This window comes from Ammodytes marinus (genome assembly GCF_949987685.1).
Source record: "Ammodytes marinus genome assembly, chromosome: 2".
NCBI lineage: Eukaryota > Metazoa > Chordata > Actinopteri > Uranoscopiformes > Ammodytidae > Ammodytes > Ammodytes marinus.
The window spans coordinates 7373061-7443428 of NC_137231.1; the positions used below are offsets into that span (position 1 = coordinate 7373061).

General features: G+C 40.8%; 6 protein-coding genes across 9 annotated transcripts; 1 reads left to right on the forward strand and 5 right to left on the reverse strand.

Moving 5' to 3' along the window:
* Window positions 1–1483: 1483 nt before the first annotated feature.
* Window positions 1484–10201, reverse strand: susd1 (sushi domain containing 1). Its single transcript, XM_080048573.1, has 19 exons — window positions 10130–10201; window positions 9842–9976; window positions 9488–9643; window positions 8817–8969; window positions 8441–8620; window positions 7435–7614; window positions 7056–7235; window positions 6636–6815; window positions 6329–6508; window positions 5950–6129; window positions 5205–5384; window positions 4668–4832; window positions 4383–4477; window positions 4086–4272; window positions 3857–3950; window positions 2481–2736; window positions 2042–2081; window positions 1802–1895; window positions 1484–1605 (listed from the first exon to the last, which is right to left on the reverse strand). Exons 1-19 carry the CDS (start codon window positions 10182–10184, stop codon window positions 1587–1589), a joined length of 2709 nt encoding a protein of 902 aa, XP_079904699.1. The 5' UTR covers window positions 10185–10201; the 3' UTR covers window positions 1484–1586.
* A 4236-nt stretch (window positions 10202–14437) lies between these two features.
* On the reverse strand, window positions 14438–22573 carry LOC307267435 (uncharacterized protein; the record flags this gene model as incomplete). Its single annotated transcript, XM_080049756.1, has 6 exons — window positions 22274–22573; window positions 21365–21528; window positions 20233–20475; window positions 19841–20041; window positions 19165–19343; window positions 14438–15106 (listed from the first exon to the last, which is right to left on the reverse strand). The coding sequence occupies exons 1-6, from the start codon at window positions 22513–22515 to the stop codon at window positions 14438–14440; spliced, it is 1698 nt and encodes a 565-aa protein (XP_079905882.1). The 5' UTR covers window positions 22516–22573.
* A 295-nt stretch (window positions 22574–22868) lies between these two features.
* LOC307267212 (immediate early response 3-interacting protein 1-like) lies at window positions 22869–24271 on the reverse strand. Its single transcript, XM_080049472.1, has 3 exons — window positions 24122–24271; window positions 23547–23648; window positions 22869–23414 (listed from the first exon to the last, which is right to left on the reverse strand). Exons 1-3 carry the CDS (start codon window positions 24210–24212, stop codon window positions 23359–23361), a joined length of 249 nt encoding a protein of 82 aa, XP_079905598.1. The 5' UTR covers window positions 24213–24271; the 3' UTR covers window positions 22869–23358.
* Window positions 24272–25260: 989 nt separating this feature from the next.
* LOC307263799 (mothers against decapentaplegic homolog 2) lies at window positions 25261–35857 on the reverse strand. Of its 2 annotated transcripts, none has more exons than XM_080045058.1 (11): window positions 35708–35857; window positions 34256–34692; window positions 32425–32514; window positions 31881–32074; window positions 30866–31000; window positions 30654–30716; window positions 29764–29817; window positions 29145–29357; window positions 28475–28612; window positions 27960–28104; window positions 25261–27658 (listed from the first exon to the last, which is right to left on the reverse strand). In XM_080045058.1, exons 2-11 carry the CDS (start codon window positions 34489–34491, stop codon window positions 27535–27537), a joined length of 1392 nt encoding a protein of 463 aa, XP_079901184.1. In that variant the 5' UTR covers window positions 34492–34692; window positions 35708–35857; the 3' UTR covers window positions 25261–27534. The 2 variants fall into 2 exon arrangements, with proteins under 2 accessions (XP_079901184.1, XP_079901183.1); XM_080045057.1 differs by having other exon boundaries at window positions 30642–30716.
* Window positions 35858–52097: 16240 nt separating this feature from the next.
* On the reverse strand, window positions 52098–56306 carry rchy1 (ring finger and CHY zinc finger domain containing 1). The gene is made up of 9 exons (XM_080037820.1): window positions 56232–56306; window positions 55737–55856; window positions 55524–55639; window positions 55309–55387; window positions 55162–55206; window positions 54989–55047; window positions 54695–54724; window positions 54384–54504; window positions 52098–53716 (listed from the first exon to the last, which is right to left on the reverse strand). Exons 1-9 carry the CDS (start codon window positions 56286–56288, stop codon window positions 53471–53473), a joined length of 873 nt encoding a protein of 290 aa, XP_079893946.1. The 5' UTR covers window positions 56289–56306; the 3' UTR covers window positions 52098–53470.
* An 892-nt stretch (window positions 56307–57198) lies between these two features.
* Window positions 57199–68164, forward strand: LOC307263874 (cytotoxic granule associated RNA binding protein TIA1-like). Of its 3 annotated transcripts, none has more exons than XM_080045159.1 (12): window positions 57199–57392; window positions 58160–58256; window positions 58472–58570; window positions 59952–60006; window positions 60338–60425; window positions 60636–60711; window positions 60914–61037; window positions 61118–61213; window positions 62113–62197; window positions 64252–64390; window positions 65053–65207; window positions 66772–68164. In XM_080045159.1, the coding sequence occupies exons 1-12, from the start codon at window positions 57367–57369 to the stop codon at window positions 66908–66910; spliced, it is 1179 nt and encodes a 392-aa protein (XP_079901285.1). In that variant the 5' UTR covers window positions 57199–57366; the 3' UTR covers window positions 66911–68164. The 3 variants fall into 3 exon arrangements, with proteins under 3 accessions (XP_079901285.1, XP_079901286.1, XP_079901287.1); XM_080045160.1 differs by having other exon boundaries at window positions 60914–61022; XM_080045161.1 differs by lacking the exon at window positions 66772–68164 and having other exon boundaries at window positions 65053–66031.
* The last annotated feature ends 2204 nt before the right edge of the window (window positions 68165–70368 follow it).

The following is a 70368-nucleotide window of genomic DNA, read 5'->3' on the forward strand; positions in this document are numbered from 1 at the left end:
GTCATCTGATGATGGTGAAGCAAAGTCAACTTTGTGTTAGTACCAACCGCTCATTCATTTTGGAGAAAACACTGCAGTCTAGTTCGCTCCGGTGAAATTGTGTACACGTTGCTTGGCAAAGTCCTCCTCCCACCCGTATATCACTCTCCCTTTTAGCTTTTCTTCATTGCATTCTCTCTTTTTTCTTTGATGGTTCAGCCCCGTTATCAGTCATTATGACGACAAATAACTGTCTCAAACAAGGCTCCCGCTCCCCCTCCCTCACCTGGAGGGATAGGCTTCTCAAATCGCGTTGCAGCGCCACACTGAAATCTGCGACCAATACGGATATGAGACCATAGAGCCTACACGCGCAAGCCGAAAATCGGACTGGGTGTGCGACCAGAACAAAAGCAGTAATAAAAACTATATAAAAACGTCTTTCTTTGCACTGATGGTCTCGTTTGCTGTTAAAGGTCATTTTTGATTATCAGAGGAAACATGAGGCTGTTTAAAACATATTTAAATGTTACTCGTAGCTGCTTTAAAATAAAGGCAGCAAGAGTTTACAGCAGTCATTAATAATCAATCAATCAATCAATTTATTATTTAAAGTGCAAAATCACCATGGTACACGGTCCCAATACACTTTCCAATAAAAACAAGTGCAGTTAAAACAATCAAAATCACCAAAAAAAAACAATAATGGGTTATATACTGTCACGAAAGTTTGTCTGGGAACAGTCAGGTGGCTGTGAGGACCCCTATAGTTTTTAATATAGACTTTCATGCTTTTAGGTTGAATGTTCTCATGTTTATAGAGGGTTTGCAAAAAAAAGCAATATTTTGTACATGAGAACAAAATTCTATTTCAACCGGACTGACAAGTAAAAAGGTATGAAAGAGACAGCGATCCCTCAGTACCAGTTTGATCAGCAGTCCTTAAAATAAACTAGAAATCTTGGCATCAAAATCTGTGCAGCTTTAAGCAGGCGCAGGTTTCAGTGTCAGGTGCACAATAGAGTCTTTAACAAGCTGGAGTTAACAGGTGTGTTTCTTTAGCAAAGCCATTCATAAAACTTCAAAATAGAAACAGGAGGTTGGTCTAGTGTTAGCACTGTTGGAACTGTATCAGGGAATTTCAGCTGAACATACTATATACTGACACCTGACAGTTCAATCCTCTTAAATTTAACCACGAGTATACTGCAAAGGGCCTTACGATTGTGCCGTCAAAAAAAATGTGGCTCAAAACTAGGCTCTGTAAACTGGAATGTAAACAAAGGGTATGTAAACAAAGGGGGGCCTACTGTAGCTAGAAACATGTCGGTTTACAGAGCCTAGGCGGTGTATTATCACTGATTTTGTTAAGCTTGAAAAAAAATTATAATATAATGTACAGGTAGCTGATTGTGTGGAGATATTCCCTGATTTTGACTCAAAGTGATTTTGACAACAAGCATTCTCCAGAATCTCTCAAACATTCACATACACATATAATAGTCACTGATTTATTTTATTTTATTATAATAATTATTTTACAAAATGTACAGCTAGGAGGTAAACACTTTGATGTAATTCGTCATACGGATACATGCAACGACATGTCATGTCTTTTTGAAAAACCTGGAAAAGAGCACAAATAAAATTATTAAAAAGTATTAAAAGTACATTTTCAGTCTACAATTCATAAACATTAAATATCCAGCGATCATGCCTGTGTTTCACTTTTAAAATTTGAATAAAATAATATAGATCCATGTAGTTTTACACATAAAATGACATTAACAGGGTGGGTAATGTGCTATTGTATTTTCCATACCAGGTGAAACAGTATCCGCCCAGTATGACCAAGGCAACCAATCCTATTGTTGCAGCAGCACACAGAGATGCAACCTTCCGAACATAGGAGGTACCTGGAACGAGGAAGTGTCGTGTGTTAGTAACTGGCAACGGACACTTCATCCATCTGCTTGTTTTCTTTATTTTAGAAATTATATTCCAAAAAAACATTTGTTTGAAATGACAATATAAGGTTTGGTTATTTTGACAAGTGATTTACCTCTTACTTTAGCCCACAGGACACAGGAACTCTTTAAAGCCTAGGTGAGAAAAACGGGCATTCATTTAAGGTAAGGCAAGTTTATTTATATAGCACAATTCAGACAAAAAGTCATTCAAGGTGCTTTACAGGGGCAAGATTAAAATACATCAAGGATAGAATACACATTAGAAAAGTGAATGGAAAAAATGAATTGAAATAAAATATTTTAATAAAACTAATAACATATTTAAATAAATAAAAAATTACAGGTTAAAAGGGAAACAGAAAAGTCTGAGAGTTTGTTCCAGAGATTTGGTGCATAAAAACTGAATGCTGCCTCTCCTTGTTTAGTCCTAACTCTGAGGACTTTAAGTTGTGTCCCAGATGACCTTAGAAAACTGTAAAGTCTGATGCTGTTTTATTATTGTTATTATCATTGAATAGTGGCTGCACCCACCGTTTTCCATTGACTGACAGCTCGTATGATGATATAATAGTTATTTCCATTCTGCAGTGGTGCATTAAAGCTGCCTCCATAGTAGAGTCCATCCCCTACAGTGAAGTCCATCTCTGTGCCCACATATCTGACTTCTATCTGGGCAGTGATGTACTCTGTTGAGGACCTGCTTTGGCTTGAGGGGTCAGAGCTCGCAGGAGAGGAACAGTCAAACAGCGTAATCCCCTCTACAGGAAGCACAAACACTTGGTACAAACTGCCAAATGAAGAACAACAGAAAACATATTTTATTTTGATTGTGCAACATTGAAATTGAATGTATAATGGATGTATTAGCTTGGTATGGATATTTGGGTAAACATAGCTTTTTGTCAAAGTGAAATCTTTCTTCAAATACGAATAAGAAATCACTTATTACGTCATTCATTGAGGAGTAATGCCATGTTTTCAGTGGCTTTAAAAAAAACGTTTGAAAGATTAATAGCCAATTATACCCATGGCCATAAAAAATTATGTTAACATGCATTTATTTACACAAAATACCTGAACATTACATAAACATGGTACAGGCATGAATGTTATTAAGCCAAAATGACAGCAACAGATACATCATTTTTCATGGCCTGTACGGTTATGAATATGAGTTTTAAAAAACAGATAAAGAGATATTAATTGATTAATAGTCATTTAGAAAATACATAACATAAACAAACAATCTTGATGAGGATCCCTTAGATCTGTTTTTAAAGATGTGTGACCAAGGTCAATACTGAACCGGACTTTTAACGGTGTAAACATCCACTTGTCAGTGCTCTCTGCTGGACAAACTATGGAACAGTGACACTGCTTCTAAATGACATCAAATTAGTTTAGGATTTCTGTACTTCAATTTATTCCTCCTTATTTACACATATTAACCCGGCTCATTTGTCTGTGTAGCTACAACTCTTAGACCTTCTTTTCTGCATATGTAAGTATAGACTTAATGAGACATTGAGTCTAGCCAGGAAAGATGTATGGAGACTGATTTGATATTTATGCATTTTCAATGTAGCAGTTATGAATGTTATAAGAACCTGATTTTATTATAAACCTTTGTAAATTATACTTTTATTTATTTTTAAAGTCTGTAATTAAGTACAGCAAATGTAATGCTTCTTAATCAAGTATTCAAGTATTGTACTGAATCATTATAATTTATAAATTGCTGGATATTAGTAGGTCATTTTAAGCACGGAGGTGCATGACTGTCAGTTTTATCTCATTATCTCATTCAATGTCCCCGGTAGCCAACTATCACATACACTGAGACCTCCTAGGTCACATCCCTAGTCAGTGTGTTCCATTGCTTGCCCCATACTGTACCAGGTTGTTACCTTATTGGGTCCAGTGTGCTGGGTGATCTGTGTAGCCTCAAAGTTGGTACAGGAGTCTCAAATTCTCTGTAGTAGACCACTGGTGCTGGAGGCACTGTCGAATGTTATTAGTGTTATCATATAGTATGTGCAATGCTCAGTATAAAGAAGACTGCATCAATATGATTATAATTACAGAAGACGTACAGTAAATATAGAGTGTGTTTAAGCATTGGCTGTACAATGATACCTGGTAAACTGGTGTTAGTGGTAACGGTGGCTGTGAATCTGGCCGACACTGCAGTGACTGAGATGCTGTAGTTTGTGACTGGAAGCAGGTTCAGACAGAGTTCCAGCTTGTCTGTCTGGGAGCTCACAAACCGTTTCCCTGTATCATGAAAGGACTTCTGGTAGTCTCTGGATCCTATGTATGTCACCTGGAATGGGCACAACAGATGCTGCATAAGTCAGTGTCACAAAGGGCTTCATAGGCGGAGGTTAAAAAACAACAACAAAAAACATCATGGTTATTGGTCATTTCTGTTACCTTGTAAACTTCTGTATCCCCCTCATACTTCTCTGCTTGCCAATACAGACACTTTTCATTGAGGACAAATAGGTGATTGATAGTCGGCTTTATTTCTGTAGGAGGCAAAGAGAGTTGTGGTGAACCAAGTATTTACCTTTTATTTGTCATTACAAAATATTGCTGATCCTTTATTCACAATCCACACTAGCCTCAATACCAATATTCAGATGATTCTATTTTTTGAGACCCGGGGAACACATTTCAACTTACAAATGCTCCTAGTGTGGTCATGTTCCTACTCACTTATGCATTGTAGTGTTGCTTTCTGCCACAGTCCAGTGCTGCCACACACAGTGACGTTGCTGCCTCTCCAGCTGTGGTATCCATCCACACAGCGGTGGATCACAACACTTCTATTATGCCACACCACCTCGGAGTTGGCCAGGAAGGGAATCGGGCCACATTTAGCTAAGAAAACAAAGGAAAATTATTGGTTTAATGGTTTGCAGGCATTGTGGAGTTTTTAAGGAGGAATTATATACAATGTATTCCACCCATAGTCATCAGATGGTGAAAGCCTTCGCTGAGAAGTCAAATAAATCACAAGCAACACATGTTGTTTCTTTAAGGTTCATTCAGTAGTGGATGGGCCCAGAGAAATACATCCTATTTTCTCATATACAATAGATCTGATTTATTTCAATTAACCTGGAAATCACAAGCAAGGAACAAAGCCAAATGAGCATCAACAAAAAAACAATCATGTTAAAATTCACAAATAATGTGTTTTCAATGACAGTTGAAACGATGCACATCCACGTATAGAGATGATGACTGTACCTTTGCACTTTACAGATACTTTCCCCCACTCTCCTGACAGTAAACACCTTGAAATATTACTTCCACTCTCCTGGTAAAATCCATCCACACACTCATACAGCACCACACTTGCCGGTCTACTGGTGCGATCCCACAGGAGGTTAGTATTGGGGAGGTTTAGAGGGGGACCACAGCTTATCTCTGCACACAGACATGAATTAGCACATACTTTGTTCTATTATACAGTTTATACTGTATGAAGACAAACATGAATAGCACAGTGCAAACCTCCAGAGATGCGACTTAAAGGTGGAGTCAGTGATTTTTGGAGAACGCTTGTTGTCAAAATCACTATTCACATATTCACTGTTTTTGACAAAAAAAAATAGTTTTTGACAACAAGCATTCTCCAGAATCGATGACTCCGCCTTTTAAAGAGAACAAGATGTATATGAAGAGATCACCACTCCCAGGTCTCTATGATGAATGTGAAGCTACAGACAGAGGCAAGTTAGCTTAACCAAGCAAAAAGACAGGAACAAGTCAAATAGCTAGCATACACTAGCTCTGTCCAAAGTTAGCAAATGTACTGTTTCTTAGCCTAATGTATCATTACCAATGATAGTGGTAATTATCTTTTCATCTAACTCCCCTGCAAGCTATTTCCAAAATGTGGAAACATTGTTTTAAATATTGTGGTGATGGCTACAAATATTCTGAAATGAAAACAGCAGTGTATCAACATATCTGAGGTGAAACATTGCACCTTCACACCATAGATCAGTATCCTCCCACAGTCCTTTCTCTCCACACACTGAGTCGTTTCTCAGGCTCCTGGTGCGATATCCTTCCTCACATTGGTAATGCACCACACTGCCAATGTGTGATGTCCCGTCCCAAAGCCTTTTAGTATGAGGTTTAAAAACAGGCTCCTGACAATTGATTTCTATAACAAAAAGAGGGCCACTTGTTGTAAAGTCAGTGGTGGCTGGATTAATGTTGAAATATGGTAATCACTTTCTAGATACAAACGACACAGTTTGAAATCTGAAATTGCAGTTGAATAATGACTATGAAAATCATACTGTCAAATTTGACTTTTGTTTGAGGCAGGTAACCCAGTACTGTATTAATGTCATGGTCACCTTGACACAGCGGAGAAGCTCCTTCCCATTCTCCACTGGTGGTACACTCTGATACATTTCCCTCTCCGACATTGTGATATCCATAGTTACACTGATAAACAACTTGAGAGCCCACAGTGGAGACGTCATCCCACAACATGATTGAATGAGAGATGGGTGAGGGCACACCACAGTCAACTTCTACAAGGATGTAAATAAACGCATTATTGAACCAAGTGAGAAACAGTTATAGCAAAGGGGTCAAAGGGGTGTATCTGACTCCACGCAATGGACTTTACATAAGACAATGTGGAGAGCAAGGCGTTACCTTTGCATGAGAAGTTTGGCTTTGTCCAGTAACCATTTAGTGTGCACAGTGATACATTATTTCCTCCGTTGTGATAAAATCCTAGTTGACAGTAGTAAGTCACTGTGCTTCCAGGGGTGGAGCTGCCGTTCCACCTTTGCCCAGTGTGAGGCATGACAGCGGGATCCCCACATAATATCTCTGGGATAGGAAAGGATACACATAGGATGCTTTTACAGAAATAAAAAAAATATATATAAAAAACAATACATTTTAAGTGCATACAACACCCGCTGAATTCTTAACAATTTGACAAAAGTGGTATTTGTGTTTACATAAGAATCACAGTGAAAACCCAGCTCTACAATAAGATGTGATGGGAAACAGTGCAAAAAAAAATAATTTTAGAAATGGATTGGTTTGATTAATTGTATGAATTACCTTGGCACGGCCGAGGTTGGGGTGTCCACTGACCCTTATCATTACAGGTCAATACATTAGGTCCTCCATTGCTATAAAAGCCGTCTTTACAAAAATACAGCACAGTGCTGCCAGGGGTTGAATTACCGTTCCACACCTGCTCAGTGGATTCAATTATAGGAGGACTTCCACACAACGTCTCTACAGAGAATAACATGAACCAACACAATTTAAGATTTAGATGAATTCCCTTTCAGTTTGCTCGGTTCAAATGAGTTACAAAATAATACAAGACACTGTGAACTGTACCTATGTGCTATTATGATTGTTTTTAGTGATATTGTTATTATAGAAAATAAAATTTAAAAAAATAAGATGGTGGAATAAACAGTAAGTGTACCTTGACAGAGCACAAAGGGTTTCTCCCACACTCCAGTAGCAATACAGATGGATACATTTCCCTTTCCAACATTATGATATCCAGAGTTACACTGATAAATCACTTCAGAGCCCATCCTCGAGCTCTTGTTCCAGAGCACATGAGAGTGAAGGAGGACGGGGGGAGAGCCACAGTCTACATCTGGGAGCCAAAGCAGTGACATGCTGCATGAAACCTCATTCACAGGTAACAAGTGGTCTCATGATCCCTTTGCTCTTGAAACTAAAACACTCTAAAACATCCTGTGCTGTCATTAGTGGGAAACTCATTATATGATCAGGCCCTTAAGGCTTTAAGGAAAGGTTCATCATTGTCAGGTGCCCATATGAACATGCAAACAGGGTGTGCTTGCTGTCAGCATTTTTCTTGTTCATACTGGCTGTGAGCAGATGCCTATCCAATGCTTTTGCAATAGAGGTGATGGAGTACAACATCCACAGTCGTATTGCATGTAGATACTATGTGCTAAACCAGTTTTATAGTATTGAGGTGCCTTGTCAGAATAGAACAGATTAAACCAAATATCACAATATTAGCATGAGCAGTTTTGTTTTTTAGATGTCTGTGGATCAATTAAATGATTGGAATTCATCCTGAGGTATAAAAGAAAAAAAACGACGGCTGTACCAATGTTCATGGCCATCCATCCAATTAAACTTGAGATATTTACAGAAATACAGACATAGCAATCTGTATGTTGTTCACTATGGCTAAAAGTACATACTATTAAAATGTAGATTTGAGATCATACCAACAACCTGCCCTTCTATGTGTTTGACCATACAAAAAACAACTAAGCTGACAGTTTATAACACCTAAATATAAATAGCTAAACAATCAAAAAATAAACTTCTATCTTGACCATGAAGCACGTGTAAGGAAAGCAAAGTCCCAATGTACTGATGACAAATGATCACAATTAGTTAGATAAAGCTAGAAGAAAAAAATAAGGATGCATTTCCGTTACCTTCACAGACTATGGTGGCTCTGCTCCACATTCCATCAGCTCTACACACTGAACTGTTGTGGCCACTCCTCCACACAAAGCCTTCGTCACAGACAAACATGGCCGCCCTGCCGTACGTGGTCCCTGTGAGTGACAGCAGCACTGTGTCCTCCACTGGGGCAGGCTGGCCACAGTCAACCACTGAGTGAGACAAGAACAAGCTAAAGTAAAAAAAAAAATTATATCTAGCATACTGCACCTTGCTTGATTGTCTGGAGTTGAATCCCCAATCCATTTTACATACCGACTCTAAACAGTTGTTGAGTATGAAATGTATTCTACCAATTAAGATACTGTATATTACTCAAAGCCATCCATGCCATTTAAGCAGTTATACCTTTGCAGAAGGCTTTGTCTGTGCCAGGGTGGAAGGGCTCCGTCCCGTTGTGGACTTTGTATCCCAGCAGGCAGCTGCAGTCAAAAGTGCCCTCCATGTTCCTGCACTCACCTCCGTCTCCACACAGCCCATCTATTTTGCACTCATCATTGTCTGCACAACCAATGGTCAATGAGCATGTGAAATAAAAAAAACAACTGTGCTGAACAGATAAATGTACAAACAGTGATTTCAGCTTGTAGAAATCATCTTCACTCAGCGTTGAGTTTACTGTATATATTTAAGACGTTTTACAATTTCTCTGGAAGTAATAATTGAGCTTTCAATACAACATGCCTCTGTGAGTGCTTGTGAGTACATATTAAATATGTTAGACTGGAAAGCAAAGGATATACAAAAAGCAGTAGTAAACAGTATAATCAAATCTGTAACATTATAGAAGTACATGTTGGAAAACGTTCATATTGTTTGCATGACTATTTAATTTATGTTGTTTCCTATTGAGCATGCATTATTTGTCTCGTGTAACTTTGTAAATGTAATTATTTCTCACCGCCTTTTAAATACATCAGTTAGCAGCATTTCCCCTATTCTTGAGTCAATAGCTTTAAACATTTAACGGGTTTAAAAAAAGAAGAAAAAAGAAAAGAAAAGACCACTTCTTTACCCACCCTGGCAACGGGTTCCATCATTTGGGATGAAGACGCCCATTTCATTGGTGGGGTTGTAGCCTTCCAGGCAGGTGCAGTAGAAGCTACCAAAGGTGTTGTGGCACATGGTGTGCAACCCACAGATCCTGCTGGATCCTAACTGACACTCATTTTTATCTGGAAGAAAAGGTATATATTACACTTTGACATAGAAGAGAATTAGTTGAAATTGTGTGTAAAACCTGTGCTTTTCTTGCCTTAACATGTCAAAATGTTTCATGCGATAAATGTCTGCAGTTCTCATTGTAAAACCATATTCTCATAGGATTGACATTTTTGGTTTAAACTTCATATAACCACAGTTTTTTTTCCTACCTTGACAGCTTTTTCCATTTCCGGCAAACCCGAACTTGCAGTTACAAACTTTGCCAGAGCCGTCTGCCTTGTCGTCACATATGGCGTTGTGGTGGCAGCTGTCACACACATCCAGAGTGTGGCCTTCTGCTAACACTTCAGAGAGGATAGAAAGAAACATCCATCATCAGTCAATCTCTCTTCTCCAATTCTCATGACACATAAAGATTTTATAACATGTCAAATATATCTAAAAATCACCAAATGTGAATGGTGTGATACAAAAACAATGGTCATTGGTATCCTCACCTTCAGTGACACAGAACAGAAAAACAAAGATCATGGTTCTGTTTCTGTTGTCCATCTCGTCCCCGCTGCTCTCTATACCTCACCAGAAACTCAGCCTCCTCCTCATCAGCACCTTCTTTTTTTCATTTTTCACTTCTTCCGTCTTGTGGACCATGATAGCACTGGCCGGATTTGATAACCAGGATTGAGAGCATCCCAGTGAGTGGATGAGCTGAGTTCACCCTGAGAAATAGCTCCTTTTTTCTCTATGTTTGTGGCTTCATCTGTCACTTCATCTGACACATTCAGTTCTACTTTGCATGTGTTGATGATACGCCCCTTGCTCACTTTGCTGAACTGCACACTCATGCTGCGGTGGCTGATAACGGCTATTTTTGGCCTAATGAAACCGCCTGAGATGCCCCCTTTATTTTAGAAGCCCATTGACTGCCTCATTGCTGTGTATGTAAGAAAATGATAGCTAGGAGGTTACCACTGCTAATTGTAATGTACAAATGTATGAATACTTAGCCTACCATGGTACAGCTTACCTTTTGTAGGGTAGGTTGTAACACCATTACACTAAACAAATGAAATTTTTTTATTATAATCCACACATTTATAAGTTTAGGTCAATGGAACTAACGTCCGTCCTCATCCTATACAACAGGGTATATGGGTGCCGAGGGGGTGTCAGTTGACATGCTGTGGTAGGGGGAGATAAGTCCAGTGGGCTGCTATCTTTCTGCCCAGCAGGGTCCATAGTGGGGTCTCTCTGTCACTCAGACCATCAAGCTACTGCATCACACTGCTGGACTGGACTGATTAACGGCCTATTTATTTTTACTTTCTAATGTAGTCATCTTTTGGTCTTAAAACTCATTTCTGTGTAATTTCCAAAATATTCCTGCTAAGTTAACTTCTACTACGTCTGTCCAACTGGATTTTCCCTGGCACCTCTGCCCAATCCCAAGTCTCACTCCTTTGCGTTAAGACCAGCCTGATCTGGCATGCTTCACATTCGATCTCAGTCTGGACTTTCTTCAACCTCTGTGGGGATGTCAAAAAATGACTGGATTGATGGCTACATGAACCAATCAGGGGTTGCCTTTCACTAAGGGATAATTGTTAGGTCTGAACGCGGGTTCTGATAGGCCCGGTCACTTTTTAACCTGGCTCCTCACTTTTGGAGATTGGAGAAAGTCCAGACTGAGCTGCGTAAGACAAACTAATGTGAAATTGCGAAATCAGGCTGTTATCGCCAGGCTAAAGAAAGAAAGAAAAGTTTTATTTAGTTAATAAAGTTGTTTCAATGAATCAAGCATATAAAAAAGATTACTATTATCTAGCTAGCTAGCATGTCACGTAACTTCTTGCGTTGTTTGTCACTCCTCCATTAACCGTTGATTATGTAGCGGTTTTCTAGTGGTGTCACATTATTCAGGGAAATATTTCAACCCTCTAAACACTTGATTAGAGGGCCAAGAGGGACCGCCAAATAAGATCATCTGGATTTGGCCTCATGGCTCTGTCGTTATTCTCTCTTATCAACCAGTTCAATAGAAACTAAAAAAAGTCCTAGGGCCATGCTGTACTATTCTTTGCACCTTCAGTAGCTGTGTGTCTGGAAAAAGCACTTTGCGTGTGTGTGTGTGTGTGTGTGTGTGTGTGTGTTTGTCCATATGCATGTGCATGATACAGAATGGGGAACACTAGCTTTGCTCTACTAGAGGTCAAAGACTCCACAGTTTATCTTTTAGGCAATCCAGATCCAGATCAACCTGAAGCAAGTTTTCTGAGTCCTCTCATTGCATAATAAGTTGTTATTAATAATAATTGATTCCTATCATTGTTGTATTTTTACATTTCAGTTGTAGCCTGGCACCGCCTGCCTACTTCCGCTTAATTGTCATTTCCCTTCTAGTCGAGGTCCTGGGAAAGTTTTGTATGCGCTTCATTTAGCGGAGAATATCTCAACTGTTATAGACTAATATGACCCCAGTGAACAAGTGGGATGTGTGACAAAATCTCTATCCGGGACGAAAGTCCTTAAAATGACCACAACAGGTTACACTAGTATCACACTATGTGGTGAATGGGTCTTATTTTTTTTCCTTTATAGATATCCTCATACTTTTTTTTTACCAGATTAATCTTTATATTATGAGAAATACTTTTTGTATTACACTTAGTCTAAAACATTTAATACAATATGAACATTAGGCAATATCTCATTCAATATGCGTACATACAATACGTAATAGGTTGACTGTTTTTTAGCCATTTTCATTGTATATAAAATCAGAATGTTTACATTCTTCAAGCCAGACCAAACTACAGCAAGTAGTAGGGTCTGGAAGCACTCTGTTTAGAGCCGTCTATTCGGGTGGGGAAACCGGGGAAACTGGGCTAGCCTGTTTGTATTTGTTTAAACCAATCACAATCATCTAGGGCGGGGCTAACCCCGGGAAGCAGCAGCGGTGTCCTGCAAAATAGTGCCGGGGGGGACTTATTTTGATGGAACGTCTTTACGTCCAGAGACTGTCAGAGAAATGGCTAAACCCGCAAACGCCACACAAAAACTATTAAAGACAAAAGGAATATACATAGTGTGTTGCTTTCTAACCAGCATGTCAAGACACCATACACTTTAGCCCCCGAGGAGCTCACGGGATAACTTAACCGGAGTTAACTAGCCACCCACGTAGTGTTATCTCTGGTAACATTATCATCGGCGGTTGAGAGGACGGCTACGGCGGTCGAGTAGAATTTTTAGCATTCGAGAACTTATGTCACCACCTCCTATCGCTGTAGTCAGAGCCGTAGTCCGTCTGTTTACAGGCAGAACAGGGTTTTGACGTTGTGAGCGCTACACCAACTGCAGCAAGTAGCCGTAAGAGTTGCTAGGTGATAGTGGAAGCCGTTGGAATCTTTCCCCGTCGCTAAAACACCGCTGCATAGTCCCTAATTCACCAAAGAAAGGGAACGGCGGATCTTAATCTAGCTGGTTATAAGGTTCGGTGCTCAATTCAAACCCCCACGCTTCATTTTCCAGAGTTTATGAGGGTATTTCTGCCCGGGGGTAGTTGTACAATGAAGTTGGACAGCTAGGCTAAGCTAGGATGCATCCCGGACCGCCGCCGCCAATATTATTATCCCGAAGTATCGCCACACTTTATATCTGTCTACAGTAATGTGACTTCTCACACCCTGTGTGTGTGTGTGTGTGTGTGTGTGTGTGTGTGTGTGTGTGTGTGTGTGTGTGTGTGTGAGAGAGAGAGCGCTGCACATAAGCACACGGGTTGACTGAGCGAATTGTTTCCGAATTTGAGGGGGATCACAATAGGGGAAAGCCAGCAACCGGGGGCTGCGTAGCTTTTCGACGCAAGCGAATAGACGCTGGCGGAAGTGGTCATGCCAGACTAATGACCTTATAATCAACAATTAACAATGTCATTGTGAACATTGTGATCCCCTCAGAAAATCTGTAACTTCAATGGTTTATATGTACGCATAATTAATGAGATATTGGCTAATTTGCATATTTTATTCAATGTTTTAGACTAAGTGTAATACAAAAAGTGTTTCTCTTAATATGAAAATTAATGTTGTAGAAATCATGTATGAGGATATCTATGAAGGGAAAAAAGTCCCATTCACCACGTAGTGTGATACTAGTGTAACCTGTTATGGTCATTTTTAGGACTTTGGTCCCGGGTAGAGATTTTGGCACACATCCCATGTTGTTCAATGGGGTCATATTAGGCTATAATAGTTGAGATATTCTTCGCTAAATGAAGTGCATACACGTCGTATCCCGGACCTCTACTAAGAATGTAAACTGTGAAAGTAGGTAGACACAACAGTTTCTTTATTGAAGATATCTTTATTTGCACCTGATCTTTGTCGGCCTTCTGTGTAGTTATCACAAAGTCTGTCATTCAGGTCAAATATTAGAGGAACATGCATTTGTTTTAGTATCAAAATGTTAAAATTGATTAAAGAGATATGTTTTCAAAAGTTAAATGATTATCTCAACCCACATGATCAATTTCTTTAAACAAAATTCACTACAACTCTGATTTAATAGCTATGTTAAGGAGTCTTACAAAAAGACATTAGTGGCTAAAACAAACCAAAACAATGGTTTTGCTTGATTAGTATTATGTCCAACAATAGCTTTGTAAAATTTGAATTTAACAAATCACAAAATTGTATGTCACTATAAATGCTCTCACAAGATCACACAGGACAACGTCACAGTCTTCATCTTGGACATACAAACTGCTACAGGGTCCAAAACTATGATTTCTCTGATGTCCTGCTTGGTCATAAAATAGTGCAGGAACAGCAGCGTTTCTTCTTATGTGTAGCTTCAACTTCCTCAGGGGGAGGTGCTTCAGGAGCTAGAGACTCTGTCAATGAGCCACTGGAGGTGGACAGCAGCCTCCCACACACCAGGTCAGCAGCTTTACCATCCATGATGGACAAGTCAGTCACTGTTTTCTCTCTTAGCGACATATCGCCATCATCATCATCATCTATCAGCACAAAATCCTTGAGATAAATCATCTCTACCCCGTGGAGGCTGTGGTTCTCTGCTGATTCCTCCGTAGTGTGGGCATCTACGAAGGTCAGAGTTGAAGTCTCCGTCATGAACTCATGTGGGTCGGTGGAGTTGTCCTCCTGCCCAGAGTAGGCCAGGCTGCTCGAATCCATCATCCATGCAGAGTCTTTCATACTGTTCCTTTGGTCCTGGTTATGGTAGAGGATGTCTGGAAAAGAGGACATGCTGCCTGCACCATCTAGGCTGGTGGCCTGATCCCTCCTGCTTTGAGGAGCATTTTCTGTAACATGGCCATTTCCAGAATGCATCTTAAAAGCCACCTTCTGGGAGTCATGGTGGACCTGCACACTGCTGCTCCCTGTTGGGGAAGTGAGGGGGATGCTGGCAGTGTCGCATTTTCCTTGCCTCTTCATGTATTTTCCCTTGCCAAACTGAGACAAAAAGAAAAAGTGTTAGTTTATTCATGAGCTTGATAAAAAATACATTTAAATAAAGGTCAATTAACTACCATACTTTATCAGTATTAGAGAATTCACAATATGGTTGAAAGTTTGTAAAAAAGCTAATAAGTAGACATTCAGTTGTGATTTTTACTTTTAACAATAGAAAAATGTATTAATAATGGATATTATGTAATACTATTATAGGATGTTTTGATCTGACACACTTTTTAATGTAAGATTGTTACTTTGTAAGACGGTATCAGACCATTAGAAGTGAATGGCAATAATGGATTCATATATTACATTTACAACTCTGAATATACTGATGTATCGTATGTATGTATATGTATATAGGCTTTACAAGTTGGCCTACTCTGATATTGTTTTAGCATGTTAGCGTAACATTGGCTAATTAACGGTAATTGCAAAGTACAGCTGAGGTTAATGGGAATGCTATTATTAGCATAGTTTTTGAAGGTGAAGGTAACTAATCAAAGTAGTTAAGTGGAGGAATGGTGGAAGTTAGGGGAATTGCATTTGACCCTGAGGGGAACATTAATGTCTGTACCAAATGTCATGGGTGGCAACCAGTCCACTAGTTAAAAATAGATTTAACTCCAAACCAGTAACACAAATGTCAAGGAATCACCACAGTCATTGATTCATCCTACAGGGACCTTGAATAGTCTACTACTAGATGTTGCAGCAATCCTTTTGATGGTTGATGAGATATCTAGTCTGGACCAATGTGATCAACTAACCGATTAACTGCATGAAATTGCAATTCATAAAGCTGCGCTGCTGATGTGGCTGAAAAACAGCCATTTCTATCTGACTATGTATGATAATGCTGGTCTTGATGAATATCATTCACTTATCTCACTATCCCTGGGCAGGATGTACAGTAAGTGTAGTGGAGTAAGTGGAGTTGTTTTATGAAGCATAAGAGCGAACAAGCTGTCATTTAGTACTGGCATCTCCGAATAAATAAATGAAGATGGTACTTTTAAAAGAAGCAAAAAATAACTAAATTCCCTGAGGATCAGCTCTCTTAAGATGGAGACAGTTGAACTCCTCTAAAGTGCTCTAACCAAGGAAAGAGAGAGAAATAGTGTGTGTGTGTGTGTGTGTGTGTGTGTGTGTGCGTTTCATCTCTTTAAAATACACACTCTTTCTCTGTCTGTCTGTCTCTCTCTCTCTCTCACACACACACACACACACACACACACACACACACACACACACACACCATTCCCTCCACAAAGAAACATTTCAGACAAAGTAATGAATGCATTACTCTCTGCAACTTCAAAACTTAGATTCGGCAGAATGCCAGATTTTTTAAAGGCACATACAACATCTACCTTTAGCCAATTCTACAGCAGCAGTTTCACTCAGAAGTCAATGATTTGAATGATGTTCTATGTTACACAACTTAACACGTGACAAACATTGTGTGTTAAAACTAATGAGACATTTACATTAAATACAAGATCTAAAGACCTCACTGAGCAGAACGCTTCCACTTTAAATCTCTTCACTGACCCTCTTTCACTTGACTGACTCATGTGCATGACAGAATCGGGACTCTATAAATGAATAATACCAGCAATGTACATGTTCAAGCTGTAGCGTCGACATGCTCCGCTACAGCTTGTGGCTGTGGCTGAGAAACAATAGATGAAAAATACATTGGATCTTAACACACTCAATGCATTAGCACTTCAGTCTGCACTATGTTGGTGTGACTAGGAGAAGGTTGACAACGGTTGTAACTGTGAAAGGGAACTTCCAGAAAAACAAGCAGTTGACGTTTATAGCCTCAAAACAGTATTTCTTTAGAACAACATATTCCATCCAACTCTGATGGCCTGAAGAAACTCTTCCATAAAGACCCAGGGTTCTACTTTGTGTGAATAACTTCCAACCATGAGTTGAAGCATTCTTCTTTGCTGCATTATGAACCTTGATGTACGAATATGTATTGGAACATCTACATACATGTATGAACGTACCTGTGCATATGTATTATGTATATGCGTGGGTGTATATATATTTAACATTTTCATGAATATGCATCAAACGGGCAATAGGTCAAAACATGACATTATGAAATCGCTTAAAAATGGAAGTCATGACTATTAAATATTGAGTGTCAAGGAAGAGAAGTATTAAATAAAAACGTTATATACTTCATATTTTTTTAAACCTATTTTGTAGGTTCATTTCATTTGTTAGGTACTCCCAAAGAAATACCAAATAACAAAAAAAAACTTTGTTCTCTTTTATTTATTTTTTTCTCAAATCAACGATATAAAAGACCTAAAAAAAATAAACATTTTATTTCATTCTATAGCACTGGCTCGTTCGGGTAAAAATACTGTTACATTTGGTTAGTCTCCCCGCTAAGAGCAGCACTGTCCAGTAGTCACACATCATACTCAACACTACATTAACTACACTTTTTGTCTATACATCAATCATACAAGTCTTATCACAAGAAAAGACACAGATCATGCATACAGATATGACAATCATTACAAGAATCCACTTACATTCAAATATTAAAAATATGCTTTTTACCTTAAGCTTCACGCGGTTCAAACTCTTGTCCAAGTTGCTGTAATTCAAATCACATGGCAGAGGTGGGGTGAGCCAGCGTGTGTCCCTCTGATCTATCGCACAGCTGCTGAAAGCGATTCCTCCTCTGGTCTATAAACAAAGACTCCTCACACACACACGCCCTGCCCCTCCTCTTATAAACTACAACTGTTCACAGTGTGCAGAGAGGCTGTCACCACATGCTCCACTGATGGCAAATTGCAGTTTATATTTGGGCTTTTGCTGCACCTGTGTTTCCCCCTCATATAGTAGAATGATCATCACATTCCTACTGCTGTAAATATTTAAACCTGGAAACAGTCAATATCTGCTGAACATGAAATAAGACTTTCACCTTTGGTACTAATGTTCTTATTTAATGAGCAAGAGAGGCAACATAATAAAAAGGCAACATACCAACAAACACATACTTTTAAACATTGGTTATTGAGTGTGAACACAGAGGGTTATCCAGTGGGAGTTGCTAGCTATACCAAAATATACCTGCTTTAATGTATGCAAGAAATTATTTGATATTTTGCTGTTATGTGTGAGACTATCCTATACAACAAGAAAGCTAATACGTGAATTTCCTAAAAATCTTTTGTTGAAATTATTTAAAAAAAATACATTCTTTTGCAGCCATTTAAGAGTAGACAAATGCGCTATAGTGGAGTAGAAATCTGTTGTTATCTTGACCTCAAATGCCTTTTCTGAAAAATTTAATTTTTTCCCTCTTCAAATAATGCCAGAAAACCACCTAAAAAACTGTCCTTTCCTTCTCTTTGTACATGAGAAATCATGCCAACCGTGTCCCTGATCCCTTTGTTGCAGTGTTGCGGGCTGCACGAAAAGCCACTTTCCTCAGTCCCACCATGCACTGGATGTGTTCCCATGAATAATACAGGAGGACAGACCTCCACATACATGAAAGCTGCAAACAGGAATATAAGAGGGATCAAATATTTAGAAGTCTTTATTCCCTGTAGGGGATATGTCTGCATTAGCCTAGTATTGTCAACCAGAAGACATGGCATCTGACAAAGTGTTCATGTACTGTAGATCTATGAAACCTACAGAACCTACACAAGACTGTGAATAAGACTAATTCAAATGTGTTAATTAGTCAGGTATTTGGCAGTTTCTTCCTTTTTGATTTAAAAAATATCAGCCTTCTGTAGGAGAAAACTCCCGACATTATTATATGTATAAATGTTCTTATGAGCATATCATTAATTCAAATACATACAGCATACCTTATCTCATTAGTATCTTAATGTGGATCAGCTGATTGTTCGGACCAACCTAGTTTACATTTAACAGTTTAAAAATGTTCATTTAAATCAAGAGAAAAAGTGAAAATGTACAATATCAGCAATTTATTATGTTGAGACAAAACTAAATGTATTTTATGTTTGGCTAGACCTAGAAATCAATCCCACTACGTGAGATTTGTTGCTTCCGTGTTTCTGCATGTGGAAGCCGAGGCCTTGAGTAGCAGACTGACTGCCGTCTAGGGCGCCGTCTTTTGTCTCCCAAAACCCTATTGTTACTGTGCCTGGTGCCAGCAGAGGCTCCTCAAAGTGGACAGTGATGTTGACTGGAGCTGTGATGACTCCAACCCCTGATGAGACAACACAGAGAAGAGAAGGTCTGACAAGAAATGCTGAAAACACTACACGCAATAGGTTTATGGCTTTAAAAAAAAAGGCCTGCGGTGTGTGAGAAGGGCATGAACAAAAGAGTATGAGGGCCACAGGAGATTCTTTATGCATTTCAAATCAAATGTCGAGAATTAAGTGGAAATTTGTAGCATAAAGACAAAATACAATGTCGAGAGGCGAACATGTTAAATACCTTCCCTTATAGTCACACTCTGACAGTGCAGTTATTAGTCGAGTTAAAAGGACGTTTCGTTTTGGTAAAAATGAGGTTGAAGCAAAGATGCATTGTTGTGTTTTAATAACGTTTTGCTTATGAGTAATTGATCCTGGAAGTTTGAAACTCTATATTCTAAAAAAAGGCATAATGACAAAAAAAGGGGCGACTTAATTATGATAGTCCTAAAGTGTGACATCATCAACCTATCAATCAGGTTGGTCCCTCTACGGAGTCCCTTACCTTTGTGCTTTTCTATCTCAGCCAGGCAGACAGACAGCATCCAGAGACTAGATGCTGTCTGCCTTCTGTAGCCACAAAGCCTGGCTGGTAGAGAGAGGAGTCGACAGGGGGAGCAGTCAGAGAAGGACCAGACACTCTGCAGGCTGGGAGTACTAGGAACTCTCAGCTCAACCTGCTTCACATGTTGTGACACAGGCTCATCTGGAAACAACCAAAAAAGAAAAAACACATATTATCTTTTATAAGAATATGCAAATTTGTCTATATCCAACTAATTACGTGTAACCTCAAAATTGACCAGTGCTTGAAAAAAACAATATTATAGCCTGCAGTGTCTCACGTTAAAAAAGGCTCAAACCATTCTTATCAGAAATCACCGTAACACTGCTCACTTTGGTTTTCATTCTTGGGATAGCCTCCGCTGGCTTTGTGGGGCTTTCTGTGAGACAGCAGTGTGAGGACGCTCTCCCACACTGGACATCCTGTTCGAGAAGTGGCAGACAGACAGATGTCCACCTCCGCCCCGACATCGACCGGCCGATACAGCAGGACTTTAACCTGCAGCGTGAACGGACCCTTCTTCAGCTCATCCACTGGCTGCAGGGATTTCAAACTCTGACGCACACAAACCAGACCTGCAAAAGTAATCCACAATATAAAACTAGAGGACATGTCCTATTTGCTGCTCTTCGCATGGGAAAACAAAGAAGGAAAATTGAATGATGTGTCTTAATGAGTGCTCTGTATGGATCAAATGTGACGCCGTGCCCTTCCGAAGGTTTCAACTGGACATTCCCCATGGGTACCCTTCCACAGGTTAACAGTGCTGCAATTAAGTGCCCTCTGCCACCTTATGGCAGTTTTCCAAAGGGTCCACCTTTCTAGTGTATACACAATGGGATGCAGTGCTATAAAGGGGATCCCTACTGCTTGACAATTTTGGAATGAGTCCCTAATAAATGAAAACTCTTAGCTGCTCTTCCAAATGGGGAAAAAGTATTTAGTGTCCTCTGTGGCCCTTCATGCAATACATTATTATAATGTGCCCTATATAGAGCAAGGAAATTAGATAACGGCACCCTGTAATGTGCCTTAACAGTGACCCAAACGTGCCCTTAAAATGTGTGCAGTACCCTCTTAGATGCCTACATAATGTTAATCTTTCAAGGATGAAGACTATTTCACCATACATGACCTATTGTTGCTTTTTGCGTACTGATGGGGCCCCCTATCATGCAGTGGTGTAATATGTTTTCTTTTTTGGCCCCTGTCCTTTAAAGGCCTACTTCACCGGTTGGAATATGAAGGTGTATTGAACTCGGAGATCCTATGAAGTATAAATGTGCAAAGAAAATTAAAATCGGATCATCCTAACCTGAGAAATTCTCAGGCTAGGATGATCCGATTTTTTTTTTAAATTGCACATTTATACTTCATAGGATCTCCGAGTTCAATACACCTTCATATTCCAACCGGTGAAGTAGGCCTTTAAACATCCTAAATCCTCCACTGCTTTTGTCTTACCTGCTGGGCTGAGCCTGAAGCCTACATCAGAGAGCACCGTGAGCGGCAGTCTGCCACAGAGGAGCTCAGGGAAACACAGTGGGATGTCTCTGTATTCACTGTCAGGATAGTCCCAACCATAACCTCCAGCACTGCAGAACCTCCTCAACAGCTGAGTATCCAGCCTGAAAGACAAAGACACAGACTAAGTAGTCCACTGTATTAAGACTTCTTGAAAAGTTTGAAGTTTCCTTGTAAAGGTGGAGTCAGTGATTCTGGAGGATGCTTGTTGACAAAATCACCTTTTTCCAAAATCAGTAAATATCTCATGACCCACAAACTTTCCGTACTGTGTGTGCGCTGAAACAAACGTTTTAAAACACAGTCTAGGCTCGGTAAACTGGTGTACACACAGGGGGCCCACACCACAGTAGCAAGCGACGTGCCCGTTTACAGAGCCTAGCCTGTGTATTCACACTGGATGTTTTTCAGCGCACAAAGTATGGACAGTTTTTGACAAAAATTCAATGACAATGCATTCTCCAGAATCGCTGACTCCACCTTTAAACTTCAACTGCAAGTGAATAGGGTAAATGTGATAGTTTATTACTAACATTCAGATAATTGAATATTTTTTATGTTTGAAAAATAGGCAATGTCAATTTGACAATATCTAACTAATAAGGTGTATTTCCATATTCGAAAGAAAGTGTAAATGTATAGGTGGCTGTAAGCTATAGGAAAATAGGTTTAGTGAAACAATAAACACCTAAATCTATATTTTGGACCATTTATTTATACTTGAGGGAAAAAAAGACTTATTTATAAAAGATCAAAATAGCCAAAACCCTAAAACTGACCAGTGCTTGAAAATTTTTTTTATTTTGCCAACAGTGTCTCACCTTGAATGGATAAGTTCGCTTAGCCTACCTGCAGTTGATGACCGTGTAAGCGACCTCACACTGGTTAGGAGCTGCAGCATACAGGTAGCCTGTCCTCCGGGTTAGAGCTTTGAGCCAACATTTCATGTAAAGAAACGCGAAGCTTGGAAGCCTGTCGTTGTTGAGCACATTTGTTTTCAACAACTTATGAGAACGGTATACGTGAACATAAACTAAATACACCGAACACACGGTCAGCGAGGCGGCAATGCAGCTCCGCGCGCTCCCCATTATATCTTAAATATAACAAATAAATAAATACACCATAACTATACAACACACAGCGAGTTTAACGAGGGCACCAGCAGTCTGTATCACTACATATTCATATAAAACAATATGAAAACAATTAGATGTATGTCTGTCTGTGACCCAACTCAAGTGTACGGAGTGCGAGCTGGGACAAACAAGAAACTTTCGACTACCGTACTTTAGGAAATGAAACGCGGTTTGCACACATTCAAAGATAATAAAAACAAATATTTCATTTCGAACATTCCTACAACCATTGGACGTATCGACAGGTACATTTACATGTTTTCACTGTATTCATCACAAACATTCACAGTCTACAGTACTTCCTGTATGTTTATGTTTTAGTCTGTTTTTATTCCTTTAAATAAAAGTGTAAAAACATGAGGGGGAAATGCAATATACATACTTCTGTACATGATTATTGTGCACTGAATGGATTACAATGCTGTTAAGTTGTTGACCAAAAGGTAAACTAACATTTAAAATAAGTGTAAAAACATTTGTTTTTCCAGATTGATTTTTAATCCAAAGCAAATAAATGATAACCTATTCCGAATGTTGTTGTTGTACAATACAAAAAATGAGAGGGGGAGATTTACATGTACGTATGTTGAATTACTGTATAGAACAGGCCTTAACAAACATCCCATGTGTTGATGTGGAATAGCTTTACATTCATATTGTGGCTGACAGGAGACAAGTCTGTGCATCAAAGACAAAAAAGATTTCTGCAGATGGGTTCCTGAGGTGGTGGAGGTGTTCTCCTGACAGCAGACACTGGTTCGTCCCATCTTCATCCATTCATTCACTCACTGGTCTTCATCCAAAAAGGAGCAGCAGCACAATGCACACTGAATTCACTGCTATCAGCGGCACTGCACAGCAAAAAGGAAAGAGACAGTAGATGTTTAATAGGCTTTACTGTGTCACTCAATGTTAAACAAACTTCATGTATGTGTTTGTGTGTGTGTGTGTGTGTGTGTGTGTGTAATAGAGTTACCACCCACCTCTCATCACCGTCCTCACAGAGCGAATAAGGGTCAGTAGCTGCGCTTTGATGCCTGGTTCATCACCAAAACCTCCAATACTTTGGTCCACACCCCAGCCAACTACACACAGTGACAACAGACACATTGATAAACATACAGATAGATAGATAGATAGATAGATATAGATATTCACAGACATACAGTGTGTACAGTTAAGAGCAGTCTTCATATTAAATGTGTTAGCCTACTGTAATATTTCTATGAAACCCAGTTTATTAATTATCCACCCTATGTTTATCCTATACAGTCTCATTAATGTACAGGACTAAAGTAGTTTCTCAAAGCTCTCTGAGGTAGTAAATTGTAACACATATTCATTAGATTTAAAAGGTGGACAACAATCAAAACACATTTTTAAACCTTACAGCAGAGGCTATTACAGCTGCTTTACCGACACATCATAAACGTTTTTATCTTCAGTTCTTCTAGCCATAGATATGTCTACTAGCTGTGAAGTTACTAGCCAAATAGCATTAGCTGACAGCCTGACATGAGCTGTGTGGGCGCGTGACATTTTGACTAGGCCTACTTACTTTTACTAAGAAATCTTTCTTCGTGCAACACAGCGACAGCATTGACGCACAGGATCGCCGCTTGGATGAGAGAGTACAGAGTAAAAGACATGTTGTTCCTGACAAGTAGCTAGCTTCAGGTTAGCTGCTGTATTTACTTCTGACGTTGCCCTACGGTGGCCGAGGAAGGACAAACCTAACGACAGCTTGTATGACGAATAATTGACACATAGGAATGTGTAGTTATCTTGATCGAGGTCGAGGTGTTAACTAGTTTGTACTGTACTGTTTACCTTAGCCAAAGTAACAATATACCTGAATCTATGGAAGCCTGTTTCCGCCAGTAAAAAAAATAAAAAATGAATAAATAATATGAGATCTTTGCCTTCATAATAATTACGAGCTAAAAGGTCGAAATCATTTGAAGTCAAAATAATTACATTGACATGATTTAATGTTGGTATTGGTTGCTGTGGAGTTTATTTTAACTGCTTTGTATGCTTTAGGATTATTTAATCCACAACAATGTCATATTTCATTAGTTGGTCACATAATTTTTTTAAATCTTAATTTGAAAGGTAACTTCTAAAAAAGCTGTAAAATAGTTAAGTACAATCTAATAAGCATTAAAATAAACAAGAACAAAAAGTGCTTATTTTTTCATAAAAAACTCTAGTATTGTGCATAATCATTGCTAGAGCTTATGTAATAAGTTATATTTGGCTTTTTTATATACAGAGGACTGGTTTAATTAGCAAGAAATGCTTCAAATTGTTAATACTATGTTTTGGTTCTAAAGTATGGATGATGGATGTCGATAGAAACATTGAAATGTTAATCTCTAATGTGGAGAAGCAACATTATAAAGTAAAATACGATAAAACATATTCAGAAAAACTTTATTAAATATACTTGGTCACTTTCCTCCATTGCTTTAAAAGGTGTAGATATTGTCAGCTACCAGTGCTATTCAGCATACATGGACAAACTTTACAGTAGGGTTATGGTGTCAGGTTCCATGAGAGAGATGGCGTTAAGAGATTTCCCACTTGTGAAATAATTATAGTTGAGAAACTGCTGTAAACTAAATATTCAAATGTGTTCTCAGTGACAAATATCCTGAAAAATGTACAATCAAGAAAAACACACAGCAAACGGAATCATGAGAATAAAAATCTTTATTAGTGTTTTATGAAGTCTGCATAATATGCCACACGCCTGAGAAGCTTATGGTCAGAGAAAAAAAAAAACTGCTCTATCAATACCGCCCTCTACTGGTAAAACAACTGCGACATCTACTGTACTGACTGCTTTGCAAAAAGATTACTGTTAAATACACACATACTGTACTACTGTTATGTATATGTATGTCTGGTCCACGTCAGTTTTTGTAATGTATTTTTTTTTTCACATTCATATGTTGTAGGCCAAAGATAAAAACAATGTAACACTGGACCCTAACACATGGTTCAGTTCCCCAAGTCCAAAACCTCACTAGTTGCACTTAAAGTACAATCACTAGTGCCATAATAAGGTAAACACATTTACATCAAAAAGGAGGGAGCAGGGGGAAACGTGTTCAAACTCCCAACAGCCACGGAATGAAAATAATGGCAGCGTTTAAGCTAAGAAGTCTTGTTGTACATACTGTATTTATATAGACAGAACAAATACAATACACACATTAACACAGAATGTCCCAGTGTGCAGGCACATTCGCTCCTTTTTCCTCATGGAAGAAAAAAATGCTCTCCTTCCATGTTTCTGTAACATTTGAAAAGCCAATTATGTCTAGTTGACCTGAACCCGGTTGACTAAGCACCAAAAGGCTACAAGAGGTCACGTGTGTTTTTCAAAAAGAGAGAGTGAAGAGATGAATGAACGAATGGCCATTACAAAGTTTTACAAGCCTCTGGAGTCATTTAAACCGTTACAGGAAAAGTCGATTTTGGGTTTCAGGCAAATCTGTTGTTTTGTGTACTTTAAATGCACCAGATTTCTTTGGAAAAACAAAAGGATAGAAACAGGCTACACATCATGTGGGGCAGTGATTTTTCTTCTGCTTATTCTTCTATTATTATTTTTTTTTACCAAGACAAAGAGCTTCAATTGGAAATTAATTCAAACACAGAACCTTTTGGGTTAAAACGAAGGAATGATCCATGCCCTCCATGTCACTTTAGAAACAGCTGTGGTCTTGAAAATATTACTTTAATAAAAAGTGAATGACAGAAAATTTTAAGTATATTTATATATAAAAATACATGAGAATACAAAAAAGTAGCAAAACAATGGGGATATAGGCTAAAAACAGAATGAATTCATTGATACCTTCAATTTTTTCCTGGTGAGACGCTTAATGCTTCACCTCGGAGAGCCACAGGACTCCCAGTGTCGTGTTAAAAGAGAGAAAAAAAGCTTTCAATACCAGCTAATATTCTCTGGTCCCTGCCCAGTGCACCTTGCAAAGCCTGGTCAACATCTCATTAGCTTCCATACCAAGCCGTTCAGTGGGGATGCAAATCAACCAAACCAAGGGCACATAGTGTGCCATATAATGACAAAGAAATAAAACTGCAGCCACAACAAGCTCGCAGTTTGTTTTGGGTTTTTTGAATTATTATATTTTATCTAACATTCCTATTTGTCCATTAACAAGTATGTCTTATAACGACACACGTCGAGAGTTACAAAAAGGGCCATTCTGGCAAAGTCAATTCAATTAAATTTTCATAAACACATTTGTGGCATTTCCTTCAGAGGAGAACTGCCACCAAGGCCATAGTTTCTTCACCAAGCCGCCTCCCCCCCTGACAAAAGATGGGGCCAAGTTTTCCCAGACAAAAGTAAACTTCGGTTCAGAACAATGGTTGGGGTGGGGGCTGGAACAGAAATCATTTTAGCATTCAAGCTTGTGTTACTCGTACAAGCAATCTTCAATACTGAGAAACTATTCACAGATATTTTTGGTATTTCCCCTACTTCCTGGACTAAAACCAATATACATTTTTATTTGTACCACAAATAGATCTAATATTAAGGATTTGGGGGAAAGCAATTTAACAAGGTGCATGACATAGATGGGTAACAAAGTGCCAAATTCTTTACTGAATGGTCTGTGTGTGTGTGTGTGTGTGTGTGTGTGTGTGTGTGTGTGTATGTCTCAGTGTAAATGCATTTGTTCCTGTGTGTGTGTGTGTGTGTGTGTGTGTGTGTGTGTGTGTGTGTGTGTGTGTGTGTGTGTGTGTGTGTGTGTGTAAAGTTAAAAGAGGGATGTGGAACTAGGCCACAAATACTATGAATGAATGTTACAGAAAATTCATTCTGTTGGGGTTTCCTTTTTTTTTTTTTTTTTTTATGATAGGAATCACAAGTTTAGAATTGAATGATCATGTAATGGGCTGCGCTTTTTTGGGGGGCGTTTCCTTAGCTGTTTAGGACATACTGGAGCAGCGTGCAGACGGAGAACCCATCTGGGTCAGGACTTTGTCCAGCCACTGCAAGGGACCGTTCAAATGCAGCTCGATCCAGCATGGAGTGCTTGTGACAGTCTGCCGCCTGCAAAACAATAAAACAGTTTAATACCTGGGCTGTGCTGGTGTAGCCTTTTCACTCCTTACAACAAGTGGCTCAACGTTTCTGACAGAGGCTGAAAAAAAAGAATCCGCAATTGAACTGTGATGAATATAAAAAGGTTTTTTTGGACACTACACCATGAAAACAGTTTCTAATAAAACCCCATATTACAATTGTGAACCTAGAAATTAGCATTATCGGTGACCTTAAATTCAAACCGGAGTCGATACGTAGCATGCTTGAATGACGCTTTTTAAATCAAAGTATTGTTGGCAGAGCTCACCTGTATTCTGCTCCCCAGCCTTTGACAAAGCTCATGCGGATGGTGCACATCCGGGTGAGCTGGTAAACGGCCTCGAAGCCCTGGTTGACGGACTGAGCCAGCAGGGCCGCAAATTCCTGGTTGTTGAAGATTTTTAGATTACAACCTAAAAAGGAACAAAGAGGGAAACATGCCAAATGTTAATGGGAGGACTCTTAAAGAACAGATATTCTTAAAGAAAAAATACCTTGATATAGGGGTAGGGCATTGATATTTAAAACCAAATGTTTTCCTTTGGTTGGCAGTGGTCTGTTGTTGTGCGCCTGTGGCTTATTATAACCAAGAGGTTTTGTTTTGTATTGGATCAAATTAGTTGCCACAATCCTTTCAGAGACGATTTATGAGGCCAAACGGATGGGGATTCTTATTCTTAAAAATCCATTTTTGGTGGCATACACCTTCAAAGAATTCCATCATTCTGGGAGTCATTTCTGCAAGATTTCCCCCACACACAAGTGGCATCTTCAGCATCTTACCTGGAGGAATTTTACACACTGTCGCTGGATGCCAGCCATACCGCTGGTTGCAGTTAGGACTCTGGACAAAGATGGCGCTATCACTCAGGCACTCTGCAAATACCTCCCCTCCAATGTAGTAGAGTCTAACTCCTCTTCCTGTAAAGACAGACACACAAACAAACAATTTGCTCATCAAGCACAATAAGCAAGAGATTTGACTTAAACAATATCCCTGTGTTCCAAATCGCATACTCTTTCTTTTTTCTATTCTACATACTGCATCTGACCATAAAAATAATCTAGTTAGCATGCAGTAGGCATACACTTGGGACATACTTATGTATTTAATCATAACACTGCACCTTGATCTTGCCTCATGCTTTTATATCTGTCGCATCCGTTTGTTTTCATAAGGAGGCTCCGTCGATTTGACGTCACTTCCAAAGCGAACTAGATTGTGGGTCACAATCACCCAAATAGGGTGCCGTTTTCAACACTAAAAATCCCGGAAGGATGTAGTAGGCATCTGGGTCTTCCTAACCATAATCAATAAGGCCACAAGAATCGGGACATCCTAAATCTTTTTTCTACCATACCAAATAGTACAAAGTATAGGTACTGGAATGCAGCCTATGTATTAATATGCAAGACTTGACCAGTGGCGGATTCTGTCCATGTTGTGCCATACCTATGTGCCTCCGGGTCATCTCCACGGTGGCGTTTCTGTTGACATTAGACAGCAGGCCCAGGCAGAAGCGCTCAGAGTTTGATGGATCTGTGAAGCCGTCCACAGTCAGCGAGGGCTGGGAGGCGTGGAACGTCTCCCCCACACGCTGGTTCAGCTCATAGTACGCTATAGAGCACCAGAAGGCCGGCTCCGAGTAGGTCACCGGCTGGAGGTCTGCAGGGGAGTTAAGTTTGTCCCAATAATCTCTTAACACTTTTCATGCTTATATATTCTAATAATCGCAATAGGTGATGTATGTAAGGTGGATTCAGTGATTCTGGAGCGCTTGTTGTCATGATCCGCTACTTACATACTATGTACTGCTCGTGAACTGGAAAACAAAGGTATGTTGCTAGCTACAGTGGGCCCCCATTGTTTACAGAGTACAGGCTGTGTATAAACACCAGATTTTTTTTTCCGGTTCTATACAGACAGGTATCAGATAGTGAGGATATATTCACTGATTTTGACAAAGAGTGATTTTGACAACAAGCGTTCTCCAGAATGGCTGACTGCACCATATTATACAATATGCTTGTTTTTTACACATTGTTTCACATGTGATGGATGTGCATCTTACCCATGCTGTGATTGACAGGAGACAGAGTGCTCGGGGAGAGCTCTGCTGGAGAACCTGAGAAAGAAAAACAGGAAGTCATTGATATGCATGGGATCAGGACAACCATAACATGGGGAACAGGTGGATCAGATAATAGACGTATAACGCAAATAACACCAGTATTAAACAGTACAGCTAATCACTTTGCATTAGTGATGAAGAGATGCTTTTTATTGGTAACCTGATCAAAGCATCGTCTCTACATCCTACATCATTAGTGTCGATTTGTAGAGATTATAAAAGTTTGAACTACCGGTATTATTCACTTGATTGTACTTAAAACAAAACAGGATGATGGTATGAAACAATAACTTATTTTCTGCTGCTGTTCTGGTTATCATTAACAGCTAATTGAAGATGCCAGGAGTGGGCAGTTAACATTTGCTGCTGTATTCCATTAAATTCAAACAAAGGATGTACTACATTTTTTTAAATTATTCAATACATTGCCATAGAGGTTTCTAAAGACACTCCAACATGGGTTTGCCCTAAAAAAAAAAAAAAAAAAAAGGTAATTCATGTTGCTTAAACCTCTATGTAAAACTTTCTATAACTACATTTGTCTTTCATCCAAGATTAGTTTCTAATGTAAGGTATATTATGTACTAACTCACTGGGAGAAATACAACTTCTTCAAAAAAGAACACACATTTGTTGCAGCAAATGAATCATGGATAAAGTTTTTGAAAAATATTGTCAATTGCTTTGATGCCGACAGTTAATCACATATGCCTCTTTAACAGATTTATTCCATAAAAAACATGTATTGACATTGACCTGTTTGCAGAGGTGTGGCAGACACACAAGGAAAGGAGAAGGAGTTTGCTAGTCTAGGCTACCTGTGTCCATACTTTGATTCATCTGTTGATCGCTGGCCTCTCCATCCTCACTGATGTAGCCTGGTGGGGGCGTTTCTGTTAACATGATGCAGGGAGGGAAACCATTAGCTGTGACGTTAGCATCATTTTCATATGGCTACTTAAATACAAACACAAATAGTTTCTTCTTGTGTAAGAAATGAGTCAACTACAGTCACTCCCATCCAGTGCAGGGATGAACCCACCTGGTATATAGTTGTTTGGAGGTTCGATTCCCACAGGAAAGTTTGTGTTCTCGGGTATGGAATGGGTGTAGTCATCCAGAGGTGGGAGCTCTGGCAGGATATCTGAGTGTCTTGGCACAAGAACAGGAGGCAGCACTACAGGGTTGGGTAAAAGTGTCAGAAGACTTGGGTTATACTACTATCACTTATTGCATTTCAGAAATTGTTGTCAGTTGTTTAAGGACAGTTTTAAATCAAAAATGTAAGAAAAAAAAAATTAATGAGGAAAAATCTTTGCAACAGCAATATAACAACCAGTCACAAACACACAGACACACAGGTGAGGCTTGTGAGTGAGCTGAGCGATTTTGTCAGTTTTGTCCCAGTGATGTTGGACTCAGCGCGAAGCGAGATCAACAGGCACATCACTGGGACAGTAAATGACGGCCCTCTTACTGCAAGCCCAAGCACTTCTGCTCTCAATTCACCACCAGCCAGGTTAATTGTATATTTATGCCCATAACAGGTTTGAATATTAAGGGCTGCCTAATATTCGTTTGAATATTGATTTATTTTTTGATATTCAAATTATAATCGAATAACGAAGTTCGGAGTCAAAGCCCAACTGGTTACTGGGAAGTTAAACGTACAGTCAGTGATTGTTGTCAATACTACTTTGTCAAAATCTGAGAATATCTCCTCATGATCCGCAACATGTCTATACTATGTGCGTGCTGAAATAAATCCAGTGTTAATACACAGGCTCTGTAAATTTGCTACGATGGGCCTCTTTGTTGACATACCAGTGTACCCGCAGTACGGACAGGTAGCTGATCGTGAGGAGATTCACTGATTTTGACAACAATTGTCTTGAGAATCGCTGACTTCACCTTATAACAAAATTCTGTAAACAACAAATACGTTTACGATTTTACAACAGTTCAATACATGTCTCAGTCCGAGCCAAAAGATCACAACAATCATACAGTAGACACTACACAAAGATGTGTATGTTTTAGGTAACATCTGATCTCACCTGGGGTCTCCACCCTCTGGTAGTGGTAGGGGTTGATGCAGACCTCATCCTTCTTTAGGTGGAAGGCATACTCACAGGCCTCGATGGCACGCAGCTCGTGGTGGCTGTGCAGGTCCGGCCATCGCCACAAGCGGCAGTAGATTACATGGGGAAGCCCCTTCCTGTGGGACACCTGTAGGCGGCCATCCAGTGATCTGATTGGACCGGACACAGGAAATGGAGGTGAGATGGGTTGAAGACACACAGTGGAGTTACATATACAGGGGAGGGAAATGGAGGTGAGATGGGTTGAAGACACACAGTGGAGTTACATATACAGGGGAGGGAAATGGAGGTGAGATGGGTTGAAGACACACAGTGGAGTTACATATACAGGGGAGGGAAATGGGGAGAGATGGATGGAGATTGAGTGGTGACGAGACAAGAATCAAAAATGTTCTTGATGTCCGTCGTCGCCTCCAACATTGTAACAATCACAACAACAACAACAACTCTCCCACATCAAAGTTGTATGCAACACCATACAATAGTTGAGGATAGTCACCTGGTTTGGTCAGGGTAGCTGTATAGGCCTGATGTATCCCACTGTTCTATCGTATTTGGTGTACTCAGTCCCCATATTTCAGAGCAATTGCTGTGCACAGAGAAAAAAACAACAAAACAAAAACAAAAAACAAATGATAAAACATGGGACATGGCTCATTCAGAAATATCAGTATGGTGTAATAAAGTGAACATTAAAAGGCCTCTTTTATGAGAGTTGTATGGACAAAAGAAAGACATCAATTTCATTTGTTCAGCTGTGGAAATGAAGGACGGGTACTGCATATAAGAGAAGCCTTTTTTGACAGAATTAAAACGGGGGAAAAAATTTAACATGGAATCTGCTGACACGCACAATGAGCGAGACAAAGAGCATTCTTCAACACTGTGGCATTGTATCAAACACTGAAAATAACTCAGAACTTATCTGGACACATTCAAACAAACACTGAAGACACACAATGGCACAAAAGAGGGAAAAAACAACCTTGGCAAAAAAAATAAAGTCAATGTTCAGACATGTTCTGAAAACATTAACAAGAAAATGAAGAAATGGAAAAAATTGGAATGAGGACCAATGGGATGATTTGCTACTGAATAACAGGACAATAACACATACACATACATATGATAAATGCTACAAATACACAGTGGTACCGGTACTAGACTCATTTCCTTTAGTGGGATCTAAACTACCATTCAACATTGCAATTGTCTGGTTCATGACAGGGCAGGAAACCAACTTTTGACCACCAGCCATGGCAGCATGTAGATCCATAAACAACAGCAGGAAAATAGGTGTTTGGAGTAAAATCACTTCAATTGTTGAGTGTGTACTCGCCAAAGTGGCAAGCAGTGTTCAGAAGCTCCCCAATCACAATCACAAATGTACCAACGTAAGCATGGCTGGTGGCAATAGCTCAAACTGGCATTCTTCAGGGTTTGTAAGCCACCCTCTCTCCTGTAGATATCCTCTACTCTACCCAGAAATTATTTCATTCACATGGAGCCAGCAGCAACGGTATCACTACAAACATAACAGTGCGGCCTAGAACAATTCTCAGGCGATAACGAGCTGTCCACTATCTGCAGACATACAAACATGTGACGTGGTGGTAACTTGGCCACACATCAGTGAGGAATCAACCCGTTTACACCGTGTTCCCACTGAACGCGAGTCTGGGGCATCAAGGCTGGCTGGCTGATAAGAGAACATCTTCTCTCACCATTATCTTCCCTCGCCCACGAGAGTACAAACTGTCTGACTGTACAGTTGTAAACAAACACTGAACTGATTCAACTTTTCCGCAGCCCCTAACGGTGCTACATGTTGGGTAATAATCGCAGGAAATTATGAAATTAGAATTTAAAAAAAAAGGTGGAGTCAGTGATTCTGGAGAATGATTTTTGTCAAAAAACATTTTTTGTAAGAATCAGTTAATCACTCCTCATGATCCCTGCTACCCTAATACACAGCCTAGGCTCTTGCAACTGGTACGTTGCTAGCTACGGTGAGCCCCCTTTGTTTATATACCCTTTGTTTGTTTACATGCCCTAAGCTGTGTGTATGATAACAATATTTTTTTTTCAGCACACACAGTACGGACAGATAGCGGATCCTGAGGGGATATTCACTGATTTTGACAAAAAGTGATTTTGACAGCAATCATTCTGGAGAATGGGCTTACCTACAGCCCGATGGATTCATGTATTTTACTAAGCACAAGTCTCAACTAACTACACTTCTGGCAGAAACATGTAGAGCTGGGGCATCTTTTCCCTCCGTACCCTGGTATTGAGCAGCGATGGAGTGTTGTTTGGTCAGTATATACCTGGGGATGGTGACACACTTGGTGTTGCAGTTCTGTGTAGTGATAGCTTTCTCCAGCTCATCCAGCTGGCCCGTCTTCTTGAGCTTCTTCACTAAGCTCTTCACCGCCTTCTCGCACCATTTCTCCTCCTGCCCGTTCTGCTCGCCGCCGCCCGCTCCACCGGGGCCGCTGCTCGACTTCTTCCAGTTCAGAAGCCTCTTCACCACCGGAGGGGTGAACGGCAAGATGGAGGACATCTTAGCTGGAAACAGCCGGGAGTCTCCAGTGAGGGGGTCAACACAAGCTCTCTCACACACACACAGAGACAGAGGGAGGGAGCACGACCTAGAGAGCTATAGTTTGGGCCCTTTGCTCTGACCTGGGGGCCCCTCCAGTGACCAGTGAGTCACAGGGTGGAAGCCAGTGCTAGCAGGATGTTCTCAAAAGAGATGGGACACCTTGGGAGAAAGTCACACACAAAGTACATCATTATAAACAAAACATGGCACAGAAGAAATATCCACATCTAGCCTCATCAAAACAAGACAATGCATGAGTTATATTACTAATTAAAACTTGGAATAGTGGATACAAAGGTACAGTTGTTTTGGCAACACTGCTGAGGTTACATAACCGTCTCTTGTGTGAAGTTATGCATTAGGTGAATTGAACAGGCAGAGGTGTCCACTTGACGTTAGCTTGTCACAAACACCGCTCGACATAAAGCTAGCTAGCCTGCAAACTCACAGAGCTTGCACACGGGCTGCGTCTCATACTGTCGCGTAAGGTGAATAGCAGCAGTCACGACAAGACATTCCGGAACATAATAAATAGCAGAGTACACTTAAACGGAGCGGAACAGAGAATATGCTGGTGACAGGCCCCCGTCCCTCAGAGGTAGCACCTACTGGCTTGGGAAGGCCGGCTGCTAGCTCCCTGGTGAGGGGGGCCTCCTGGACTCAAATCACAACAATAAGTTCACTTGCGTAAGCTTGCTGAGTGATTCGCGTCGAAATGCTGAAATAGCCTATAAACGGAAAGCTGAAAACTATAGTTATTGTAACTATGCACATCGGGGGCAATCCACTGAGAACCCCTCATCTAGCTAGGTCAGCTAGCGTTAGCTTAACTAAGCTAGCTGGCAGCTTGTTATCAAAAATCCTTTTGTTGTGATCCACGAAAAAACCTCCGGGGCGCAACACTCAAGTCGCGCTACTTTGCTACCAGCCTGTCAAATAAAACCAGGATACAATTAACCTCATAACAAAACGTCACGTTATGAATATAAACCGTGTTATGTTTTATTTTGCCTTAGCTATTGAATGCTTGTGACTTTTACTAAAATGAGTTAGCATCTTGGACGAACTCTTCCAAACTGAGCCCAGGCTCCCGCTGGCTAACGGACCGACATCTCTCACACAAAACAACAGGCTTCAAAGTCGAGAAAACAGCTCAAAGCATTTCAATAGTTACCCCAGAGTAAAAGTCCAACGCTCCGCTTTTTGAGAAAAAATATGTGCACAGCCCCGTGAGCGCCTCGTTAACATAAAAGTGCCTTTAAAAGTGTAAAGCTCTGCGGCTAATTTGACAAGGCTTGTGTGCTCTTCTCAAGTTGCTACCAGTGCTACTGGAGCTAGTTTGCTAGGTTAGGTAGACCGGAACAACAATACAAACATGATGACTACGTACGAGTTCTTAATCCCTCCTATTCAGAAACTGATTGGAGGATACTAGAAAGTCATTTTGGACACTGGTTGATGTCTTTGACATCCTTATTGTTCACTTGACAGCGTGGGCGTATGTCTGTCATTCAGAGAGATTTGGAAGCAAAGGATGAAATTAACCCTTGTATTATGTTATCTTTTTAGACTCTGGTAGTGTTCGATGCAAATTGACCCGGGACATTATTGGGGCCTTACTACATAAAAAAAATAAAAAAACATACAATTCCTTTAGGCCTACATTATGACCTTTAGGCCTATCTCAATTCCAAACAATACAATTTGTGATTAATGTTTGCAATTAATCTTTGTTAGGTCACGTTTCACAATGAATGTGTCATTAGTTTTTGTGATAAAGTTATGATATGTGTAACAAAATACACTATAATTGAGACTTTGGTGGCATACATTTAGGAACAATAGTTGGTTCTGGTGTTGGTTGTTGGGGTTTTGTGTGTGTGTGCGTGTGCATGTGTGATTTTATGTGTGCCTTTGTGTGTGCAGGCCATAGATAATATATAAATAGTGCAGGCATGTTTCTGTGTGTTTGTGTGCAATTCATATTTGACTGTATTTGGGAATAACACCTAAAGAAAGAGAAAAAAAATTTCACAATCAGTTAGGCTATTTATTTTTTGACTAGGCACAATATGAGTTTAGATTTTTTTTTTTACTTCCGTTTATATGTGATACTGCTCAGATAATAGCCTATAGAAAGAAGCAATAGCTCCACCCCTCATTTAGGTGTTCAATTAGGTTGTATTGGACTCACCTGGCACCTGTATACATATGTATGCTACTCCAGCACTTTGGCAGCCGTTGGTTCGTTTTGGTTTGTCTGTAGCGATGGGAGGAGGTCTGTTTCTTTGTGTAGTCTTATTGCAGTTGTCAGTGCATTTGCAAGGTGAGCTCAGTGGACCGAAACTGCTTTAATTATAACTTGTTCAAAGGGACGTGATGGATGCATTATCAGCTAGCCTTTTTTACTTGAGTGACATGTTGCCCTTTTCTGCTCTCTTGATTCCAACAGTAGTTTCAGCTGGAAGCAGTCCTCCTTTGAAGTGCAGCGTGGGCAAAAAAGCATGCAAGGATGGCTCAGAGTGTATCTCCTACAGCCATGTGTGTGACGGTTCGCCTGACTGCAAGGATGGCTCAGATGAAGAGGACTGTGCGTCAGGATGCAATAAAGGTGCTGGAACTGTATCCACAGATAATGCACAGTGAAATCAATTGCTGTTGCGTTCAAATTGATAGTGTTGCCACATGGAATAGTTCTGTGAATGACTTCGAGTTATCAAGCATTAGACTGTTTGAATTGTATTCTTTTAACATTTTCAAACTAAATTGGTTCATTACTGTGAATTAATCCACATCTAGAAAACTGTAGAACTTTAAGGCTGATCCTGTAACTATATTTATAAAAAATCTTCCATCCCTGAGGTCAGAAGGCCAGTAGAAAGAATGCAGTGCAACATTATGTTGCCATCTCCTTTTTGTTTATCCTTTAAAACTGTTTCCATCAAGGAAAACAGTTGTAAAATGAGCATCATAACCATCATAAAGGTAGGATTCATTACAGGAGTGGACTGCTGTAGCCTATTAGACTGGGTAAGTTTACCCTAGTTTACTAAAAAATTAAACATTATAGTTTCAATATTCTATTTGGCATCAAATCGAACATCTTTAAAAAAAAATGCATTCAAACAATGTTAACTGTCAAATGTCTGATTGGGTCCAGACTATAACTTGTGCCTGCATTTCAAACAGATCAGTTCCAGTGTGCCCATGGGAACGAGTGTATAGACAAGGACCAGGTGTGCGATGGAGTGCCTCAGTGTCAGGACCAGTCTGATGAACTGAAGTGTATGAAGCAAACAGAGGGCTGCATTCACGACTGTGACAACAACAGCCGCTGCTTGCCTGGTCAGCTCCTCTGTGACGGAGAGAAGGACTGTTTGGATGGCACAGATGAGGCCAACTGTGGTAGGTTGATGTGAAATGAAGGATGTACACCCCCTATTTCTTCAAATATTTCATTATATCTTTCCATGGGACAACACTGAATAAATTACACTTTGATAAAATGTAAAGAAGTCAGTGTACAGCTTGTATAATAGTGTACATCTACTGTCCCCTAAAAATAACTCGACACACAGCCATTAATGTCTAAACTGCTGGCAACAAAAGTGAGTACACCCCTAAGTGAAAATGTCCAATTTGGGCCCAAAGTGTCAATATTTTGTGTGGCCACCATTTATTTTCCAGCACTGCCTTAACCCTCTTGGGCATGGAGTTCACCAGAGTGTCACAGGTTGCCCCTGGAATCCACTTACACTCATTCATGACAGCATCTAGGAGCTATGCTTAAGAGGGTTAAGATGGTGCTGGACAATAATGGTGGCAGCACACAATATTGACACTTTGGGTTTAAGTTGGATATTTTCACTTAGGGGTGCACTCACTTTTGTTGCCAGGGGACAGTACATTTACACTGTTATACAAGCTGTACACTGGCTACTTTACATTGTATCAAAGAGTCATTCCTTCAGTGTTGTCCAATGAAAATATATGAAATATTTGAAGAAATGTGAGGGGTGTACTCTTGTGAGATACTGTAAATATTTCACACTTGAATCATAATGTATATTTTGTCTGTCTGCATCAGAGGGCCAAGAGGAAGACGACCATGGAAAAGAAGGGACCAGTAGGCCTAAAACCTCTGCACCTGCTGCCTCTCCCTCTGTTGGCCCATTGAGCCCCATCAAGTGCTCTAGGGAAAGTAAAGCCTGCAATGACAACACAGACTGTGTCTCCTATAAGCATGTCTGTGACGGCGAACCTGACTGCAAAGATGGCTCAGATGAGGAAGACTGCTTATTAACATGTGAAACAGGTAATCTGGTGGTTGGTTTGTGTACATGGCTTAAAGCTCCCATATTATACACTTTTCGGTACTATTATACACCATATTATATGGTCTTAGTGGTCCCTAATACGTTTTTCTTTAATTGTTTGCTGAAAAAAACTTTCAGATAATTTATTGTACTATGCTGATGTTCAGCTAATCTCACAATGGCCTATTTTTTAAAAAGAGCTGCAGCTCCCCTCGTAAATATACAATCTTTGAGCTGCCCCCGCCCCCTGTCCGGAAGCGAAGCCAGATACGCCTCGCCCTCTGTCTGTCAGGGCCGTGGACCAATAAGAAATAGGGGTGTGGGCTGCACAGTGGAAGCTTCTGGCTTTCCAGTTTGTGAGGTCAGAAAAGGGGAAAATTCTGACTGGAGTATATTGGGGGGGAGGGGTGGGGGTTTCAGAAAGGGGGAGAGTGAGAACAGGAGAGATTGTTATTTTTTTAAATATTTTGGCAGTCTCTAGGCACACCGTGGACCCATGGATATGTTAGAACACATTTAAAAAGTGCATTTAGCATAATATGTGACCTTTAAAGCTATAGTGCATAACTTCTGTCGCCCCATGAAGGAATTCTGAGTAATTACAACAACACTGCCTGCGCATTGATATGAGGTTAGCATTTGTTGATCGTGCATTGATTGTATTCCTTCTGCTATTCGTCCAGGTTTTTTCTTGCCAGTATACTGAAAACAATGTTTGAACACTGCCACATGGAGAAATGGAGTTTTGTGGTTTTATCAACTTTGTCTCAACACCTTTGGCAATGGCTTGGTTAAGCACTATAGCTTTAAAAATATGACTTCACTGCCCGCTAGTGGGTAGCCTTCGTTCAAATAGTTTGTTTGAGTGCATCAGACTCGAAAGCCTTTCTTCTCATTACATATAAAGGATTGTATTTGTCTGTGCAGAGACAGTCAGCAGTTTGGTTTCACACGTTGTACTGATCTGGTAGCCCAGTTATGACCCCAATCTCTTTCAGTATCCTACATCCTGCCATGTGTCTGTCCCCTGCAGGTCAGTTCCAGTGTGCTCATGGAAAGAAGTGCATAGAGGCGAGCCAGGTGTGTGACGGAGTGCCTCAGTGTCAGGACCGTTCTGATGAACTGAAGTGTACGAAGCAAACCGAGGGCTGCATTCACCGCTGTGACGACAACACCCGCTGCTTGCCTGCTAACTTCCTCTGTGACGGAGAGAGGGACTGCTGGGACGGCAGTGACGAGGCCAACTGTGGTACGTAGTCATTTACCAAGAAGTACTCACTGAATTTAAGGCACAACACTGCAGGTGAATAGGGGCACATTTTGTCTTAAAGATATTATCATGAAACCTTTCCAGTTGATTACTTGTATTAAATAAAACTTTTTTTCAACTATAATTTCTTCAGAAATGATTGAATAAATATGTGGCAATTTCTACCTAATTATGTGTAGATTGCATCTTTCTTAAAAACAGAAACATCTAGATGTTGGTAAAGGAGAGTTTAAACCTTTTTTATGAAATTTTTTCAACATAGTTAATAGTCCAGTTTTTTTTCATTTTATAAATGAGAAAATAGTATGTACAAGTCTTTCATGCATTTTTGGTATGTGTTTTTAAGAACAATTATTGACCAGTGCTTGAAAAATATGTTTTTGCCAGTAGAGTCTCGCTTATGTGTGTGTATAGAGAACCTTTTTGTAATCTTTGCCCCCTCTCACCCATAGCTGATGAGGGCTGCAGTGCCACTGAGTTTAAGTGCTCCAGTGGCCAGTGTGTGTCGGCTAAAATGCGTTGTGACAGCCATCCGGACTGCTTGGACCGCTCGGATGAGGAGGGCTGCACCAACGCACCTGTCTGCACCACCAAACACCAATGCCCCCAGAGCAAGGAGTGTCTGGTGCAGCAGTGGATCTGTGACGGAGACCAGGACTGCAAAGATGGCACTGACGAAAAGGTGGATGTTGAAGGCAATACCACAAGTTTGTTAGGCAAAATTAGCCCTTTAAGCATAATAAACAATTTTTGTAAATTACATATAATCCTAGAAAATGCTTTCCTGGAATATTCCGGCTGTGAATCAACACTAAAACTGATTTTTGAGCCAACATGCTGTTACTGTACACTGACTGTAGTATGTTGAACTTTAAAATGGTAATTTTCCATACTCCTCCGCCTCATGAAAGGTTAGGTCAGAACAGCAATAATGGAGCTGCAGTTCCAGTATCGATTACTTTGACATCAATTGGTTTTCTTTTTAGGATTGCCCTGTGCTTCCACTTGAATGCGGCAAGTTCCAATGGTTGTGTAAATCCAAGACGATGTGTGTCCCCGCAGCCTGGAAGTGTGACAGAAAGAAGGACTGCGACGATGGCAGTGACGAGACTGAATGTGAGTCGTTTTGAAATGATTTAAGAAACTGTCTGCTGTCTTGCAGTTTCATCAAGATGCTTGAGATTTCAGCAATTTGGCTTGTTCAGCTACATGCGTAAATAAACATTGTTTGAATAAAACATTTAGGGTAGGGTCAAAATTAAACGTGAAATGCTTGAGTGTTTTCCTTATTTCAAAATGTAGCAGAATTCTTGTAAACTTCTTGATTAAGATTAAAATTTGCGTCCGGGGCTTGACCAGGTGGGATGGTGACATGCCCCCCTCACCAGTTCCAGTGTGGCAGCCAGGAGTGCCTGGATTCTGCCCTGGTGTGCAACGGCATGACTAACTGTGCGGACGGCTCGGACGAGGGAGGCAGCTGTCAGGTGAACTGTGCAGAGGCAGACACCAGCCGCTGCTCCCAGCACTGCTACAGCACGCCACAGGGGCCGGTGAGGACCAAGTAGCTACAACTTGTCTGTGCTTGAGTCAAATTCTGCAATGCCATATAGAAACTACAGTGCTGTGTTCCACTATCCATACTTCCCTGCTATTTGACAAAGATTTAAGGTGTCCCAATACATGTGGTCAAAACAGCATACTGAAAAATACCTGCATGCCCTTTTGCATCCAGTGGTCCTTTTTTAGTGAGGTTGGCCTCCTTTTTAGCCGATTCTGACCCACAATCCACTGCGCAGTGTGTGATTTGGAATGCATGTATAATCTCAGAACATAGCTATATGAGTGTGTACTGTACATGTAGTAATTCCTCTGACTAATGCCTGGTTTTTGCTGTGTAGCGCTGTCGCTGTTCAGCAGGGTTCAGGCTCATGGAGGACGGGCAGACCTGTGCTGATATTGATGAGTGTGAAGGCCAGAGCCCAGGTGTGTGCAGTCAGATGTGCAACAACACTCCAGGCTCCTACCAATGTCAATGTCACCCAGGATACATAATGGAGGCAGGCGGAAGCCACTGCAAGATCACCGGTAAGCTTCTTTTAGTAAACTCACTCTTTCGAGAAATGCATATGAAGCTACAGCCAAATGAGACTTTTAGCCTATACCATTAAGACTAGGAGCAAGGAAGATTAGAATATCCATCTACCAACAAGTCCTGTTCATCTGCACAGTCACATTACCTGAAGAAATCCCTTTGAAAATATTAAAGCATTTTGCCACTCATTTAAAGCAGACCATCCTCATTAAGGCCATTTTAGCTAACTTATCTGTTGCCACAATCCCTATTTACCTTCTCTTCCCTCAGGTGAACCCTTCCTGCTGGCGTCGGTGCAAATGGACCTCTTCATGTTCGGCCTGCGCAGCAGCAGCCTGGATGTGTTGTCCTCCTCTTCAGAGAAGGCCATCCTCTACCTGGACTATGACTGGAGGGAGCAGAGGGTCTACTGGGTCAGCCTGGACACTGAGAGCATCAGGTGGTCCTCGCTGGACCAGAAGGCCACAGGAACACTGATTAAAGGTTGGTTCAACACGGATGTGGTTGGCAGTATCATGGTGTCTGACATCTTATTGAAGGTCACACATTATGCTCATTTTCAGGTTCAAAATTGTTGTTTTCATAGATGGTGTCTGGAAAAATCCTTTATATTTCTCAGTGCCATTGCTGAATATCCTCTTTTCAGTCTCGGTCTGAAACAGTTTTAGAGCCTGTCTCTTAAGTTTGCCTCCAAAAAAGCCCAGTCTGCTCTGATTGGCCCTGAATCTAACTGTAGGTTTGAATCAACTGCCAGTTAGATTCAGTGGTATCTGCTTATCACAGGTGGAGGTACTGCTAACTTAGGTTAGTAATGATGGGGGTTTGGGGCTTGCTCTTATGACATCATAAGGGGAGAGAAATCTGACTAGGGATTTTGAACACAGGTCTTCATAAAGGTGAAGAAGAGTGTCCTTTTCTTCCTCACACTTTGGGATCCATATAAATGTTGGAAAAGTGCATTTTGATTAAGTTGTAATATCAAGCTATTACTTTTAACTGCATAACGATCCCTCTGGACACTACTTGTCTCTACAGGTGTACGGGCTGATTCCGTGGCTGTGGACTGGCTGGGGAGGAACCTGTACTGGATTGATGGCGTGAACAGTCAGATTGTTGCAATCAAACTGGCCACAAACACTATCAAGTCCCCGGACCACAACGTTATCCTGGATGAAGACTTGGATCAGCCTCGCTCTCTGGCACTGATGCCACAAAAAGGGTCTGCATTACCTTTTTATTTAACTCTCCAATCAAACCGAACTTTGAAGATCACTCTGTGATTAATATATTTTTTGAAATCTTCCTTCCAGGCTGATGTTCTGGACAGAGATCGGTAATGTAGTGAAGATAGAGCGTGCTGGTATGGATGGGTCAGAGAGGAGGGTAGTGGTGAACTCCAGCCTGGGCTGGCCGGGAGGTGTGGCCGTGGACGCCATCTCTGAAAGAGTCTACTGGACAGATGAAGGGCTGAAGGCCATTGGATCAGCAACACTGGATGGAGATGACCTTAGGGTAAACTAATTTGGAAGCAGGATGGCTTCAAATAGTTTTCTTTAACTTTTTAGATGCATCCATCCCTAAGCTTGTTGTGATGCTTTAAAGCACTAAATTGACCAGAAGGTCTTTCTGGCTTCATTAAAACAAAGTACCCCACAAGTGGCACATAATGGAAGGTGATCCCATAATGTTCTGAACATAGATGGCTTAAGACTTCAAACAAAGTAACGCCAAGTTTAATTTCTTTCAGATTCTACAGATGAAGGAGACCCATAACCCATTCTCGCTGGCTGTATTCAATGACATGCTCTACTGGAGTGACTCTAAGAAGCGACTGGTGCTGGCTGCTCATAAAATCACTGGCAAAAACCTTCAAGTTCTCCTGAAAAGACCCAGACAACCTTTTGGTGTGAAGGTGAGTACAATGTTCATAATTGAGGATGTTTGGGCACAGGTGGGAATGGGGCTGGTATTGTATAATAGTCAGTTTAACTACATTTGGATCACTGTGTGGCTCACTGCAGTTTGCTTAATTGCCCACGCAGTTATGACCTCGTAGGTTTTGAAGCTTTCTGCGTATGATATGAACCTATTTTGTAAAATGTTAAATCCAGAGATGGCTGGTGAGAATTGCAAAACTGCTGTTTGAAATATTGCATGCAGCACTAGTTGAATAAGTGATTGCGTTATTCTTTCAGCATAAATTGCAATGTGAAACAAAGCTTGAATACACTTTTCTGTTCTCTGCTTGGTTTGCAGATCATCCACCCATTGCTCCAGATGGACATTGAGAGTCCCTGTGAGAAGCTGGACTGTTCCCACATGTGTTTGTTTGCCCCTGGACCCAAGGCTGTGTGCAAGTGTCCCTCTGGTCTGTCCCTGGCTGAGGATGGGCTGACCTGCCACAGCCTGATCGATCCAGCATTCTTGCTGATGCTTTCTCCCTCCACCGTCACTCAGGTTTTGCTATAATTCATGTCTATATAATGCAAGTCAAAGCCCCGCCTTCCAAAAAGTCCAGTCTGTTCTGATTGGCTCGGAATATAACTTTTGGTTTGAATCTTAACTTCCAGTTAGATTTATGTGTATCTGCGGGTGTGCTTATCACAGGTGGAGGAAGTGTATACTTAGGTTGGTAATGAGGGGGTGTGGCTTCTCCTTTTTTAAAGTCATAAGGGGTAAAAAATCTGACTGGGGTTTTGAAACACATGTTTTTAGAAAGGTGGAGGAAAAAAAAAAGATTGTATTTTGTCATACTTTGGGAGTCTCTAGACACACCGGGGACCCATATTAATGTTGTAAAAAGTACATTTTGCATAATGGGTGACTTTTTTTTTTTTTTTTTAAATCACAATCCTCTCTGTAGATCAACTTGGAGTCCCGACACACGTCAGCTGAGCTGAAGGGCTGGCCCGAGCACCTGGCCCTGCAGGTGCCCAGCGTCAACGAGGCGGCCATCATGGACTACAGCCTACGGGACCGCACCCTGTTCCTGACGGACGACGGCACCACTTCACTCAGCTCCTTCAAGCTGAAGGACTCTGACCTGTCCCCTCAGGGCCAGCTGCTCAAACTCCTGGGAGACACCATCACTGCCATGGCCTTGGACTGGGTAACGCGCAACATCTACTGGAGCAGCAACAAGCAGCCCCGCGTGCACGTCACCTCCAACACGGCCGCGCACACCGCTGTGCTCATAAAGGAAGGTATCGGTAGAGTGCAGTCCATGGCTCTCCATCCTCCCAGTGGAAGAGTTTGTTTCGTCAACCTTAACCTGCAGGGTACAGGCACCGTCAACACTGTAGAGTGTGCCAACATGGACGGTGCGGAGCGGACTGTGGTGTGGAAAGATGCCGTCCAGCCACAGTCTGTGGTCTTCTCCAGTAAAGGGGACACAATTTACTGGGCTGACACAGGTACGAGGTTTACAGTATTGTCATACAAAGTTGTGTCAAGATGTGTATTGAAGGACAGAAATACAGTGAAGTATAGCTGTAATCTTCTGCAGGTCTAGGCACCATTGTGTCTGTCGAGCTTGATGGATCTGGATACAGGGAGCTGATGGTTGGGGATGGCCTGTCTGCTCTGGCTGTGACTGACGAGACACTGTTCTGGATGACTCTCGGTGGTAATGGCTCCTAAAATATAATGTACATTGTGAAAATACACCCCATGCCATGCTGTGCAACTAGCAGGAGGCGGTGCTGTTAAGCAACACAACTTAACCTTGAATTGTTGTTTCTAAATGAGCTATGACTTTGTGCTGGCCCTTTCCTTCAGACAAGACCAGGCTCTGGTACAGAGATGAGCAACAGCAGAACAAGTTGTGGTTTGAGGTCGGCACACAAGTGGCCAGCTTCAAGGCATTCAGCAAGTCCAGCCACACTGGTATGTTAAATAACACGCCATGACAGTACTGAGTGGGTAAATGTCATTAAGTACCAACATCAAGTTGATCTTCTACTTACTCCCCCCAAGGTTCAAATGGATGTTCAGAAAACAACGGTGAGTGCGAGCACTTCTGCCTGTCCACCCCAGGAGGTCGGACATGCCGGTGTGCCCATGACTTCGTCCCTGTAAATGCCACACACTGCAGCCCAGAGCAGAGCTGCCCAGCAGGCTACAGGCCCTGTCTGGATCAGCTCTCATGTCTGCCCATTGAAAAGTTCTGCAACGGACATGTTGAGTGCCCCGACCACTCAGACGAGAACTGTGAGTGTCTATATCTTTTTTTTTTTTTTTTTTTTTTAACAAACAAAGCAATACATGCTGAATGGTGTGACACACCAAATAGATGTAATGGCATCTTAATCCTAAAGTTGCAGCAATTTATAATACATTTTTCACTGGCTTCTCGGCCACAATGACCCGTTCCATTTAAATTTAGTTGTGACTTATTTTCTAAATACAATTTTAGTCACTACGGTCTGCCCCTACATTAACACCAGAACTATGCAGGCACTCGGGAAGTGACTGTTTCTGATGACATTGTTGTTGCTCGAGCTGCAATGGGTTTATTTTGGGGGTGTTGCTTTGCAGGTGAGCCTAGTTATGTTTCAAAAGGATCTCTGGGGATTGCCGTAGGAAAATATGCCGTAATGACCACTTTCTACCAGAGGTGTCACAACACCCCACAAAGAAAAGTTACATAGTACAGCTTTAATCAATCTGAAAAAACTACACAGGTTTCAGCCATAACTACCATCCTTTTCTCAGGTGCCAGTGTGAAGCAGTCGTCGGGAGCCAAAGTCCCTGCTCCCACCCAGCCCCACAACTCCATGCCACCTCCCCCCTCCTCCTCTCCCCCTCCTCCCTCTGAGGTCACGGGCCTCAACGTGAGCGATCTGCAGAGTGACGTGGAGCAGTGCAGCCAGAGATACTGCAGTGGCAACGGCCTCTGTGTGGACACGGACGGAGCCACGGCGTGTGTGTGTTCACTGGGCTACAGCGGGGACTCCTGTCAAGATGGCCTCCTGACGACCATGCAGGGGCCCATTGTCTACGGCGCTGCTGGGCTCTGTGCAGGACTGGTGGTCATCGCTGTGCTTGCAGTGGTGGTTAAGAGGAGGAAAAGCAACAACACGAGGTGCGTCTGATTACTGATCTAAGAAGCAATCTTCCCATTAAACATTAATCAGACTTAAATGACCTTTTCATAAGACATTAACTTTCTGTTTAGCTCAAATTTGCCAATTAGCACTTGAAGCAGAGTTGAGGAAATGGCTTTTAGCAATGCCTGTATTGAAAAGGCATGCATCATCTTCAAAGTTGGTAAGCGTCATAGGGAGCATGAACTAAATAAATCTTTACCTTATCACTTGATATTGTGGAAATACTTGATATTCCAATACTTGGAAGGGTAGACACGGCGCATTGCAATCTACACCTTTCACGACTAGATGATGCATACTTTATTACACACTGCGCTTTTTATATTTTTTTATTTCTACCACATGTAGCAAAGTAAACACCTTAGAGAAGGCACATAACTTAATTTTAGTTTGTCTTTCCTGCAGTAGATCAAGCCCAGCAGCAGTGAAGGAAACCAGTATGACTGACCTGGAGAACAAAGCAGACTCCACCCCTTGTACTGAAACTGCCAGCGCAGACGCAGACAAACCAGAGGTGAGCCTCCCAAAAACTCCATCAACTAGCGGGTTCCCAATTTATATTGCTGTTTTTGTGGAATGATAATGACAATCTGACTTTTCTTCACAGGAAGTGGTATCGTCTGTGGACTGAAGAAGATTCATAGTCTGGTTTTAAATAAACTTTTGCATTTTCCATGGTTTCCTGTGACATTTTTTTCCAGCATTGTTTACTGACAGACCACCAATGTTTAATTTGACATGAACTGCAACAGTCGCCTGAGTTATGGTATTGACTTGAACATTGTTCACTCGGATCTAATCAGCGTTTTCATACATTGGTGGGTGGTGTCAGTGGGAACATAAGAGGTTTGTGACCACCAGTCCGACTCCTGTGTAAATCATCCTGGAGTCCCCAAGAGGTTTCTGTATGTCGTGTGTAGAAGAACAATAAGGGTCTGGCTTTGAAGGAACTAGAACTTATTGCTCTTGTGCAGAGCACTCCAAACAACTGGTCATCCATAAATATTCACTGGGGTGCCATTTGTAGATCAAAACATTAATGTCAAATACTTTAGTTTATGACTAAACCTGAAAAAATTAAGACATCCTTATCAACTGCACTGTTTATAAGCATTACACATTATTACTTGACCAAGAGTGAACATGCCAAACCTCACACTTGCAATCAGCATGTGGCATTGCCATTGAGAGATAGCACTTCTGTACATTTAAGTATTACCATTTTATTCAGCTGTATGCTACTACCTTTTATGGGACAACTATGTTGAACATCAACATTTCAAAAACAAATGTAATTAGGAAGTAAAATTATTCATATTTATTGATGAAACAATCCACAGCCTAGGCATGGCTCCTCTCCCCCTCCTGAACAAATGCAACAATGATAAAGTGATTGTACTTTTAAATGAGTACATTTTGCTGGTAGTTTTAATGCAGATTGATTTGTAACAGCATTTCTACATGTTAGTATTAAAAGTCTGTAAACCCTCAGGTCTCATCAGCAACTATGATTAAAAAAAAATATATGTTGAGAGGCCTTCAATAATAAATCCACTGCTTTGACGCTCCTTATCCTGACTATCTGGGATAGGAATGTCTTGAGTGACTGTTGCGGTCAACAGTGTAAATTAAAGGAGGTAATGTAGATATGGAGGCATGCAACAGGTGTGACTTCAGCTTTGTTTCAGAGGAAGTCAAGGTGAGTCTTTCTGTGGACTAATGAAATATTGTATTGCTGGAACAGCTATCAAATCAGTGGATATAGTGGTAGACTAAGCTCCATTTTTTTTTTAATATAGCTTTTGTACTCTGTTTAATGGGTGTATGGGGAGGCATTACCAAGAAATGCTGATGACATGTTTTTAAACTTCCATCTGGATTCCTCCCATTGTTTACAACCAAACCACTAAACGCACATTTACTTTGAATGGGCCCATCTGGTCCACCTATTCTTATTATCATTACAGAATAGCACTGTAATGTCATGGTGTCTTGGCTATTTAACGATTTGGTTGGACTTGTTAGCGAGTCAGGGCTGTAGGGAATAACGCTAAGAATATGAATCGGATGATAATTTACTGGTGTATCCATATCAAGAGCAGCCATATAAAAGCATGTCCAAGAAAGAAATTAGCATTTGTTTTATTCCTTTGTCAGAGTTGAGACATTTCACAATTAGTCTGCTGTGCTCCTGTAGTGTGTGGTGGGATCCTCAACATATCAAGGTAAATCCTAAATGATACAGATTTAATACTCTAATCTAATATTTAGCTTTTACTTTTTTGTTGATCATTCATGAAAAAGATAGGGTAGATTCTAAGATGTATTGATTTAATCTAGATGCCTAAATGGAAAATTTCGATTGTATTGGGAAGTGAAGATCAGAAATGTACTTGTAAGTAAAATAATGTAAAAAGTCTTCATTATAAGTCCCACATTCAGAATGGTATTACAAACTGTACTTTAAATGTAAAAATAAGTGTTCCTTATGCAGAATAAGGTCTATAAACTGTATATTACAGGATGTTTTAAAATGTATGCATTAATGTGTGAGCAGCATTTTGGTAGCTGCTTGACGTTGGACAGATTTGAATAGCTTTTAATGACATTTTTGACTATAATTGAGTCCTTAAAACTTTATTTTGCACTGAGTCACTAGAGAATGTGTGCCAGTTTCGTCAAATTTGTATTGCATTGACAATGTGTTGAAATACTCCTCATACTCTGAAAAAATATATTTTTAAGGACTTAATTGCAGAAAGGGGGATTTGATTGGTTTGCCCTAAACAATTCATCATGTTTTTGAAGCTAATATATTTGAGGTATAATCCGCAATATATGTTAAATAACTAGTAGATTTCAGGGGAATGTATAGTGGAGCAGATGCTCAAGACACATTCCACCAATTAGACAATGAAGTGCTTTTGGTTAATCTGTTTCTACAGGACAGATGGCGAAGGCCGGTGTGAGGACTGCACTTGTTGCTGCCTTCATGGTGACTGTAGTGTTGTGTAAACCGGTGAGTAGATCTTTACTATATGTACAGCAATCTGAGAGGACTTGTGACAAATGTTAAAGCCTGTGGAAACCTGGTCTACAATAGTAAGAAAAATAAACGATGATCAACGATGATCCAACTTAAATGACAATCTTAATTTGGATTGATAAATATGCCTGATTCTTTTCAGATGCTTACTATAATGCAACTATAACCCCCCAAATGAGATAGTTATTTTTATTAGGGATTTTGGGTTAACATGGGCTTTAAAGGTGCAGTGTGTAGAATGTATGGCATTTTTCAGAACAAACTTGGTAGAAATGGATTATAACATGCAGAAGTTTATTTTAATTAGTGTATAATCACTTTCTTTTATAAACTTAGAATGAGCCTTTTATTTCTTCCTATACCCTAAGTTTGGAGGCCGCCATGTTGCACCGCCATGTTTCTACAATTGTGCAAAATAGACAAACTTTATAGCCATATGTGTGTTTTTTTTTCGTAGTGGGTAACAAATACTATTTAATAAACAACATTCTTTATTGTAAAAAAAAAAACAGGTCAGTTACGATGAGGATTCATCCAAGTCCTCAGAGTCCTTTGAGGCCAATTCATCAGAGGAGAGCGCCACTCACGTTGAGCCTGCACAAGAGGCTTCACAAGAGCCCGCACCGGAACCAGAACCAGCACCGGATCCTGTTTCGGAACCTGCGCCGGAACCCGCACCAGGACCAGAACCAGGACCGGATCCAGCACTGGAACTAGCACCGGAACCTGCACTTGAGCCTGCACAAGAGCCTGTACCAGAGCCTGCACTTGAGCCTGCACCTGAACCAGCACCAGAACTGGTACAGGAACCTTCCCCTGAACCTGCACAAGCACTGGAGCCTGCACTAGAACCTGCCTCGGAGCCTACTGCCATGATGGAGACTGACCCCCAAAGCCCAGCAGCCCCGCTTCCCTGCGCAGACACGGGACCTTCTCCGGCCCCGCTCGATACCCCAGCCCTGCCAGACCCCGAACACTCACAAACCCCCATTGACCCTTTATCACTCATGCCAGACGATCCCTCACAAAGTGCTCCTCTGGGCGTAGACATTTCTCAGGATATGCCCAATACAGATCCCGTACAGCAGCACCCAGTCAACTCTGCAGACACTGAGGTGCACGTTCTGCCAGACGCAGAGGTCCCAGTCCAAACGGGGTGCACACAGACCGATGTAATTGGAGGTGTTGATGGCACGAATCAACCACAACTCATCTCCACAAACCAAGGGTCTCCCCAGGGTGCTGCTACTCCACCCGCTCCTCCAGAACTCTACACGACTCCGCCCATGCCCATCCCTATCAGAAGAACCCTGAATGGAGCGCCTGTGTGCTTCACCTTCCAGTTTGTGAACCCTGAGCCCAATCCACCGAGGGGAGATCAATATTGAACCAGAAACCATTAAGGTTACACGATCGGTTCATGTTGTTGTTGTACACAAATGTTCTTTTATTACTTTCTCATTGTAATAGTGAAGTCCAAATATCCAGACTATACTTGGCTTTGAATATTCATTTTATCCATTAGTGTTTATTTAGTTCCAACAGTGTTTGTGTACATAACTTCTGTATAAATACAATGGAAATGTCTGAACTCTTGTACTGGTGAGACTGAAGTGCTGTTGATTTGGATATGTTAAACTCGTTAACCGATGACACCTCAAATGTATTCATATGATCAGCTGAAACAAAGAAAGTGAAACACTCAACGATTGGTTCAAAATAAAAACACAACTTTAGTAAAATGATGCTCTTTATTGGGGGTTTGTGTAAATTAAACCAAATGTTACACTCGCCAGTAACAAAGAGACAAAAAAAGCAAATGGTACCAGAAATAAGGACCTTTTTAGCACAGAAGATGCATGTGTGTAATCATGCCACATTAGCATATACCCAACAAGCAAGACTTAGAACAAAGTTAAGGCTCTTATTTTCTAGATATACCTGTAGAGAGAACGTTTACATAAAGTGATTGAAATATAATTATTTTTCACATTTTGTCAGCTTATCATACCTCTGGACTGTTAATTTTTGACGGGTTAAAAAAAACAAAACAAATAAATTAAAGACCCATGAGTGAGTGTCCCTAAACCTTTTTTGTTCATATTTAGATCACAGTTTATGTCTGCAAACAAGAATTTGATACTTAAGTAATATGACTTTTATAAATATCTTCACTTGCAGCGTTGATAATTGATAAACTGATATCAAGAGTGGGATCCACACTCAGTAATTAAAATATGTACTATAGTCAAATGAGGAGAAATGCTTTCTGTCTATTCTTTTATCTCAGTCCACACATACAGAACCCTCTGCACCCACTTTTCCTGCACAAATGCCCTGTTAATCTTGCATGACCCTGTGTAGACTCATCCTGAATTTTCGACAATCCCCAACCTCTTCTTCTATGTACTTTGTTACCGACTTCTGCCTGAGGCTAGTTTGCATTTTTATCTGTGTGGGACACATTTTTAAAAATCTGTTGGTGTTAATGCGGCTCTGTAATATATGACACCAATGATGAAACAACATCTTACTGAAGGCATTTAAATAGGACGTATGGCACAGTCCCTGAACTGAAAAGAAAGAGAGCAGTAGATCTGATACTATACAGCCTCCAGCAGCACCTCTTCACCCGCTCAAGGTGCCACACAAGCCCTTCTGTTAGATGGACTAGAACTCCAAATCGCCTTTATTGTAGGTGTGTATGTGTATTGTGTGTGTGTGTGTGTGTGTGTGTGTGTGTGTGTGTGTGTGTGTGTGTGTGTGTGTGTGTGTGTGTGTGTGTGTGTGTGTGTGTGTGTGTGTGTGTGTGTGTGTGTGTGTGTGTGTGTGTGTGTGTGTGTACTGTATGTGTGTGATAGACTGGCAGCCTGTCCAAGGTGTAACGTTCATCTCACCCACTGCATGCTGGGGATATCTTCCAGACCGGATGATGACAAGCGCATACAGAAAATAGAAGGATTTTTTTTGTTTGATATGTACAATCGAAGAACATTGGCTTAGCTTACTGTTAAACTCAATGTAAGTTACTTCAAGTAAGTGCACCATCAAATTGTCCCAAGTATTACTATATTAAATGTCAACCATTGTGGTGGGCGGTATCTCTTAAGGTGCTGTGGGTGACTGAGGCTGCTCTGGTTGCTCTGGCTCTGTGTCAGTCTCTGGCTCTGTCTCGGGCTCAGCCTCCTGCTCTGTCTCGGGCTCAGCCTCCTGTTGGGGTTGGGGTTGAGGTTGGGGCGGCTGGATGAGTCCCCCGTCCTGGGCTGTGTTGTAGGAGCCACAGCCCGTACACTTCATCCCCAGCACGTGGAAAGGCGCCGTGCAGTGGGTTTGGCAGTCGTTACATATGATCTATAGTGAGGAGAATCAAAGTGTCAGGAGATTACATTCGTATATGACCAATGGGATTTTCTGACAATTTTTATTAAACTGTACTAATTGCATTGAACAAGAGATGTCAATTTAGAATGTTCTTATGACCGATAACTGACGCTCATTAAAAAGGTGGAGTCTGGACAATGCTTGTTGTTTTCAAAATCAGTGAATATCTCCTCACGATCCGCTACCTGTACATACTATGTGTGCGCTGGAAGAAAAAAAAATCCAGTGTTAATACACAGCCTAGGCTCTGAAAAAGGGCATGTTGCAAGCTTTGGTGGGCACCCTTTGTTTGCACACCAGTTTACAGAGCCTAGGCTGTGTATTAACACCAGATTTTTTTCTCAGCGCACATCCACTATGGAAGGGGAGTGGACCGTGGAGAGATTATTCAATGAATTTGACTAAAGTGATTTTGACAACAAGCATTCTCCAGAATCGCTGACTCCACCTTTGACCGATAGTAATTATCCGTTAACGGTTAACCATGAACATCCCTATATTGAACGAAATGCAAAAAGATTAAGCAGCTCATCACTGTTATCTTGTGATCTAATTACAATAAATCACAATCCAATCCTACTTTTAAAAACAAGCTTAAATGTTACGAGGGCATTTTATTATATGACCGAGGCCTTACTTTGACAGTAGCACCCTGGTATTCGGTGGGCATGGGTGACTGGGAAATCTCTTTGTCTATCTGATCCCAGTGGTCCTCCATGTCCCAGGCAGAGTGCATACACAGCGGGCAGCGATACGCTCTGTTAAACACAAGGAACAGGAACTCAGTGACATGAACTTGCGGAACCAGGTTACAGTGTTCTCAGGTGAAATGTACAAAGGAAAAACCAGGTTTCCCCTAAACCATGCATACATCCATTAACAAGACAATCAACCAGCAGGAAAATTTGACTTAACAATTACCAGGAAAGGGACAATTATCAGACATACCCTGTTCTGATCATGTCATCAAAGCAGGTCCTGCAGAGAATGTGGACAAACACTGTTAGAATGTCATAATAACCAATGATAACTAAATTCAGATACACTTCTCTAGTTATGCAATGATAATGTAGGGCTTAAGAACAAAACAAGTCCTATTTTTTTACAGAAGAAAATAAGGCTTGTTCATGAAAGCTTTTTTCCACAACAGAACAAAAGTTGGGATTGGTTACAAACAGCAAAATATGCACAATTCACTGTCACAACAGTGGTCGATTTTTAGACAATAACAGGGAGTCATACTTGTGTAAAAGATGGCCGCATGGTAGAACTTGAGCTCCAATTCTGGACGTGTGAATATCCTGTACACACAAGAGAAACTCAGGTCAAATTGTAGTGAAACAAAATATATCAATTCAAATCCAGCGTCACTTGTCATACTGCTGCACAATACAGTATATGAAATGTTCCCTTACCTCCATACACACTGGGCAGTTCTGCCTGGAAACATTTTCAACGCACTGAAACATACAACAAAAAAATGATATCAGCCGGGACACACATTCTCTCATCAAAGACAATTCATTTAACGTGTCAGAAACAGGAGCATGGGGTATAATCACCTTGTGGTTCCCACGGAGATCCTTGGCTAAACACAGATTACACTTCTCACAGTGGAAATACTTCTCCCTGGGTCCGATCCTGCAGGGGGAACAATACACTGTATGTATATAGTAGGACGTTTTTACTTTACTTGCCAGAATATCCAAAGTTATCATTTAAAAAAATAACAATTTGTAACAAGAACTTAAGACATATAAATTGTACTTTTGCTCACCTGCATATTCCACAGGGCAGACAGTGGTACTGCTTCTTATCCATGTCGAACAAGTGGCATATATCACAGTAATACTCCCCAAACTGCACCTGGCACTGCTCGCAAGACTGCTGTGCCTAAAAGAGTATGCCATTGGGTACCGTTCTCCATACACAAATACAACACGAATACTATTACAGAAGCAAGTTCACTTTCATTCTTTCCTTCACTTACCTGCTGCACTGTCTGACAGCCTGAGCACTGCACCTCTTTGACTTTGAATCGATCCATCTGGTGGTTCTCCTCGGCGTCATGGCAGAGCCGACACACGTACAGTTTACCACAACAAGGTGCCTACAGTGCACACAAACATGTGATCATACGAGATGCCAAAGGTTTTTCTTATAGGGGTAGCCTCAATAAAAATGTATTTCTGATTGCTATAAAAAAGTGCCACTTAAGTGTAAATTAAATACGTTTCAATACAGTAATGTAATAAATAAGACAGTTATAAACTAATTGAACTGAAAGCTAAAATAATCCCGTATTCCCACAAACGAATGTCATAACGATGTAGTTGCTGTTACCGGCTAGCATATGACTGGCCAGCTAGCTGTGAGTTGTTTTTACAACAGAACTAACACATTTTAGCAAAGTTAGGGTGAGACATTTTCAACACTAATAACCAAAAGGCAAATATATACAGTCCAATTCAAAAAGTTAACTCACTTTCAATAAGCAGCTACGCACATAGTGCTCACAACCGGCAGAGTCAGAGTCAGCCATGTTTCCACCAAAACAGGCTTCTTCTTCGAGTGCGATGACGAAGCCGCCCTTTTCTTCTTCATTTTTTTCTGAGACCGTAGCCGTAGACGAAGCGATACTGCCCTCTGGTGGCCTTTTCGGCACATGTGTAATTCCAACCATACCACATGTATTCCGCTGAAGCTTTGAGAAGCCCCTGACTGCGGCTCGCAGACGGATTGATATAACTTATTTTTTTGTTATTTTTCTTCTTTTCTTAATAATTGAATGCCCTGAAAAGAAAAGAGATGGGTCGATTCCGTTCCCTACCTCTCTTCCTCTGTTATCGTGGCAATTTTGAAATACAATAATTTCCCATCGAGGTATTTTAATACAGTAACGTAAAATAGGTTTTCCAATGCTTTTGCAATACATCTGTCAGTTTTATTATTCCTGGCTAGTATCATTCTTATATCATGGGTTCCCATACAATACCATCTGCGCCGCTGGTGTAGTGGTATCATGGAAGATTCCCATTCTTTCGACCCGGGTTCGATTCCCGGGCGGCGCACATGTTTTACTTTGGCAGCAACCGTTGAACCGAAAAAGTCACAATGTGGCACATTTAACTGAGGAATAAGCAATTTATGCAGACATTCTGAAGAAGACCTTTTCATGTCATGTGTGTTATTGAAATTCCCAGATTTGCACTCTGGTCATTTAAACAATGAGCACGAATATATAGACTAAAGTAACATATTGTTCTGGACGGCAAAGTAACATTTTTTTTTTTGTTGCTGTATTTGCAGGTTAATACCATAGATGATAATGCAGATGTGGAGGCAAATCTAATGTGTGGGTGAAAGAGCGCTTGATTTTGGCTTCATTTCAGCGCGCAGGTTGACGCTGCTGACGCCGCTCCTCCGCCATCTTCAACTTCCTATTGTTTGCATCAGACTGAGGCTGTCTGCGGTGTGTGCGAGTGCAGGATCGGCCACCAATTTATAATAGCATCGTTAGTTATAGCCTTTTTACGTTCGCGGTCGCTCACGTTCAGCACAAACCATTTTTATGTCATTGGATTAAAGACATCTCAGGACGTGACCACTAAACCTTGACGATGGACGACGATCAGCCCAGAACCTTGTGAGTAGCAGCGGCCCTGTCTACGTCCTGGAATGGGAAGGCTCCGTGTAGCTACGGCGCGTCCCCGAATGTTTCCACGTTGTTGTTTCAATGAAACGCTATACAACATTCTAAATGGGACACAAATGCTTTTAATTTGCTCTAGCATTTCTGTCGACAGAAGCCACATTTTGAACGTCATAGCACACATAGCATATTCGACATGGACGTGATGTTGCCTTTTAAATTAGTCGTATAAATAGACGGAACCGTAGCTAGCCTGAAAATGAAACTGCGGGGCTGGCTAGTGCTAGCCACCGTTAGCTAAAGATGCAAACGCGGCTAACCAGACAGTTCTCCTAAAATGCACGCGTTTTTATTACATTTCTGTTTTATTCACAAAGGGACTTGTGTTTTATATCAACATGCTTTAGAACCTCGCGGAAGGGTTCTTAATTCGATAAAGTATCGATAGCTGCCAAACCACTTAGCATGAGGCCCTTTTGAACCGGCTAGCGTTATCCTTAGCTAGCTTGAAGACGAGCCACGTCAACGCTTGGAGAGACGGCCCGGGACAGCTCCAGTAACAGGGTAACCCTACTCGAGCTGTCCTCGTTAAATTGTGACTATCCCCCAAAGCATTTAGTCCAGTATCATTGTGGTCTTCATTGCATCTATATATACGGCATTGTTGTGGGTTGTAGCTAGCCCGGTTAACTAGCCTTTGTTTGCATGCTACTTCCTGTTTGACAAAGACCCAATCGCCCCATCTCTCTCCTTGTTTTCAGGTATGTTGGGAATCTGTCCAGGGATGTTACCGAGCCCCTCATTCTGCAGGTCTTCACACAGATAGGACCCTGCAAGAGCTGTAAAATGATAGTCGATGTGAGTATTAAGGTTTCTGTGAAAAATGTTTGACAGACAGTGGCCCCAACGATGGTAGTGCTACCTATGAAAGCATATAGCTCTATTGTGCTTCATATTAATTGTCCCTTCCCCCTCTATTGGGTCAGGCTTCACACTCCCACTACAGTAGTAGTGTCACTTGTCATCTGCACCTTTGCATTGAACTTAATATTAGTTTTGTTTTCCGTTGACAGACAGCCGGAAATGATCCGTACTGCTTTGTGGAGTTCTATGACCACAGGCATGCTGCTGCCTCTTTGGCAGCAATGAATGGAAGGAAAATAATGGGTAAGGTAAGTTATCGTGTCTAATGGGTGAGTCTTAATGGGTGGGCTCCGGGTGTGGGAGATTTAAGGTTGTGTTACATGTTTTTCAGTGGACTGCTAGCATTTATATTCCATTAATTAGAAATATAACAGGGCAAGCTGCTGAAGTATTTGTCCAAATCAAAAGCTTAAACATTTTATAGGGTAAATACTGCCAGACCGTTATCTCAAAATTGTTTCCATTACGGCCTCTTAAACCCAATGGGCTGGACTTATCTGAAGCTAGGTGCAGAGGAACTGTGTCCTCATGTGACCTGACTGTTGCTAGAGAATAATAATTGAATGACGGTAATATAATGCCAAGGCTGTACTGTCAATCAAACTTTCAAGAACATGTAAGCCAGGGCTATTCAACCTCCTTAACAAGTGGGCCGAAAAGGAAAACCGCTGGGGGTTCATGGGCCACACATACAGAAAAACATATAATGTCAATTGATCGCTACAAATAAATCGTACTTAAGGTAGTGTTAACTCAATAGATATAGTACTGCTAAATGGAATGACGCATTCCTTTCTTCTTCACTTTTAATCGCATCATTATAACAATTGTTGTTCTTACATATTTTGGACACATTCTTATGATTCAACAATGTTGTTGGAATCATCACAGAACTACTGTACATATGAGACAGTTTGAGCCTGTTTCAGTCAGTGAGAGAAATTGCACTGCCTTGATTTTGCTATTTCAGAATAGTTTGGCTCATAAAGTGTAAGGCTAATCCTGAGACACTCATGCATCTTCATAAACCAGCCTCATAGGCATGTGTAAAACTGATTTACTGGATTCGTTTTATTTATCATATTACACACGCGAACCAGATTTGCAGACAACAATTTTCATTAAAAAATAAATAAATTGGTCTACAGGCAACCTCTTGCGGGCCAGAAAAAAAACAAGAAAGGCCGTATTCGGCCCACGGGCCGCTAGTTGAATAGGCCTAATGTTAGCTATATAGGAATGATAGAAGTAGAATAAGTCTGGGAGGAGCTCTATGAGCCAGTTAAATGAAAACAATTTAAAAAAGAAAAGAAGCAATTTTTAAAAGACCACAAGGCCTTGTACAAAATGAGTTTTGTGACTAAATATCTGCATTTGTTTTCACTGGCATATGCTATCATTATACAGTTTCAACACTATCGATGCCCGCAATCATATCATATCCGAAATCCAGGAACTAGTTTGAATCAGATGGTAGGCCAGCTGTACCCTTTATAAAAAAAGGTACAGCTGGCTTTTTAAAGTCAGCCTTCAAATCCTACACCCTTTTATTGGAGATCACCCGGTTTTCCCTCTAACTGCTGTAAAGATACCCCACCTGACCTCTTCTTTCTCTGCCCCTCTCCACAGGAGGTCAAAGTCAACTGGGCCACGACGCCAACCAGCCAGAAAAAAGACACAAGTAGTAAGTATATGTGTTCGTCAGTGGGGACTTATAATTCATTAATACGCTGAATAAGTCTGATTCATAAGTACAGAAAGGTTAATGATTTGGAAAGATTGGAAATCGGAGGATGATATTTTGATTGCATGTGTGTGTACACATAGTCATTTCATTCACTTTCATTGTCTAGAATGTGGGTTTGCCAAGGTGACACTCCCTTTGTCCTTCCTCTATTAATCTGTGATAAAAAAAAAGCAATTTCAAACATCAGTCAAAATCGTGGAAGGAAGTTTTAACGGCTTGAAAAATAATGCATTTAGTAACGCGCGTAAAAATGTTTCCCCCCCTATAGATCACTTTCATGTCTTCGTTGGAGACCTTAGCCCAGAAATAACTACAGACGATGTCAAAGCTGCCTTCGGCCCATTTGGAAGGATATCGTAAGTATCATGCCTAGATCTACTGACAAAATCAAAAGATGATTAAATCAAGGATAGATGGAATAAAGTGAATGTAAGGTCCAGGAAATGGGATGTAAATTCAAGCTTGAGAGCTTCTGAAGAAGAATTTTATTATTAATAATTGACCCTTTTAGCCTAATGATGTGCTGCAGGTTTTTAATATGTTCCCGTCAATGTGTTTATCCACAGAGATGCTCGCGTTGTGAAAGATATGGCTACAGGGAAATCTAAAGGCTATGGCTTTGTGTCTTTCTTCAACAAATGGGTAAGTGCAGTGATATGACTCGCCCCATTATTAGTCAAGTGCAACGTCACGTTAATTCTGCAGGTATTAATTTTTTATCATAAAACACTCTCCAAAAAAAGTGCTTTCTCCCTTGTGTTACAAACTTTGACGTTACCACACACCTCTTAGATTTAACATTAATTAGACTCGATGGAATAACTAGATTCTTTCTTGGTTCCAGGATGCAGAGAACGCCATTCAGCAGATGGGTGGGCAGTGGTTAGGAGGCAGACAAATTCGAACTAACTGGGCCACAAGAAAGCCCCCCGCCCCCAAGACCACCTATGAAAGTGCGTTGTCAGAAAGTGTGTATATTTCAGCATGTTCGCACATTAAGTTTAATTGGTGTGTTCATATTAACAATGTCTCGGCCTTCTCCTGTCAGGTAACTCCAAGCACCTATCCTTTGATGAAGTAGTGAATCAGTCCAGCCCCAGTAACTGCACTGTGTATTGTGGCGGAGTCAGCACAGGACTGACAGGTAAGCAATACTATTGATACTCACGGTGGAAGTGTTAGGTAAATGCAGCAAAGAGATGTAGTGAATAAAACGGAAATAAGTGATGTACTGACGGAAGCCAAAGAGCACTTCTTTAAGACTGCTCTTACTATGACGTTTTTATAACTCACCATGCTTTTAATGAGTCCAAAACCAACAATAAATATATTATAGTGACAAGTACTGTATGCAGCCACAGCTTATAACTCCATGCCAAATAACTTGGTTGTCCAAAAACCATTAACACTGGAAAGAGCCTCAGCATTACGACAGATGATATATTTGTCCATTAAAATAGGCACGGCTACTGTACTTTATCATTCCCGTTACACTAACACAGCAATGTGAAAACAAAAGGGTTTGTTCTGAGGTTTTCTCTATCAGATACTTGATTTTGAATCAGGAGACGAAAATGAGTCACGGGGAATAAACTGTTGAGAATTTGTTCAGAATAAACTTCAATGGCAGTGCGAGTACGTCTCTCGTAAGGGTTTTTGAATGACAGCCGAGTTCTGTTGCCTGATGAGTGTCTGTACCAAGCTGTGGCTGCAGACAATGCTGGATAGCAGCATTCATTTATTGGGGATTGTGGTTTCTTTCGGGGAATAGTTCATCATTATAAAAAGATGAGGCAATGTCTGTTATCTATTTATTGTTCATTACAGAATTCAAGCTAGGTTTATTCTGCCTAGAGGTTATTGTAAAGCCCTGAGGTCTTATCAGCACAAAAGTGACAGGCCTCTGAATTTAACTTGAAACCGCCTGGAGCCTCTTACGGGAGAATGTTAGTATGCAAAGTTGTCATTCTGCAAAGGTTTTCTTTCGCGACACCAAACCTCATAACTAATGATGTGTGATGTTCCCTTGTGTTTGACTTTCAGAGCAACTGATGAGACAGACTTTCTCTGCCTTCGGACAAATCATGGAAATCAGAGTTTTCCCAGACAAAGGCTATTCATTTGTGAGGTGTGTGGAAGTTTCATATTCCCCTTCCCTTTTTTCTTTTCTTTTCCTGTAGGCAAATGTCATTGTACGATGCACTAGCTCTTCATCCTCAGCAATCCTGTATAATCAAGTACTGACACGTTTCGTGAGAATGTAGGGAAGAACCTGCAGTAGGGATGGGCATGTGAAGAAATGTCGTTGATCCATCATTGGGAAAATTATCAATCAATTAATGACTATTATTATTTATTTATTTTTATTAAAAATTAGCTACGGCAGAAAATACTAAATTCAGCCTGTTTAACTCAATGTTTAAAACAAACAATATACATAGTTATAAGAGATAATTCTAGACGCGATGTCCATTATCAGATATGAATGGATGGCGTGAACCGTCCAACGCACAGCAAAGTCCTTTCTTTCCTGTTAATGGACAGCTCGAAGGGCATTACCCCACTTATACCATGGTCACTTACTAAAGAAAATTATAATTAGACCACTCAGAGCCGGCCCAAGCCTTTATGGGGCCCTAAGCGAAATATGATTGGGGGCCCTTCTCCAATGTTAGCGCTGCTGAAACTATAGATCTTTGTTAAATATCATTCACACACCCAGTGTTTTCCGCTAGTGCATCCAGTGTGCAGCTGTGCGAAAATATTAGACAGCCGAGATTCAGACCCTCCTAGGGGTGTCCGGGGGTATGCCCCCCCAGAGATTTTTTTAACCTTTTTAAAGTGAAATGCATGAATCTGGTAGCCTGGCTCTGCCCGCCTACCTACTTCCGCTCAAATTTAATTTTCCCTGAAGTAGTCAGTCTGGGTCTGCAGTATATTCTTAGGTTTTCTCCGGCCAGATTTCTGCCGGTCCAATCAGCGCACAGAGGGAGTTGCTCGGAAGCCGATGCATAACATAACGTCAAGCCCCAAACGTTATGCGATTGGTTGGCAGATCCAGAGTGACACTGGGTAGATGCAATAGTTTTAAACTTCAACAGACACCCGCCTCCAAGTGAGTGAACGTTTGCCAATAGAGCAGTTCCAGACCTTCTGTACAAATGAAATGAAGTACGATGGTCTGGTAGGACCAGGCTATGAATCTGGTGCACTTTGAGAGGAAAATTAAGAGACTAAATCTGAGAAATTGTGTGAACAAATAATTTGGAGACACTGGGTCAGATGAATTAGAAGCTATTGAAGAAGGACACATGGATTTTCCATAAAAATATTAATATAAAATATTATGGAGGGTCCTCTGGGTTGGGCTTGGAGCTCTTTTTATTTTACTGGACATATTTCTCTGTAATATAATGAATGCATTTAAATGCAGTGAGAGGAACGAAGCAGAAGAACTCTGTTGTCCAGCTACTGTATCTTTTTTTCCACAGACGAGGCTGAAATAGGCTATAGACTATACACAGTGCATGGGCAACTGAGGGCAGCCCCATTTCCAATTGTTTTTAAATAAACTCAATACAGACTGTGCATGGATGTGAACGTGACATGATCAGATAATTTTGGATTACCTCCCAGATGAACTGATTACATTTTTAGGCTATTAATGATCTAGACCAAAACATTTTATTCCTTTTTTTGTATGATAACTTACATTTGCATAATATGATGTTGATATCAAACACACAAACTAAAACACATTTTTATTTTTTTATTTTTTTGGAGGGGGCCCCCCTGGCGGTCTGGGGCCCTAAGCGAATGCTTAGTTCGCTTATGCCTAGGGCCGGCTTTGAGACCACTCATTTATATTTCCATGCGTTCCAGCAACAATCCCATAAGGTTCTTATGTAATGAAAACATAGTTCAGTAGAAACCAAGGATACAACTTAGCAATGGGAGATGAACTTGTCCGCTCAGCTGACTGAAGGCTTCGGCTCAGCTGTTAGCCACAGAGCTAATGTAATGCTAGAAAGATTCAAAGTCAACAAAGTCATGAACTTCCACTGCAAACTCTGCCTTGACTTCATCATGTTTAAGTTTGATCTCATGGCAGCTAGTAGGCTATTGCGTTTTTCCATTGCTTCAGTGGTCCTTAGTGTCTCTCGCTCTCTTGTTTTTGTCCAGGTTTAACTCCCACGAGTCAGCAGCCCATGCCATTGTGTCAGTGAATGGCACCTCAATAGAGGGACACATGGTCAAATGCTACTGGGGCAAAGAGACCCCGGACATGATGAGCCCAATGCAGCAGATGCCTATGCCACAGGTAAGGACACCAAATAATGTAGACAGAGAACAGCCACTAGTTGTTGTCTTCTTAGATGAGAGAAGGGCAACATAAGCATCATGAGTCTGTATACCATTGAACCCCTAACCCAGATACTAAACATCACATATCAAAGGAATTTAACAAGCATTTTGCTCATGTTAAAGTGGGTGCATGTGCATAAAACGGGATGGATATTCAAGGTAATTTCAGTGGGACACCAATCAGACAGAAAATGGTAATATGTATTTTGAACATAAAAATCCCTTTCATGATGGTTTTGAAGCTGTACTCTTACTAGTAATACTCGTGAAAAAAAAATGATTTGATCACGTGGTGACCTCATTTTTGCCGAGTCAGTTATCCATGTAGAAGTTGTGCAAGTTCCCAACAAGAAAAGAAAGTTAAAAGATTTGGTAGATCTTTTATTTAGCATTCATGTTTTCCAGAAGTTCTGAAAACAGACTTCTTGTATTTATGTAGTTGTTCCTCTCTTGGCCATAATGTTCTGTTGTAAAGTTAATTTGCATATACAGTCAACAGCAGCACTAATGAAATACTTTTTTAATTTCAAATAACTACATCATTCAGGGATAGTTTTTTTTTAACGGCTGTGACGAGCCACACTCATCCCAAACACTTGTTGTACTGTACCTTTACAGCAGAACAAGATCAACTTCCCTGCAGCCGCCCAGCCCTACGGCCAGTGGGGCCAGTGGTACGGCAACGGGCCCCAGATCAGCCAGTACGTCCCCAATGGGTGGCAGGTCCCCACCTACGGCGTCTACGGCCAGGCCTGGAACCAGCAGGGCTTTAAGTAAGTAGCACGGTGTGCACAGGGCTTCCCTTCACCGCCTCCTTCTGTTCAGCACCACCAGAGTCCAAGTCCGGGGCAGCGAGAGCCACTGTGGGCCCAGGAGGGAACCATGACACCCCACATCCCCAACACACACCCTCCCCTCGCCAGTCACAAGCCTTGCTCATCTTGAGGAGATTGAGAAATAAACACACACACACACACACCCATACACACATCCATACAGAACCATCTGAACTTTAATTTTGTTGTGAATCATGTTTCAATGTCTCATTACTGTGCACAGCACATCCTAATAACTTAAGGTTTTGTTTCAAAATGTTCTTGTCACTTGAATTGTAGCCCACACTAGCCCAAAACTGTAGTCTGTTCCAAAAAGGATTGTAAGAAAACTGACTTACTAGCTAAAAGCTTATTTTAAAAAATAAATTCAAAAGTAATTCATGACTAAATTGACCGAACAAGAACGATGCTAAAAGCTCAGAACAATATTTTTCTCGTACTTTTCCAAACCTGGGGGATAGTTTGTTGATGAAGAATTCATTTTCCTCTTTGTGAGATAGCCTGCTGTTTGTAAGGACTGTGTTCTTTAAGGCTGTTCAGTTGTTTTGTACGTCTTCATTCATGTCATAGCTTTTTACATTCTTTTCCTTTTGGTTTCATTGATCTATTTTTACATATACCTGAGCAATTGATGTGTATATGAATGTCAGCAAGACACGTTAAATATCATTTTGTAGGTTGTTATAAAATTTTGTTTTTATTTAGACAGCCTATGTGCAATGTCGTTTTGTGCACCCAAGCAAAATAAAGGAGAGGCCATATGTTGTTGACAGTCTAAATTCTTGGTGAGCTGCTGCGTGAATAGGCTCTGTACAAAGGTGTGAGGTGCTGAAAGCAGCGCTAGTTTTTGATTATCAACTGTACAGTAAATGCACAATTCCTAAGAACGAGGCTAGGCCTCTGTTGACTTGAAATTTGAAGATACAATTATTCTGTATAAGCTCTCATCTCCACACTGAACTTAAGGTGTATTACATGAATGATACAAGGCTCAAAATACATCATGTGAATTAGTTGAGAATTTACTTATTCTTTGTTCTACTTTCTGGCCAAATGTAGAAGAGAATATGCAAGATGAATGGAGATACTCTCCATTCTTGTACAGTGTGGCTTATGTGTGTAGGGCAGTTACAGCTGTTTCTGGGAGGGGGATAGAAAATAATATTTAGCTTGCTGCGCTTAGCCTGTGTCCTCTGTCTGCTTGTCCACCCATATTTAATCAAATGACACTTGCCTTTGGCCCCTCCAAAGAGCCCTCAACTTTCTAATTTTTTCTCAATTTTTTGCCTAGCTTGATTTTTGCTCAGCCTGCCTCACCCTCACAACCTCTGATAACTCTGTTTGCCTTCTTGTTCTCATTCTAGCCTGTCCAGATTCTAGTAGCTCTAATATAAACCGTCCCTTTTGCTCCCTTTCGCCTTGTCTCTTCTAACCTGCTGGCCTTTTGTCTTTCTCTCTCTCCCTCTCTGTCTCCCTCTCTCTTTACCTTGTTTTTTTGCAGTCACTTACCGGCCAGTGCTGGGTGGACTGGCATGAGCGCCATCAGTAACGGTGGGGTTATGGAGCCTACACAGGGATTGAATGGGAGTATGCTAGCCAACCAGCCCGGTATGGGAGCCGCAGGATACCCCACACACTGATAAGTGGGCAGGGTGGGAGATATTGTCAACCATCAGCCTCTTATTGGCTGTTCGGTGCCCCGTGGGGCTGTGTAACACCGCCTCCATTTGTGGCAGGACTAAGACTTTTACTGGGATGTGGAACCTAATTGGAAGGTTGACGTCTAGGACATGTACATGGGATTTCATGGGGGGAGGGTTGAGGTAACGGGAGCCAGGGAGGAGCGATTTGACCAACACAGGTATTTACACCCTTTGTGGTAGGCAAGACTGGACATGAACCAGGGCTCTTACCATTTTTAAGTTAACTGTAAATGAGTATAAAACTGTAAAGGAGAAACTTTTGGATTTTTTTTCTTCTGATTTTACAAATTGCTTCCATTTTCACTTTCCTCTCTCACAGCCACTGAGAGGTTTGTCTTTACTTTTTTTTCTTTTTTTAAGAAACTGTTAAAAGTCTGAGTCGTGCTAAGTTATGAACCTTAGTTATTATCTGAGGAATGGAAATCTGTTTTAATTTGTTCTAATTTTCTCTTGGATTAAACTCAATTGCAGGGATTGTTGCCACTGCTGTTTCTCTGTAAGGGCAGATACATATTGCACAGTTTTCTCCTCTCTTGTACTTGGACAAAATTTTACTACCAAGAGTGTTTTTTCTTTTTGCATTCCATTTCTCCTGCATATCTTTCGGACAGCCTCAAATCTTTTTTCGCCACGTGTAAATAACCATTCATTCATTTGAAACAATGTAAGTAAAAATGCTACTGTTAACTGTGGGTGCTTGCTTCCTTTTTTGTTTTGATAACTCGACAGTTAACTCCAACATTGTACGTAGCAGAGTGGCACTATCTAAAGTGACACTGGTACAGTGCTACAAACGATTCTTCCATGCAGGGATAAGGCAGCATTGCCATGCAGTGCTGCTTAAGATTTAACACACTTCAAATGTAAAAGGGTGAACATGTTTGACACTTCTGATGGTTTTTAAATATCGATTGAAACGCCAGTATTTTATATCAAAAAATCTGAGTGGATTCAACCTTTACACTTGCTCTTTTTGCCAGAGAAAATGGGGAGGCCTACATTGTAACTGTTGCCTTATAGAGCTGGTTTCTTTTACCTGACAAGATACTCTTTTTAATTAGGCAGTGCCTACAGACATTTTCAGACCCTTTTGTTTAGAAAGGTGTTAGCCCTGATAAACCGATGACTCTGCTACTGTAATCAATGTTTTCTTGCTTTGTCAAATTAAAATGCTAATGCACATAAACCACACTATTGTTTTGTTTTCCTTTTTCTTATGGACAAGATTGTCTGGGAGACTTTGATGGAGCCTTCTTCCACAAACTGATTTTTTTTTTAAGCTCAATGATGATTTCCTCTTCAAAAGATTTTGTGTTGTGTTTTTTTTTCCATGAAGTTCATGACTTAATAAGGTGTATATGTATTGAGGCCACCATGTTTATTACTCCAAACTATAAGCACAAGACTGTAGAAGACCACACTTTCCTGCACGTGTGGCCTTCTTACTCAAAATCGATGTGTACTTCAACATTGGTTTCTTTATGGGTTGTAGAAAACTAGATGAATTGTATTTGTGTTATTGGGCTGGTTGACAGTCCATTGAAGTAAACATCTGTAAGAAAAACCTGAATTTGTCCCTATTAATTACACACCAACACATGTGTTAAGATAGACGCTCAGTAACAGCATGCTATGGCCTTAATGAGTCATATTGTACCCATATTGCACTCTGTTTAACCAGCGCTTAACACTTACTTCTTTCACAAAGAAATCGACCATCGAAATCTCAATTAAATGTTGTATCCTTATAAAGTTATAAAAACTGATATTTAAGTTTTTTTTAGCCCTGCGTATATTAGACACCTGATCTGTCTTTTAACAGTGTGAGGTCTTTTCAAAGCACTAGTTTGCCCTGTAAGAACCACATGCATTGTGCAAGCGTGCAGACTGCCTGAACAAACTTACTGTGACTTATACTGTCAAACAACACCTGCTTATATCATTGTCTTTTTGAGATTTAAAAATCTTCCTGTGATCCAGGCAGGACGTCTCTGCGATTGTGGACTTGTGCACTAGATGGCGCCCTCACTCCATTTTTTTCCTGCACGGTGCTGTGTAGCAGGTGGCTGGCTTTGGTGTTATTGAACAGTCACTCGGACCATCAGCTTTGTAAATCACTGTCACTGAGGTGTGCTTGTGAACAGACAGTGCTGCTGTCCATGTGTGAGCTTGAAAAGTCACATTATGAAACAAGTATTGCCAGTGTCTTTAAGTTGGTTTAAAATGCAGTGGTAGACAGTAGTTTACTTGAGTAATGAACCCAAGTAAATTTTGACTATCTGTCCTTCACTTGAGTATCTGCTTTTACGGGAAATGTATGACTTTTACTCTACCTCAAAGACACCAATTGTACTTTTAACTCCACTACATTTTTAGGAATCATAGATACAGTAGATAGATAGATGGGTATAGATAGATGGATCAGTGAGTGTCCTGTGAGGCAGAGTTATTGGGTCTGGGACAGCCACGCAGTGTGTCTGGCTGGAATAACAGGCAGCCCGAGCTGACAGGCTGATAAATGCTTTGTCTCTTCACAGCTGCTCAGCCAGGACCCGACTGGGCTTTAATGGACGGAGAGTCTGTTAGAGATGGAGAGAGAGAGATGTCAGCGGATGAGTTAGTGAGCAGATTACAGCTGAAATCAATCAAAGCGACCATGCGCTCCCTCTCTCTCTGTCCTCCTTCCTTTCTCTCATCTTTTTTTTTTCTATTTTGAGGCACCTTGGATCCTGCACCATTTCTTCAAAATAATTTCCTCTGTGGGGCAGAGGGAATATACTGTAGGCTCAAATTGACATTTAGGAGAAGTTCTGACATTGTGGGTGCTTTCTTACAAATGACACCTTCTTTCATGACTCTTAATGTGATACTGCATCATGCCCCAATGCTTTGAGTAGATGAAACCATAATGTAAAAAGTAATTGGACCTCTTTTGGTTGAAAAGCGAACGAGAAAGGTTTATGTGTTCCTTTCCTTTCCTGCCCTAGTTTATCTAGACAAGTTCTCTGTAGTACACGGAACACATTCTATATACAATAAATGTATAGGCCTATACATTGTTGCAAAAAGTAAATGCGCATTAGGTTTGTTTTCGTGTTTGTTTGAATACTTCATTCATCATCGTGACAACACGATGGCAGAAAATTTGAACCGATTTGAACATGTGATTTCTCGACCGGCTGCCCTATGTTTAGCGCTCTGCACAGCCACCCCAGATGGTCAGCAGGGAATACGTCTAAATGCATGTACGTAATTATTTGATAGGCAAGTATGGTTAAACATGACTATAAATCATTATAACAACGTTTATAGGTCATAAAAGTCGAAAAATATAATAGGTCCTCTTTAAGAAACCAAATCATTTACATCATGAGTTGCACATCCCCCACTTCCCC

Excerpts from the sequence above, each read along its gene's own strand:
- susd1 (XM_080048573.1), bottom strand. The coding sequence starts at position 10,184 with ATGGACAACAGAAACAGAACCATGATCTTTGTTTTTCTGTTCTGTGTC. Across the intron at positions 8,970-9,487 it reads TGATGGAACCCGTTGCCAGG|ACAATGATGAGTGCAAAATA; the intron begins GTGGGTAAAGAA and ends TTGGTTGTGCAG. Across the intron at positions 8,621-8,816 it reads AGACAAAGCCTTCTGCAAAG|TGGTTGACTGTGGCCAGCCT; the intron begins GTATAACTGCTT and ends TGTCTCACTCAG.
- LOC307267212 (XM_080049472.1), bottom strand. The coding sequence starts at position 24,212 with ATGTCTTTTACTCTGTACTCTCTCATCCAAGCGGCGATCCTGTGCGTC. Across the intron at positions 23,649-24,121 it reads AGAAAGATTTCTTAGTAAAA|TTGGCTGGGGTGTGGACCAA; the intron begins GTAAGTAGGCCT and ends CACTGTGTGTAG. Across the intron at positions 23,415-23,546 it reads TGTGAGGACGGTGATGAGAG|TGCCGCTGATAGCAGTGAAT; the intron begins GTGGGTGGTAAC and ends TTTGCTGTGCAG.
- LOC307263799 (XM_080045057.1), bottom strand. The coding sequence starts at position 34,491 with ATGTCCTCCATCTTGCCGTTCACCCCTCCGGTGGTGAAGAGGCTTCTG. Across the intron at positions 32,075-32,424 it reads AGCTACCCTGACCAAACCAG|ATCACTGGATGGCCGCCTAC; the intron begins GTGACTATCCTC and ends CGGTCCAATCAG. Across the intron at positions 27,659-27,959 it reads GGCTGGGGAGCAGAATACAG|GCGGCAGACTGTCACAAGCA; the intron begins GTGAGCTCTGCC and ends ATTGTTTTGCAG.
- rchy1 (XM_080037820.1), bottom strand. The coding sequence starts at position 56,288 with ATGGCTGACTCTGACTCTGCCGGTTGTGAGCACTATGTGCGTAGCTGC. Across the intron at positions 54,725-54,988 it reads TGCGGCCATCTTTTACACAA|GACCTGCTTTGATGACATGA; the intron begins GTATGACTCCCT and ends CATTCTCTGCAG. Across the intron at positions 53,717-54,383 it reads ACCAGGGTGCTACTGTCAAA|ATCATATGTAACGACTGCCA; the intron begins GTAAGGCCTCGG and ends TCCTCACTATAG.
- LOC307263874 (XM_080045159.1), top strand. The coding sequence starts at position 57,367 with ATGGACGACGATCAGCCCAGAACCTT. Across the intron at positions 60,007-60,337 it reads CCAGAAAAAAGACACAAGTA|ATCACTTTCATGTCTTCGTT; the intron begins GTAAGTATATGT and ends CCCCCCCTATAG. Across the intron at positions 60,426-60,635 it reads GGCCCATTTGGAAGGATATC|AGATGCTCGCGTTGTGAAAG; the intron begins GTAAGTATCATG and ends GTTTATCCACAG.